General features: G+C 40.3%; 1 protein-coding gene across 2 annotated transcripts; it reads right to left on the bottom strand.

The window, feature by feature from the left end:
- Positions 1-32,292: 32,292 nt before the first annotated feature.
- RBM27 (RNA binding motif protein 27) lies at positions 32,293-69,136 on the bottom strand. Of its 2 annotated transcripts, none has more exons than XM_048861091.2 (21): positions 68,981-69,136; positions 65,179-65,297; positions 62,948-63,072; positions 60,314-60,405; positions 59,626-59,819; positions 58,551-58,811; positions 57,642-57,893; positions 54,826-54,960; positions 51,245-51,394; positions 49,359-49,506; positions 48,871-49,021; positions 47,248-47,523; positions 46,971-47,111; positions 45,678-45,800; positions 43,775-43,849; positions 43,489-43,653; positions 42,277-42,381; positions 41,974-42,165; positions 35,382-35,468; positions 34,792-34,902; positions 32,293-33,571 (listed from the first exon to the last, which is right to left on the bottom strand). In XM_048861091.2, the coding sequence occupies exons 1-21, from the start codon at positions 69,037-69,039 to the stop codon at positions 33,485-33,487; spliced, it is 3,048 nt and encodes a 1,015-aa protein (XP_048717048.1). In that variant the 5' UTR covers positions 69,040-69,136; the 3' UTR covers positions 32,293-33,484. The 2 variants fall into 2 exon arrangements, with proteins under 2 accessions (XP_048717048.1, XP_048717049.1); XM_048861092.2 differs by having other exon boundaries at positions 47,269-47,523.
- Between the last annotated feature and the right edge of the window lie 2,953 nt (positions 69,137-72,089).

Below are 72,089 nucleotides of genomic sequence, written 5' to 3'. Positions count from 1 at the left end.
TCCCAGTGGATATTTCATTAAATAGCTACAAAATTTAGAAACTGAATTGATACTGCAAAAATATCCTTCCTTACATAGCCCATCAGCACACTATAATCTCAAGTGACCTGCTCTGCTTAGGGGGCCTTCAAACAGAAAATGGACTGTTGCAACATGTGGTCAACAACTAGGCCTCCATGGGTCTCTTCTCCCCTTGATGAGTGACTGCCATTGAAGCTAATACCTGTTACCTTGTGTTTTCTTGTGTTCTCGTCCAGTGTGCACGTGCACGTGTCCAACACCAAGGCAGGAGCTTCAGCCTGAACTGTGATTGCCCCTCAGATGCTTTTGTCAGTTTCAGGACAGCCTCTCTCATCTCGCTGATACAGATGTAAGGGTGAAGTCTGAAAAAAAGTTAAATAAAGTTTCTGAGTCCTGCTGAGCTGTGATTGACAATCGACATAAGACATGAAGAGGTGAGGGACAAAGCTGGCAGCATACTACCTCTGTGCTCTTCTGACTCCTGCCAGGGGGCTGGGGCTACTCTAACTTGTACCAACATTGACACCCATCTCAATGTCATTATACTGGCTAAGAACTGATGGAGCATAGCAACTTGCATCCAACATTTTATACGTGAAAGGGGTAACAGAGCCAGTTATGCCAGTGTTACAGCACTTGGGGACCCCCAGCTTCCCAACTAGGGTAATTCTGTGCCAACAGAGCAATTCGAAGAGACCTTATTAGGGCCCATATATTCTACTTGCAATACAGCTAATCTGCTAATTTATCACCTGGGACAGCAGAATTAAAAATAAATTAATAAATTAGAAAATGGCACAGCTGAACGTACCTTCTCCAAACTATTCTGGGGAAGTAGGGGACAGTTAGATAATTCTGTTTGATGAGATTTTGGGGGGAGGGAGGGGAGAGGAAGCCAGAGCCTATAATTGAGACAAAGTAGTAAGACTCTTAAGCAGAAGTTTCCAGTAAGTACCCATCTTGTCAGCATTATTGATCTGTTCTGGCAACATACAGCATATTCATGTGCCATATAATTCAGCAGTCATTGTCAAAATGGATTGTGTGAGCAATAACAGGCTTCCACCAACAATTCAGAGCTACTCTATTCTCTGATACACTGATGCAGTCTGGCCATAATTTACTTCCCTCTTGTGAATGGCAAATTGCCTTTCAGGTTTTGGTGACGTCTGTCTGAAATCCTTGCAGGTTCCTGCTGCTGATTGGCTAGAACTGTGCACACAATTAGTCTGTGTTTGTTACTGTGTTCCACACCCATATTGTCGTCTTATGCAGCTGGTAAGTCTTATCCTTTAGACTGTAAACAATATGGGAAAGGACTTGTCATGTACTCCATGTTTGTACAGTGCCGTGCACTAGCAATATACAAATGTTAAATAGGCCAAGAAATAGGGGAATCTGTGGGAGCATTCTGTGGTGGTAGGAGATGGATTGACAGCTCTGAAATCCTGTTTCTTCATAGCATAGGTAGGGCACTGGCAACAACCGTGCAAGCTGCCCCGCACACAGAGGAGAGATTCATTTTGCAGGTGAGAGAGGGGTTCAATCTGCACACCCGTTTAGTCCTTGGGCTCTCTGTGGAAACTGCCAACAAAATGTCCAACTATGGTGGAGTCAGGGAAAGGTGAAATGAGAACACTTGTCCACTAGGAATGGGGCTGAGAGCACCAGTCTACTTTATCCTATGATGCTGTTTGTTAGAGGTAACTTTGTCCCAAACAGGCTGGGCTGGATTAAAACCAGTGGTCAAGTGGTGAAAGGATCCAGTGTCCATTTTAATCCACTGAGCCAACTAGTCCCCCAAATTAGGGAAAGTCAGAAATATTTTGTTTTATGTGAATATGTCTGTTAATCTTTTCATAATACATCAGCACTCCTGGGAGTTGCAAGTAACAGAAAAAGTCACTAATGAGATATGAGATGCATATTTTTATGCCACCTTGCAGAGAGATTGCAAATAATGATGCTTGTAATTTACGCAGCTCAATCTATCTGAAATGAACGCTCATCGTAAGCCACTTGCTGAATGGTGGTAGCCTGTTAATAGGAACAGAAGAGAACTGTATTGTATGTTTGGGAGATAACTTTTGAGTCATTTCACAGCAGAAATCTATCTATAAGGGTGGTTCACTTGGACAGGTTGCTCTGCACAAAGAGGAATGTTTTATAAGCGAAGGGCTCTATCAGTGCAAAGCAAAATTAAAATTTGATGAGCAATTAGATATTAATTGGTGCTCAGTTATTTCACTCTGATGTCCAGCAGGCCCATAAACAGAGTACTGCTAATTTTAAATACCCATCAATACATGTTTATGGCCATTGATAAAGAAGTTTGGAGCACAGAGCTGAGAATTTTTCAGATGCAGTCAGGCAGTGGAGATGGTCAAAGACACAAACTGGAGCTAGGGACCCAACTCCCACTGAGTGTCACCGGAAATTGGATGCCTAAGCACCCTTTGTGTCTGTGAAAATTTCTCCCACAGCTCATGAATAAAACATGCCATTGAAACATGCCTTGTGGGAAGACTTGAACAATTTGAGTTTTATCCAGAAAAGAGAACAGACTCAGCTTTGCCATTTACAGGACACATTTCTCTAGTAAAATAGGAGCTGTTGCTGAAGGTACCATGGAGACAAGGATCTAGATGAAGCTGATGCAGAACAGGAAGGCAGATATGCTCCTTTGCATGTCAATGCACAGACTATTTTAATTCTTATAGCAATGCTAGCGTCTGAGCTCTAGGAACAAGCCACAATTTTAGGTAGGTTTGCGGATACAGTGAACATGTAGAATTTTGCAACATGTAAGAATTATGGAAAGTTTCTCTCTTTACTCTTAGTTCTTACCAGTTTTGGAATTTGGAAAAAGAGGAGAAAAAAAAATCACACACACACACACAATATATGCTACTTTATGGAGATGGTGGGAACTATTTACAGTAGCAGGGTCGTGGAATAAATTAATTAGTAGTGAGACTGAACTCACATTGCTTCATATTAATCCTAAATTAAAAATACCAGATTAAAATCTTTTGCATTAGCAAACACTCTGGCCAAACCAGAAAGTTCAAAATGCCATACTACACTAACGTTAAAACATTTGGTTAATGAAAAGTAATCAGAACAAACACTGTTTTCTAAGAGGAGCATTTGAAAGACCGATGCAGTCTCATTTTTGAATTTTGCAACAAGATTTTGATTTAAAGAAGCAGGAATGCAAGATACCAGACCATTCATTCTACCTGGGAGGTTTTTCTTGTACACATTTGTAATGTGCATGAATAATAGAACTTGTTTCTTGTATCTTTCCCTGAAATTAAAATGGTAACAAATCACACATTGGTGTTTGTTAAGAATAAAAATTATTTCTTATATTTAAGATACAAGATGACAATGTTTTCCAGGAATAATAAAAGGAATCATCCTTAAGAATAGACAGATCTTTCTTGTTATATTTGCTCTGAATTCTAGAAATATCTCTAAATGTAGTCTAACAAGACTGTTTCGCAAGAAATTAATGAGGAACAAACATTAATTATTTATGTCCTGAAACCGTAGGTCTGCTAATGTTTCTGCTAATCACCAAAGCCAAACAGATGTATCACTATAAAGGCAATCTTGGTGAATATGAAGAGGTGAAAGAACAACTTTGAAAAGTCTACTTCATTACAATTAGGTGAAACGCATCAGTGCCCCAAAAGTCTATTTACCTGCAATTACAGTTTTAAAATGCTACAATATAAAGGTAAGATCCCAGTTTGTTCCAAGACCATGTTCTATTTGAAAAAGCTTAATCTATGTATTGTACTGAAATATTATAAAACAGTAACATACCATAGATTCATAAATTATAAGGCCAGAAGGGATCATTATGATCATCTTGTCTGATCTCCTATACAACATAGGCCATAAGACTTCCCTGAATCAATCTCTGTTTCAACTAAAGCATATCTTTTAGAAAAAACATCCACACTTAATTTAAAAGTTTCCAGTGATGGAGAATTTACCATAATCCTTGGTTATTTGATCCAATCGGTCATTATCCTCATTGTTACTGATTCATCTAGCTTCATCTTTCAGCCATTGATCTTATTAAACTTGCATCTCATAGATTGAGGAGCACTTTATCATCAAATTTCTGTTCCCCAGATAGATGCTTATAAACTGTCCAAGTCAACTCTTAACCTTCTCTTTGTTAAACTAAACAGATCACTAAAAGGCATGTTTACCAGTCCTTTGATCATTCTCATGGCTCTTCTCTGAATGCTTTTCAATTTTCCAACATCTTTTTTGAATTGTAGACACCAGAAGTAGACACAATATTCCAGCACCAGTTGCACCAGTGTCAAGTACAGAGGTAATATGATCTCCCTTCTACTCAAATTTCCATTTACGCATCTAAGGATCGCATTAGTACTTTTGGCCACAGCATTTCATTGGGAGTTGATGTTCAGCTGATGATCCTGGTGGATGGTCTTTTTCAGAGTCATTGCTTCCCAGGATAGAGTCCCTTATCCTGTAAGCCTGACCCAGGTCTCAGCTGCAAGATACATTGACTTTGCACTTGACTGTTAAAACACATTGCTTGCTTGTGCCCAATTTACCAAGCAATCCAGATCACTCTATCCTCTTCATTTATTTACTGACATCCCCGATCTTTGTGTCATCTGCAAACTATCAGTAATGACTATGTTCATCATTCTAATTTCTTAGTCAAAATGTTGGTACCAACTCAAATACCTTATGGACATCTATACATATTACATCAACACTATTACCTTATCAACCAAACTTGTGCTCTCAAACAAATAGCTTAAGTGTGACAAGATCTATTTTCAATAAACCTATGTTGATTGTCATTAGTCCAGTATCAGCCATTCCATTATTGTCAGGCTGACAGGCCTATAACTACCCAAGATGTCCCATTTACCCTTTTAAAATATTCACACAACATTAGCTTTCTCCATCCTCCAGAACAGACAATGTTCCGGAGACTTACTAAAAACAAAAAAACAAAACAAAAAAAACCCAAACCCCTCAACATTACCATTGAAGAGAGTTCCTCAGCCAGCTCTTTTAAAGCTCTTGGATGCAAGTTATCTGGACCTGATGTTTTTAAAATGTCACTTTAGTAGATGCTGTTTAATATCCTCCTGAGTTACTGCTGACATGGAAAGTATTTCATCATCATTGGATATGACTACATCATCCATTTTAACCAGTGTAGCCTTCTTGGCATTTAGTAATATGTTCTTAAACAACTCCTAATCATTCATATTTTTCTGTTTTAGTTCTTTCTTCCCAACTAATTTGAGCTTTGTGAAATTGTCTTTTTAAAGCACCAAATAGGTGTGTCACTGATTTGGATTATATTCTGTTTGCACTTAAGAAATGTGATCAAGTCGTGATCATTTGTACCTAAGCTATTACTAATTTTCAGTTTGTGATTAATTTCTCTTTATCTACCAAGATGAGGTTTAATACAGAATTCTCCTGTGCTGGATGCAACATGTTTTGAGCTAGGAAATCATCTACAATATTTAGAAATTCCAAGGATCTTTAGTACTGGCAGGCTGGGACCTCTAGTACATATCAGGTTAAAGTCTCCCATGATCACAAAGGTATTTTCCTACACATTATAGGTAAGTGCTTAAGGAGCCAATTCACTAATGTGATTTGGTGGCGTGTAGTGGACACCAGCTAATGCCCCCATCTTGTGCTTTACTTGTTAGGACACTGATCCATAGGCATTCAAGATCATTTTCTTCAAAGAGGTCAGTGACTCAAAGAACCAATGTCATTTTTGACAGAGTGCTACTCCCTCACCCCTTTTCCTCACTCAATTTTTCCCTGATCATTGTTTGTAACATTCCAATCATGTAAATAATCCCACCAGGTGTCAGTTATACCATATATGTCAAATCTATGCTCAGAAATCCAATTTCTCTTGTTTATTACCCAGGCTCCGAGCATTGGTTGTTTAATTGCTGAACCACATCCTATGGTGCCTTGATTAATTTTGATCTTAACATTTTTGTGCTAAATGAGTACTTATTTGTTCACGCTTTTCATCCTCTCCTTTTGTTATTGGTCAAATGCCCTCCTGACTCGTCTAGCCCAGAGGTTTTCAACCTGTGGTCCGCGGACCCTTGGGGGTCTGCAGACCATGTCCAAAATTTCCAAAGGGGTCTGCACCTCCATTCAAATTTTTTTAGAGGTCCGCAAATGAAAAAAGGTTGAAAACCACTGGTCTAGGCAAACTGTCCCTGAGAAGATGGTAGTACTGACATGGACGTCATCCAAAACGTACAGCCCCTTCTCCCTACAGAAGATGGACGAATGTTCCACAAAAATCAAAACCACTCTACTTTACACCACTTACCTAGCTAGGGATTCATTTTCAGAATCTTCTGCCTTCTTTCTTCCTTCACTTGCAAGAACAGGAAGGATCTCAGAGATGATTACTTGGACATTCTTCTCCTTCAGCACCCTTCTGAATTCCATATATTGGGTGAGATATCCCATGACAGTATCATTAGTGCCAATGTGCACCAGCACCAGGGGATCTTTGCCAACTTCAGAAGCCTCTCTTAGAGTGGCATCTCATGGCACCAGAAGACAGCACATCATCCTGTTGTCTGTCTGTTCTCCCTCACAGAATGTTCTTCCCCATTCTTTTTACTACAGAATGCCCAACCAGGATTGTCTGTCTTCCTTAGATGCTGAAGATCTTTGAGGGCATGTTTGATTTTCCCTACAAATAGGGCTCAGCAGCCAGCCAATGGCACACCTCTCCATTCCATTTAACCAGCTGGATTTTCAGAGCTATCTTCTGCAGTTTCTATGCTGATGACCTGGTAAAGGCTGGAAAGTAGTACAGGCCTGACCCAAAGCCCACTGGAATCAATGGATGTCTTTCATTGAGTTCATGGGTTTTTGGCTCATCCCTTTGTAGAAATGGGAAATAGGAAAGGAAAACATAAGGGGAAAACGGAGAACTTTAGCTTTTGGTTCTTTAAATACAAACTCAAAGATTGAGTACGAGAATAAATCCTGTAGTTGCACTTCTAGTGTGTTGAACCACAATCCTAGATCTGAAGATCCCTGCTGTGTCTTCAAATGAAAAGAGTGTACATAGAGAAAACAAAGAAAAATTAATGCTTTAACAAGTTTTAGGGCCTGATTTTCAAACTGTGCCTCCATCTTGGTGAAAACAATTTTACTTCTAAAACTGAGCCTGCAAATGCTACTATTTAGACATTTGCCTACCAGAATACACTTGAAAAAACTGGTGGCCTGGTTTGGGTGTGTGTGTATGGGGGGAAATCAAAGCATAATTAATGTATTAGACAAAGAGTTATACGTCAAGGCTAAAGTTTGGAGCACTACAAAAAATAAAATAAATAAATACAAGTGATCTTGTCTTTTACTTCAACAGGCTGAAATATTGCCAGACTTCAGAGATAAGCAATTTATCCAGGCATTCTGCAATCAATCATAATGAAGAGTGCATCATGAGTGAAGTTTTTCCCTTGAGCGCGCATATGCACACTGTGCCTCTTCAAAACCCTCTCTAACTCCTTGTGGAGCTAGACAATACTGTTCCAGCTATTAGCTGAAGGGGGTCACTACAAAGTATGTAATAAGAGAACATGCTTCCATTCACACCCTCCAGGGATTAAATGCTTTTCCAGGCTGAGAGCGAAATTCATTCTAACAATATTGCAGAAAGCAAGTTCAGATCGTCACATATTTATGCCAAAGAGTCGTATTCACATTTATTTCAGACGTCTCACAATCAGTAGACCAGCAAGAGGAGATAATGGTTTTTCACTTCATTAAAATGCTATCCTTGGTGATTTAAGTAGAGATTTCAGACCTTCCTCACCAAGGAGCTGATAGCTTGGTGCTCTGGGCTTCTACATTCAGACAGCTTATAAGAACTTTACAAACATTTATTCAATCCTGGAGCACTGGAATTCCACCTGTGCTGCAGGGTTAATTCCATTGAGTTCCTGCAGAACAGGAGGAATTTCAGAGCTTGTCTATACTGGGAAATTTTTCTAACTAGTCTGTCTAACCTGATTTTAAACCTGGTAAGAGTCATAGGGGTCTCAAAACTAGAGCACTAAGACTAGGTCAGGCTGCCTAAAACTAGACCTACATCATAGCTGCATCTGCAAGAGATTGAGAGACCTGCTCAAGGTCCCTAAGTAGGTTGGTGGCAGAGCTGAAGACAGAAGCCAAAACTGGCTTCTACTCATATGCTATAACCAGCAGACCATGCTCCCTCCTATGTACCCTGTGGATCCCTTTGAACTCGTTCTGATGGCCCTGCATATGAAGTACTCTGGAAGTCGGCATAAAGGTTTATGGGTTGTTTCTAGAAAGTAAGATTTGGAACACCTGCCCCCCGCCTCCACCCAAAAGTTAGCGATGCCCCTCTGGCTGAGGGCCGCTAGGGACAAGGATGTTTTAAAGCTGTTGGGTGCATGCCTGCCCTGTAGCTCTATAAAATTATTCAGCTTTGCGTTGCCTTCACATCCCTTTTACATTAATGCTCACTGAAATCTTCATTAAAATTTGAAATTAAAATGTTACAATCAAAGAAGGAAGGGGAGAAATCCTGTCACCTGACATTAAACTCACCACTTCCACATTTACATTCTGAGGGTTTTTAATTACCCCAAAATAAATGAATAAATAAATCACACCGGCTGCTATGTCAGAGTCTGGGGAACGTAAGTAGTCGCTGGCCAAAGCGCGTGTACCGTTAGTTGCAAATTCCATGTATGGTATCAGTGCTGACAAGCCAAAGCTTCCTGCATCACTCACTATGTTTTATTAAGGAACAGAATCTGCTAGGCCATGTAGCCGGCAGTGGCTGCTGAACACGCACCAGCTGAATTCCCTTTGCCGCTGCAGACACTCCCAAGTCGCAGGCATCACACAGTGTTTTTAGAAGTTCCGTGTGTCTTCTTCTGTCAAAACATCCCTGATTCTTACCGCCGTTGGTCACCCATCAAACGCACCTATCCTTTCCTTTCCTGAGCACAACAATCCCCCTGAAAGCCTAACCGTCTTAAACGACATTATATTGGGTACAGAGCTGCATTAATGCAATGGAATTTTCCACAGCAGCCAAAGGTTTATAGCTCATAAATAGCAGATAGGAGTTTTTCCAAAGCACCTAAGAGATTTAGGAGCATAGGTCCAATTGACATTCACATCTAATGATTTTCAATGTGCCATGTGCACCTAAATCCCTTAGGCACTTTAGAAAAATCCCACCTCACACTCCACAATTATTTGGTCTCTTCCCCCTTGTTCCCTCTAACATTTTGCCCAGTCAGGTTCAGACAACAGGGCTTTTGGCACCGCTCATGAGACTATTTTAGCCAGATGTCACTGTCATACACTCTTTCTGTCCCCGTTATTTTCCTTTGATTATTTTCACCTCAGTTTACCTGCTCTTCCCACCCCCACCTCCGAACACACCTACTCCTTCCCTGCCTTCATCAAACCAGAAACTCAAATTTTGGCTTTAAGTTCACAAATGAGTTTCAAGCTGGCCTTGTCAATACACTAGTATATACTTACAGCCTTTTAGTGCTTGCTTTCCCCATCATCCTTTAGCCGAGCTGCTCTTCAGTACAAAACTCTCCTCATAGACCAGTCCTTCCAGCACTTTCCACATGGTTGATGCAATCCTTCCAGTTGTCAACCTGTGTTGGGGAGGTGCCCACAATTGCACCGGTTAGCCTGGATTTGTTGTACCAGTGCTGTATACAGGGAGACTAGCGCCTCTTCAATCTATGAGCTGTCATTTGTGCAGCCCACAGATTAAAGTGCAGGGCTTCCCCCCACTCCCATTTCTGCCTCCCAAGCTTCTCCCTCCTATTGAATACTGTACCAGGATGATAGCACTTCTCCCCTGGCCCCCACCTTTACACACACCTTCACTTGCATTCCTCTAGCTCAGTGGTTCTCCAACTATGGGCGCCACTTGTTCAGGGAAAGCCCCGGCAGACCGGGCTGGTTTGTTTACCTGCCTTGTCCACAGGTTTGGCCGATTGCAGCTCCCACTTTCCATGGTTCGCCACTCCAGGCCAATGGGGGCTGCGGGCAGGGCAGCCAGCACAGCTTTCTGTCTTGCTAATCTTCCTCACTCCCCACATAAAATAACAGAACTATAACCTTAAACATTAACAATGCAGAAACCTCAAACTGTGTAACCTAAAGCAGTGGTATGATCTTATTACTATGATCCTTGTCCCATTTCCCCCACCTTGCTGCTATTACTGGAGTTCTAGCTAAAGCTACCGGTCCCGATTCTGACCGCATTACTCATATTGAGTAGTAGTTTATTCAGAGTAGTCATGCTGAAATCAAATTGCAGAGTGAAGGTGACAGTCAATCTGTGATACTGTAAGCTGCAAGGAATTTTGTCTGCATGGAGCCATGCACACTTATGGCAGTTTATAAATAATTACATTAAAAATACTATGTTAAAAGAATCTTACTGTTGCAAAAAGTGTAAAATAATCAACTACCATAACTGATCATCATAATGCATGGCAAATTACAGTTGCACAAGCAGAATTAATTCTGGCACTTCCTAATTTTTGCTGGACTTTGCAACCGTAACATTAAATTTGTTTTTTTAAAAAGCAAACAAAAAAAATTCCATTAAGTGAAACCATACTGAAACTCCCGCAACATGGACCATCACCAGGACTGAAACCTCTAGATCCATAGCACAGACTTCTACCATTTGAGCTGATGCGAGTAACTGGCAGCAGTAGTAGGCAGTTATCCCCCTCTAAGGGGCTAGTCCAAACACTTTGCCAGTGAACTTCTGTCGCTTGCTGAAAGCACAGAAATGCTGAAACTTGAGTGCCCTGGGTTCAATTTCAAGTTCTAGAGGGGAGTGCCCTCTAGTGGTACTAAACACTTCTCAGCCGGTCCCTCTCAGTTCCTTTATGTCCTGTGCCTCTCCCTGCTCCTATTATTCTCCACCTTACCTCTGGCTCCTGCCTGGCCCCCTCTCAAATGCAGAGGGATGATAGGAAGGGAGGAGTCAGGTCGATTGCTACCTAGCCACTGGCAAGGGGAGCACGGAGAGAGTCTCCCTGTTCTCAGCTTTCAGACTAGCAGCCGTGTTAGTCTGTATTCGCAAAAAGAAAAGGAGTACTTGTGGCACCTTAGAGACTAAATAAATTGGTTAGTCTCTAAGGTGCCACAAGTCATCCTCCTCTTTTTCCCTGTTCTCAGTTCCAGTACCTGGCACCACAACAGCCCCAGCAGACAGCAAGAGCCATTACAGGGAAAGTCCGGTTCAGCCCTTGCAGCAGCCTTGGGATGGAGCATGCTCAATGCAGTCAGTATGTTTGGGGATGGGGAGCATGCCCAGTTATTCAATCTCTGGGAGAATTTAGTTGCCGGATTCTAACCAACTTCTGAGCATGTATGAACTGCAACTTTCACAGGCTTATAAATTGGCCAAACTTGGGTGGATTTTTACATGAATGGCAGAGGGCACATCCCTAACATGGGGGGTGACCACCCTGACAAATTTCAAGTCCCTGCTCCAAAGCATGGAAGTGCTAGACGAACTTTTCAATGAAACTGTGCTAAGGATTTCTCATGTGCAAAATAGTATTTTTCCTCTAACTTTTCCCAGAACAGGCAGACAACCACCATGGACAATTTCTGCCTGAATAACTTAAGTTTGGCAAAGTTGTAAGCAACTGAAACCAGAGTCTTACGCTGGAAAGTGTGTGTTAACGACAGATAGCACAACCAGCTCAGCTTAAAGTGTCCCGTTAGGTTTCATTTACACTTTTTCCAGCGAGGAGATACAAATACTGCCTCGGTAGGAGGGCTCACTTCCATTCAATTCTTACTTCATGCATGTCCAGCTGAAAAGGGAATCTTTACGAGAACTGAACTGGCAATCACATTGCCCTGGGTAAAGATCAGAGCATGTGCTGTTCTGATTTTGTACTAAGCATCATAAGCAGGTAGAGTTTGAAAGTTAGTTACCTTTCAATTCCACCTTCCCTCCCAACCCCAACGTGAAAAGTTGACTGAAACTACTGGCAAGCCATTTTCTTTCGAGCCAAGTCAGAATGGTTTCGTCCACTAACTGAACTAGAAGGTGTGGACAAGGGAATGCTCTAACAAAGCCAGGATCAGCAAGTAAAAGCCAGAGACAAAAAATAAAACAAAAATCCCCCAAAAGAAAAACAAAAACCTAAAAAAGACACATAGGATGAAATCATACTCCATTTATACCCTGTGTAACCCCAGTGAAGTTAGAGCAGAATTCAGCCAGGTATATTTACAGCTACTGTCCTTGACTCCATGGATTACCCTAGTGTCTGAAAGTAGTGTACTCTGAATCCAGGGATCAAAGATTTGGGAATAAAGTCACATTCCTCATGATATACAACAGGTTGACAGTGTCCCTTTAACAATATTTAAAATGAGATTCCTGCTGTGAATATAGACAGGACTAAAAACAGCAGAGGTTTTCATGTTTATCGAGTCAATGGCTTTCAGACAGAATATCCTGCTTGCAAGAAAACTGTTTTTACTGTCAGGTCTGCAAATGCAATCTGGAATCTAGAGCTGGCTGGAACATTTTTGACCAATGTCTTTTTGATGGACAGTGGTGTTTCAAAACCTAAATGTCTTGTGGAGACGTATCCATCTCAACGGAGCTTTCGTCCAGGGGAGAATAAAAAACCTGACCATTTTGACAATTCAGTTTTTGCGAAAACATTTGAGATTCTGGTTTTGTTCCAATGAGGAATGAAAAACATCAAAGCTTTGACAGTTATTGAGAGATGGAATTGCCATCCTCCGATCAGCTCTCCTGGACTCTAGATAAAAGCTGTCTCTGTGATGACCTCTGAACCACCATGAAGTACTAGGTTTTGAAACTAGAACATGCTAATAATTTGTTTGGGGATGCACAAGTTAGAACAGGCTCCTGTTTGCTCATGTAGTTATATGGGCTCAGTGGCAATAAAACACAGGACATGAACACATGCAAGGAGCAGGCCTCTTGAATTAAGTGGCACAATTTTTGCAATGTCACCTTAAAAAATATACAACCCCCCCCTAAAAAAAAATAAAATAGGCAACTGTGCGGTACTATGATACTTCCAGTCCCCACTGGCAATCAGAAGTATAAAGGACTGTTTTTTATGCTTTGAAACAGACAGACTCCTGGTTGCCTGGAGCTACCATGTCATCTGATAGGAAAATTGTTAAGCTTCATGCACTCATTTTAGGCTCTTTGTATTTGGGTCCTGGCAGATGCACGCTAGTTATGGAACTCTCAGAAAATATCAGCCCTTCTCCAGCCTACTACACACTCAGGCAACTAAGTGAACCTTTAACAGCACTTCAGCTCACTGAACCGAGTAAGAAGCATGCCTGGGGCAGTGTGCAGCATTTTATTTTAAAACAATATTGTTTGTAAAACACTGGGGGAGGGGGGCAGAGGACTCCTGTTTGAAAGCAGATTAACTACAAGCAATTAAGTGGCAGCACTGACATTGGTCTTCCACATCACTACTCGTGCAATTTTCCCCTCTTCTGCTCATAGGGGGACTAAAAGGAACTCAGGTGAGGGGCTACTTTCCCTGGCTAGCAACAAGTTGAATACATGTAGGACGGTGTCCCGGTAGCCATACAGCACATACTACTGAAACTGGACTTCCTTAAGAAGCCTGTTTAACTAGGATGTGTCCCAGGGAACAGCATTTATCTCCAGCGACACATGGCGTCCATTGATACCACTGAATAGCGATATGTTTAGATGATTTGGTAAGGTTAGAGGGTGCCAGTTTTGCTGGCAATGGGCAGGAAGCAGCAACAGTTCTTTACACAGGGCAAACAAAGCTCCCCCTCAATTCTGTGGCCACGAGTGACAGGATTAGGTCTTCTGCTTGCAGGAAAAGAGCACTGCTATTGAAGCTATCCTCCATTTACTAGGAATTTCTCTTGATGGAGAAGGATGGTAGGATCCTAATTATCTGCTATCACCCTTTGTTTTTAGTGCCACAAAGAAGGCATTCTGTAATAAGCACTGGTGACTACAAAACACAAGATGAAGAACTGAAGCTCATTACTGCAGCAAGTCAGTTTGGACTTAAGTTACACACTATTTGAGATGCATAAAGCTTCATGTCACTAAGAGTGAAATCAGCATAGCTGTGCCCAGGGTAAAGCAATCTGTACTCAGTCTGTGTGTGTGTGTTTGGGGAGGGACGGGGCGAGAGGAGAGAAGAGAGAGAGGGTAGAATCTATAATTCACTGCATCACCGCATTCACTGCCACTGATGAGTGCTTGTCTGTCTGTGACTCGCAGCAATGAAATGAATCGTCAGTTCCAAATTAGTGTTGCATGCCTTTTCAAGAATCTGTACCTTGTACCAAGAGGCAAATACCGTATGTTTGTAAATATACTTAAGAGAACACCATTATTCACCAAAATTGCATTAAGATTTGGTAAGGAGAAGTTTCTGTTAGGTCAATCCTCCTGCACTCCTGTTAAAACTTCCATTACACAATACACAAATAAAGCCAAAAAAGCCTTCAAGACCTATAACATTCAGCTTAGTATAGAAATACGATCTATGTAATGATATGAAAACAAGTTCTATCCTCCTTTAATAAAATGGATTTCAATGTTTGAGACATGTTCAGTTAAAAAGTGTTCCTCAATTTTTTCTGACCTACAGATAAGCCAAAGTCACTTTAAAATGTGAAACTGAAGAGTGGATGAAATTGTTGTTTGACATATTTTTGGCCACAAGAGACCACACAGAAGTACATTATATTGAGCTGACTCCAAATAATTTTCACATGAATTACTAAAGTGCCAGAAATGTATAATTTATTAACATTTAAATAAATCACATGGAGTAGAAGCGCTTTAAGGTTATCAGTGTGAGATGCACAGAATACCAAATTATAATTACCAAAAAAGGTTATCAAGTACAATAGACCCAACTGTGTCATAATTTTACACGAAGAAGGCAAGACAAACATTGACTAGAAAAGAGGGGACCTGTCTTTTAAACACACTGAATAATGATAAATACAGTACTGGTTTAAAAAAAAATGCACTAGTTAAAAAACTAATGCCAGAACTGGTCCAGTTCATTTGGATACATTGCTCTTCCTGACACTTTCACTGGCAGTAACTTTCCCTAGGGTCTACAACACATTATTTTTCCTCTCATGCACGAACATATGTGCAGCTTCCACAGACAGCATGTTTTCGATCAATTGGCAACCAACCAGTTTACAGTGCACAGCTAAAATAACCTATTTAGGGGGAACTTCTAACAGATCATGAGTATTCAGTGTATTGCTTCATCTGCAGTGTTTCAATCTCGTATACAATAAATAAAGCTCGCAATGAATAGGCCACCACAAATTGTGTTAGGGTCATTCCATTTCGACAAGGTTCCTATTACTCACTTTCAATATAGTCAGATACTCAGAATGAAGACATCTCTGCAATTATTTCCATCAGCTACTGATTAAGCATATGTACAATGTAAATAAAGCATGTAACACACTGTTTTTTTCTTTATAAGATCAAAATCTAGAAGCTACCTTAAAAAAAAAAAAAGTACTTTCTCCAGAAGCCACAAAGAAACTGAGAAATGGTAAAGAAAAGGGGTACCTGGAAGGCAGGAGTATAGGATGAAGGATAGTGTAGAGAAACCTTAAAGGACTTTAGATAAATCTTGATGGAACGTTTGATTCCATGGTGGTAAAACAGGCCTAAGAAAATAATGTCAATCATTAAAGTGCAGTTTTCAAAATGTTGACATTTAAAAAAGTTTGAGATATGTAAAGTTGTTACAGAGGAAACATTAACAATCTCCTCCTGGAACACTACGTCTCAAAAGTAAGTAGGACTTAATTCAAATATCTTTTAAAGAGGTAAAATGGATTTTTATTAATGTAACAATTTCATCCATTTATGGCAACAGGATTTGTGCTATATGAACGCTGTTACAGATTACCTGAAGACAATGTTCTGTAAAAAACATTCCCCCATGTATAGTATGTATTTCATGTATTTTACACACAAACATAACCCTAGATGTGGTCACGACCACCATAGAATAAGCAACGTTCATTTTTTGCCATTTTTGATCTTCTCACCTGCTGTATGCCCTATGAATCTAGCTTCACTAGGATGGTTTATATCACTCTAATCCTGTCATTTCTTTCCCCAATCATGTTTTAAAACAAAAATCACATAACCACATTTTTCCTTCATATCTACCTAACATACATTTGATACAGGTAACTCCATGGTTTTAATCACCATACACACAATTTAAAACACTCTGAAAAGATACTACTCCCATTCCACCGCTGATTTAGCTTCTTCTGCAGGGTTGCTACCAAGTGGGAAGAGTTCATTTGGTGGTGGTTGGGTGAATATCTGTGAAAACACCCGTCTTGCAAGTCTGGCTCATCCTGATGTCCTGAGTAAGGAAGCTCAATGGATATGGCCTTCGGCAACGGAGGTGTGCCCCCAAAGTTGCACTGCCGGCTATTAGCTTGAGCGTTGCTACTGACTGAAGCTGTTGAAGCAAGCCTCTGGAAGAGAGGCAGACCAACAGTCATGCCTGCAGTCCAAAGGTCTAGATGAAATGTCATAACATTGAATTGGATCCAATATGACAGGGAAACAGTGCAGATCAGGAAGAATTAGTTTGATGTGCTCATGTGTCTTGCTTTAGACTACAGGCTGGCACGGCACCTAAGCAAAGCTTCCGTGACCCGCACCTCTCTTTCTAGAAAGTGTGCATGCCCAGCCTGAAGTTGACTGAAGAAAGCACAGATCATCCCCGCTGGCTCCACACCTAGCAAAGGGTGCTGCCTCACAACCTAGATCAGGCAAGAGCAGGGACTGAAAGTTACAGTGAGATTGGTCTGTTACGGCCAGTCCTAAACTGGTACTGGTAAAAACACTGCTACTTTTCCAGAGCACTGCAAGCTTTACACAGTTCAGTATCTCTTGAGATGTCAGCATTAAACACAAATGTTTCACATTACAGGTGTTCTAGGAATCCTGGCTGTTCAGAACTATAAAAGGAAATCCTGTTTTGCCCTGACCCAATAGGTTTGTCCCAATTCTAGACTATACAGGAACTAATTAGTACTAATTTTTCCATCCTGTAGTGAGTGTAACACTTCAGTTACTGTATTATACAGAAGAGAACAATCACAGTTTACAGGGGAGTGATAGAGCAATAGAAACAAAACAAAATTAAAACATGGCTACTCCAAAATGTCTATATCACACCATATTTTTATGTATTGCATTTTTATTGGCATTTTGAGATGATCTGCAGAACATACAAATGGCAAAGCCATGAGTAATTGTTATCTCAAACTCTTTCCAGTTAGCTGCATATCACACATCCATCCATCTGGTATGTAATGCTAAAGCCTTTTATGGTCATGACATTACTGAATTAAAGTGAAAAATCCAAAAAGTTTAACATAGGATCGAAAGTATAATAAAAATGAATGTACCATTGTTGGAAGAATGCGGGTCAAAATGTCTTGTACATTGACAAGATGATCCTACTTTATGCACACAATCACAAACTAAAAATACTACATCAGCTCTTTCTATCAATACAATTTTACAAGACTTGAAAACTGCAAAAAACACAACTAAATAAGTTTATAAACTTTCATTTTAAGCTAAGTCTAAAAGAAAAGGCATCAAACTCATGAAAATATTGAAAAAAACATACTGAGGCACCATAGAAAAACTGAAAGATCATCATAATCCAGTTTGCTACTGAAAAGGCACATTTAAGATTAAATTGGAAATAAAATAAGCAGCCAAAGTGCTTCATATTTCCTGGATGAACATTGCTAGGGTCACAGAAGATATTGCTTTAAAATATGTTTATCTACAGATTAGCATAATCCTGTTCTATACGGTTTCCAATAAACTTTTCTGTGCTGCTTCTCCCAAGGGATACAATATACTCAAATACAACTTGCAGATGGGGACAGATGAAGCTAGGACAACGATGCTTGACAGACAACTAAAATGGCCTGCTGACAGTGTTACTATACTTACCTATACATAAGCCTGCAAAATAAGCCAAATGGAGGGAAAAGTCAAATGCAGCTATGCTCATTTTCTAAGACATGCTCATGCAGTGTTGTGTGATGGGTCAATACATTAACATAAAACACACATTACAAGGGAGACATTTACACAGTCTGATTTAATACCATTATGACCAATACATAGCTAGAAACCAGTATGGCTCACCTGTGTGTTAATATGGTTAAAATAGATGTTAAGTTTATACAAATGTGTTTAGTGTTAAGGTTTTATGAAATGCTTACAGGATGCTGCATGTAGTAATCTCACTTACAACTCTGTACCCTATGTGATAAGGTAATACTGACCGTTTGCATTGCCTGGTCCATGCTGCAAAGTTAGGTCAATGTAAAGCAGCTTACGTAGACCTAATTATGTTCTGTCTACACTTCAGCCTTGCTCCTGTTGATGTAAGGGCCCTACTACACCGACATAACTGCACCTCCACGAGAGCTGTAGCACGTATGTTGGTGTAATTAGGATGACGCAGTGTCCATGTAGACATGGGTTACTTACATCAGCTGTTGGCTGAAATTCTTACCAATTTTATAGCTCCTCTGTGCTGTGTAGCAGGGGGTTCACAGTTGGAGCCATGAAATTGACAAGAAGGCTGGTAGGCTCCCTACTATGAAATTGAGCCAGGCACCAGGCTGACAGCTGCCCCCTCTCCCCATAGCTGTCGGCTTGGTGCGGGGCTCATAGCTGGAGCCCTCATCCCCCACCCCGGGGGTGACAGCCCCAGCTGCAAGCCCTGTGCTGGGCTCAATTTCACAGGAGGAGCCTACCAGCCTTTCTTGTCAATTTCACAGCTTCAGTTGTGAGCCCCTGGCTCTGAGACTGGCAGCAGCCCTGAAATGGACAAGGAAGGCTGGGTGGCTCTATGCTATGCATCCCAAGTGGGGCTCAAACTGATAGGTGTTCCAAGGGGTACATCAACTCATCTAGATATTTGCCTAGTTTTACAATAGGCTACATAAAGAGCACTAGCGAAGTCAGTACAAACTAAAATTTCATACTGACAATGACTTGTTTATATTGCTCTATATACTATAATCAGCGGTTCATAAACTGTGGGTTGAGACCCTAAAGTGGGTTGTGAGTTTATTTTAATGGGGGTGCCAGGGCCAGTGTTAGACTCTCTGTGGCCCAGGACAGAAACTGAAGCTAGAGCGCCACCCCCTGGGGCTGAAGCTGAAGCCAAAGTCCGAGACCTGCTTCATGGAGCTGAAGCCTGAGTAGTGTAGCTTTGCGGAGCCTACGGCAATTGCCCTGCTTGCAAACCTGTAAAGCTGGCCCTGAGTACACAGAGAATACACTAACTTTAGGAATGATGTTTTGGCTTTTGGGTCAACATATCTTTGTGACATCTCATTTTCTAAGACTGCCATCAAGACGAAGAGTAGGAATAGACTCAATGTGGAGAAAAAAGTAACTGCTGCTGTTGCTTCACTGCTTCCCAGAATGACAAGGCTCACAAGTGAAAAACAGGCTCAAGTATCACACTGAAATGTAAGTACAATATTTACATTCCAATTGATTTATTTTATAATTATATGGTAAAAATGAGAAAGTAAACAATTTTTCAGTAATAGTGTGCTGTGACACTTGTATTTTTATGTCTGATTGTGTAAGCAAGTAGCTTTTAAGGAGGGTGAAACTTGGGATGTGCTAGGCAAATCAGACTCCTCAAAAGGGTACTGTTGTACCCCTTTCAGGAGTCTGATTTGCCTAGAACCACTGCCCTAACTCACCAAACAGGAAAGAAGCATTAACTAATGTGAAATGCTGGCTTGCTACAGAAGATGTTACCTCCTGTCAACAAAAAGGCCCATTGAAACCAAATAAGCCATTCTGAAACATCAAAGAACAAAGGATTTGTTAATTGTTCTTCCCCACCCATGATGAGTAGATGCTTGAACTCTGGAGGAAGGGAATAAAAATTCCTGACAAGAAGGAACTACCTCTATGCTGCTTTGACTTTGGGAGGGAAAGATTTTTAAGCACAAGCAAGGGATCCCCAGCTGCTTAGCCTGAATTAACCCTAGGACATATAAAGTTTGCATATCACTGCTTCTATCATCTTTTGAAACCTAAGTAACTCATTTGTATGTTTATCTGCTTTAACCTTGTAAATAACTTGTTTCCTTTTCTTAGTTAATACATCTTTAGTTAATTTATTATAGGATTGACTACAAGCCTCGTCTATGGTGTAAAACCTAAATTGCAATTGACCTGGAGTAAGTGACTGCTCCTTTGAGACTGGAAATAACCTGAATATTGTTGTGATTTTTGATGTAAGGGGCCATCAACCACAAAGGCAAGCTTGCCTCAATAGCAAGATAGACTGGAGCACCCAAGGAGACTGTCCGTGACTCCATGTATATGCTGTTATAATGCCTGATGAATTTACACTTGATACTTGGTTGGTGAAATCTAAGTACAGAACTCACAACCAGTTTGGAGTTTGTGCCCTGCTTCTTAACAGTCTGCCCTGAGGTTGGTACTCATGCTCTTGAGTCGCTCCAGACAACTTGACAACCACAGCTGATAAACAATCCAATTCCTGAGGAGGCCTCCCAGATAATCCATAGTACCTTATTTTAAATAAGGTAACACACAGCTAAATCACTCAGCATGACAGCATGGCTTTTTCAGTCTAAGTGTTGTGAATAGGTGTTAAGGAATCATGACTACTCTGCCCCTCCTTTCTTGCTAATGGGGAAAAGGGGCTCCAGCTAGTTCCTGGTAAAAGTCAAGCACCACTGTTCCTTTCCTAACCTGTACACATGGTCAACTCTAATGGGCATTTTGAGAGCCACAATCCAAACAGCCATTTCAGACGAGACAGATGAGTCCCTGTGCACAATGAGAATAGTGCTTGCCTCCCTTATTACAAGATTTGCTACAGTGTGTAAAATGCTTTGGAGATGGAGAGTTCTATATAAATGTAAAGTGGTACTAATAAATGCAAAGCTTAATTGCAGGTTAGAAGTTTAACCAGAAGTCAGGAAATGAAAACATGATGAACTCACTGGCATTGATGACCTCATTTTTCATTGCCTGATCGGTATGCTTAAATTCATATTGCCACAGTAAAGATTTTTACCTTTAACTTCCTTTCAGAAAAAAGGACCCGCCTTTGCTTAATAACGTTAGCATTCAAACACATGTAGGCTTTAAAGGTCACACTTCCTTGATATGAAGAGGGAAGGAGAGGAAATTTCCCTATTACTGTTATTTGTGTTCAGGTTTAGGTGCTATCAATCGCCTTTTGCTGGAGACAGGTTTTCTACAAGGACTTGTCTACATAAAGTTTCGTATTTGAAAAAGATTTTGATTAATCGAGTTGTGGTTGGCATCGTGTCAGCTAACTTGATTCTTCACAGTGGTGTTCAAATATGGCAATGTTTACAAGCCCCAAAACGGATCTGGCGTCTTGGGCTCTGGCACATTGGTTTACTTTTGCAAAAGGAAGTGTTAAAATTCTAATTTTTTTTTAAATTACAATGCAGCAAAAATTGCTGAGAAACTTTTAAAGTCACAAGAGACAATTTTCACATGATCCCTGAAAAGGTTTTTTCCAAAGAAGTTTGTGTTGGTTATTTCAACAAAACGTTTAATGCCAGATTTTTAAAAGTGCTTAGTGTTGGCCTATCACTGCTTCAGCTGAAGTAAATGGGAGTTTTACCATTGATTTTCACGGAAGTAAAATTAGGATAATGCTAAGCGCTTTTGAAAACTCATACTCTTAGCATTTCCTTTGTTCAAACTGTCCAAGAAAGCAGCTTGAGCGCAGAAGCCTCTATGTCTGTCAGGTTGGGCAGGGAACTGAGCTTTATTATGCTTTGCTAAAATCTCGTTTCTATTGAGACTGTTCAAAAAAGTTTGTTTTTTATGGGAATTCAAACCCCTTCCTCTGAAGCATGTAGTACTAGCCACTGTTGAACACAGGATACTGACTAGATGAATTATTGATCTGACCTGGCAAATATTTTGTACTGATATTCATTTCTCATCTATTTTACCCCCAAATAAACATCCTCAAAGGACTAGCCACACATCAAGTATGGTGGGGTGTCACCAGAAATATTTTCTAGATGCAGAGACAGGCGACTCCAGTAGGTTTTTATGATGAATATTCACTATCTTTTATTCTCCAACATCCCTTCCACCAGTATTTCACCTTGTATTATTAGCGTGTCCTATGAAAACTGATGGAAAAGTCTGCAAGCACCCTATCTGTTGGGCCCTGATGGCTATTTTCTTGGACTCTTAATACTTAGTGTGACCATATGTCCCGTTTTGGCAAGGACAATCACTTTTTTAAGCCCTGTCCCGGGTGGCCTGACTTTTTTGGCAAATGGGACAATTGCCCACTTTTTTTTTTTTTTTTTACAAAACACACACCAAAAAAAAAATCCAACACCGGTGTGTGGAGGAACATGCGGGGCGGGGCGGCGGAGTGTAAGCAGCAACGCCAGCCCTGAGTTGAGGGAGGCAGGGCTCGGTGGGGGGGGGGGGGGGGGGGGGGGGGGGGGGGGGAGCAGGCAGGGCTCAAGCAAGCAGCTATGTCACCCCAGCCTCGCAAAGGGTGTAGTGAGGGCTCTGGACACCAGCCCCGCACGGGAAGGTGGCTCAGGTGAGTGGCTCGGGCCAGCCCTGCGCAGTGGGGGAGGGCTCGGGCCACACCCATGATGGGGGAAGCAAGGGAGAGGGCTTGGGCTAGCCCCATGCGGTGCCCCAGTTTCCCTTTGGGAAATATGGTCACCCTAAATACCTGAAGCTAGAAATCTTTCCTCTGGAAATCAAAGCTATTCAAACTTGCCTTTTCCCTTACAAAAAAGAAAGCGTTAGAGGTACTGGAGTGTGAATGTTTAGACTGGTATCCAGCTTAAAATGCCAATTTATTTCTGAACAATGAACTGCCATGGATAAAGGTCCGTACAAACCTATGGAGCAGGAATTTCTTTACTGAGGCTACATCTACACTTCGGACCTTACAGCGGCACAGCAGTACCACCGCAGCTGTGCCGCTGTAAGGTCTCCCGTGTAGCCACTCTATGGTGGTGGGAGAGAGCTCTCCTGCAGGCATAATTAAACCACCCCTAATGAGCAGTGGTAGCTATGTCAGCAGGAGAACGTCTCCCACTGACACAGCGCTGTCCACACCAGCACTTTTGTCCGTCGGGGGCTGTGCGCTTTTTCATACCCCTGAGCAACAGAAGTTTTACTGACAAAAGTGCTCATTTAAACAAAGCCTTAATTACAATGAAGAGTTGAGATGTTGGCTGCCACAGAGAGGCAATTTGTATAACTTTGGCTCTGGAAATGACAAGCTTTAGGTGTAGAGTGCTTTATCCTGAATGACAAACTTATCACACTCTAACTTCAAAATGGATGTCGTGGGACTTAACATTCTAGACTAACATTCTTAGATAGGCACTAAGAACCAGATTTTGTAAGTAAATAGGTGCCCAGTGTGATCTTCAAAAGCACTTACATGTCTGATTCTCCACCTATTTACATCTTTAGGCACCTAAACACCTTTAAAATACTGGCAGCAAATACAAAAGTATTCTTCTGACAAGCTTAAGCAACTTGTGATGCCACAGATGTATGAAAGTGGGTTTAAGCGCAGATAGTCATAGTCAGAGTTCGCGGTGCAAGTGTAAGATCTCTGTATTCTTGTGCCCTCTACAGGATAAACCTCCAAGAGCCTAAATTTTTCACCAATTCTTATTTCAACCACAAGGTTTTCAGCGTGCAAAACTTAATCAAATGGAAACATGAGAAATAAAGCACTACTACAAGTTACAGATGCCAATATAATTGTAACCAAAAAAATGCATCAAAACGTAGCAAGTTTCAGAAGATCAGGTATAACCACCCACTTGCCAAGAGGTTTGAGCACTTTGCCTTATGTCTTATAGTGTCCAGTAACGAATTTAAGCTCCCAGGCTCACCTTTTGAAGGTGTTGTGCAGGTTTCTGTTGAGTCTTATGGTCTCAGTAGACACACTGGATTTATGGCTTATTACTCCAATCTGTAAGCCACTAACCCTCCTTTTTTTCCTATGACTGCAGAGGCGTTAACAGACCACTTCACCTTGAATGGTCTCCTAAGCAGTAGTGTGGACAAGCCCTACATTGATGTAACTTATGTCGCTCAGGGGTGTGAAAAAGCCACCCCCCTGAGCGACGCAAGTTACACCGACTTCAAGCAGTGTCTACACTGTGCTATGTCGGTGGGAGACACTCTCCCGCCAGCATAGCTTCCGCCTCTCGTTGAGCTGGAGTAATTATGCTGACAGGAGAGCACTCTCCTGTCGGCATCAGTGCAGCTGTGCTGATGTTGCGTGGTAGCATAGACTAGCCCTTAGAATATGGGTTAACTATTTATGCTAAACAAATTCTTCCACCTTGTATTTAGCTGTGATACTCTACAGTTCCCAGATTTGAAGAAAAGCTCTGTATAGCTCGAAAGCTTGTCTCTCTCAACAACAGAAGTTGGTCCAATAAAAGATATTGCTTCACCCACCTTAAACTTTATAGTTTAATAGTAACTATTTCAATTGTGGTAGCACCTAAAACTTGCTAAGCACTTTCCAAATAAGCATACTACAATTATTTGAATAGTTAGCACAATTCATTTTCTATACAGATATTTTCTTTAAATACAGATGATTTTTAAAGCTGGGAACGGGCAAAAAAGGTGGTGGTGTAGGAGAAGACAGACAAGAGAACCAAGATGTATTGTGAGAAAGCACTGACCTAGCAATCAGAGACGACCCAGACCTGCTGACAGTGGGGGAGGAGGGGCAGAGTGAGGGCAGTTGGCTTCAGCAGTGTAGACAAGCAGCAAATTTGGGGGGCATGACACCCCACACGTGCCCCCCCCCCGATGCGTCGCCTCTGCTAGCAACACTTCTACAAAAGGCTCCTTCAGCAGATGTTGGTCTCAGTGAAATACCTTTTATCACTTGTTTTCTAGTTCAACCCTATGCTTTATTATGCTCATTTGAAAAAACTAAACTTGTCAGCCACCAACTTACTTTTTATCTTCAGTATTTAATCGTTTTAATCTTTCATAAAATAGCTACAGATAAATGGTTACTATCAAAATACCAGGCTGTGCTACACGCAAGACCACAATAGATGTCTAACAATTACTTACCACGTCGTACCTGTATCAAGTAGCCTAACTCCAAGACCTGGACTGGTTGGTTAACCTTCAGTGGACTGCAGAAATGTGTGTCAATGGCAGATCCTGTAGAAAGAAAAAGAAAAAAAAAAATCTACAATTAACCCATTTGCATTTTGTCCCAAGTGAATTTTTCCAGAGCTATAGCTTTACTGTGCAAATAGTAGTACAGCAATGTATATGTAGGCTTTAGTGAGTTAAATACAACTGACATGCACTGTTCAATTGGCTTCCACTCCCCACTCCGGCCCCCCATTATGAAAATCTTTCAACTGACAAGACCTTCAGTTAGATGCCACTTTTATGTCAATTTGAAGGACAGGCTGAAATCCTCCTCCCTTATTTGATATACCGGGATGTGTTTTTAACTACAAAAGGAATTGTCATACCAGATCAGACCCATCATGCATTAAGTGTAACATCCTAGCTCAGACAGGGGCCAACACTAGATGCTTCAGAGGAAGGTGCAAAAAAACCACCTTCCTAATAGCTAGTAGTTCAAGATTGGTTTAAATTCTGAAGCATGAAGCTTAACATCTCTTACAAAATTTGATAGCGTTATCCATGAAAACTTTGGATATTCTTGTCCATTAATATCTAATCCCTTTTTGAATCTTGCTACTTTTTTTGTCAATGGCATCCTGTGGCAATGAGTTCCACAGTCTAATTATACGTTGTGTGAAGAGTATTTCCTTCTATAGGTTTTGAATTTACCACATTTTAATTGCCCTGACAGTCTCTTTGCTTCTATGAAATAAAGCAGAAGCTCCTGATCTAGCATTTAATACCATTCTTTTTTATATATACCTCTACCCCGATATAACGCGACCTGATATAACATGAATTCGGATACAACGCAGTAAAGTGGCGCTCTGGGGGGTGGGGCTGCGTGCTCCAGCAGATCAGCGTGTCAGCCTCCGACACGTGTCTCTGAGCCGTGTGTTAAGGGTGCCGGGCTGGGACTGAGGGGTTGGATAAGGGGCAGAGGGTCTTGGGGAGCGGTCACGGGACGGGGGGGGTTGGATGGTTCGGAGGTTCTGGGGACAGGGTGGTCAGGGGAAATTGGATAGGGCGTGGGAGTCCCAGGGGGCCTGTCAAGGGGCTGGGGTCCTGGGGATGATTAGGGATGGGGGTGGGGGGGTCAGGTCTTGGGAGGGTGGTTGGGGCTGGGGGTCTCTGGAGGGGGTAGTCAGGGGGCAGGAAGTGACTATTAATAATGGAAATGCTTAAGGCCAAAAGCAAGTTCGATATAACTCGGTTTCATCTATAACGCGGTAAGATTTTTTGACTCCCGAGGACCGCGTTATATTGAGGTAGAGGTGTACTTCTCTCATGCCTCCTTTTATCTAGTCTTTTCCAAGGTAAATCCCAATCCTTTCAATCCCCTCATACAAGGGTTTTCTGAAGCAGCTAATCATTTTCATCTCCCTTCTCTGACCACCCCCTAAATTCTGAAATAGCCTTTTTAAGATTGATTCCAAGACCAGAAGGGACCATTATCATCATGTTGGCTCACCTCTTATATAATACAGATCACAGAATTTTCACAGAATAATTCCTAGAGCAGATCTTTTAGAAAAGCATTCAATCATGATTTTAAAATGGTCAGTGATGGACAATCCACCATGACCCTTGGTAAACTGTTCCAATGATTAATCGCTCTCACTGTTAATGTAAGTCTTATTTCCAATCTGAATTTGTCTAGTTTCAACTTCTAGCCATTTGACTGTGTTGTACCTTTCTCTGCCAGATTGAAGAGCCCATTATCAAATATTTGTTACCCATGTAGATAGTTACAGACTGCAATTAAATCACCCCTTATCCTTCTCTTTGTTAAGCTAAACAGATTGACCTCCTTAAGTCTATCACCATAAGACTTTTTTAATCCTCTAATTATTGTTGTGGCTCTTCTCTGAACCCTCTCCAATTTTTCAACATACTTCTTGAATTGCGGACACCAGAACTGGACACAGTAGTCCAGCAGTGGTCATACCAGTGCCAAATACAGGAGGTAAAATAACCACCCTACTCCTACTTGAGATTCCCAATTATGCATCCAAGGTCACATTTGGCTCTTTTGGCCACAGCTTTGCACTGGGAGCTCACGTTCAACTGGATTATCTCAGATGACCCTTCAAATCTTCTTAAGAGTCACTGCTTCCAAGGACAGAGTCCCCCATTCTATAAATATGGCCTACATTCTTTGTTCCTAGATGAATGACCTTACATTTGGCTGTGTTAAAATGCATATTGTGTGCTTGCGCACAGATACCCAAGTCAGCCAGATTACTCTGTATCAATGCCCTGTCCACTTCATTATTTGCCACTCTTCAATTTTGTGAGCTTCAGTGATGATTTTATGTTTTCTTCCAGGTCACTGATAATGTTAAACAACATGGGGCCAAGAACAAATCCCTGTGGGACGTGACACGAAACAACCTGCTTTATGATGATTCCTCATTTACAATTATATTTTGAGATCTAGCAGTTAGCCTGCTTTTAATCCATTTAATATGTAGCATGTTAATTTTATATCCTAGGTTTTTTTAAATCAAAACATCATGTAGTACCAAGTCAAATGCCTTAAAGAAGTTGCAATATATTACAGCAGCCATTACTGTTAGCAACCAAACTTGTCATAAAAAAAAAGGTGGGGCAACCAGTCCTATGATCTAGACAAGACCTCACCCGTGAGTTATATGACGGCACAATATTCTTCCTGTTCTCCAGCCCATTCTTTATCTATCCTAACATCTTGTTGGCTAGACAAATACAAGCCTACCCAACTGAGTGAATCAATACATTTCTAAAAAAAATTTTTTAAAAGGGTGGAGAAGACGACTTTAAGAACATAATTTTAGTTTAAGGAGCTTCACGTTATCACATCACATACCTGGGTCAACAATGTTTATATGGGTAAGAAGTATCAAGAATCTGACAAGTATTTCTTAGTACACATTTCATTAATTACACAAGGTACAATCCGATCTTGTATATTTCAAAAATAAAAAAAAAGGAAAATCGGTTATTAGCAAGTTCTAGTTCCACCTCTGAAGAAATTTTATGCATAGAAATGCCAATCAACTCCACAGGAGTCCAGGCATGTTGGTCTCCTAATTAGCAATGGTTGAAGTATAATGTAAAAATCTTTGAGTTAAATGCATTTACCTTCACATTTGTTCTGTTAATAGACTCCTTAATACGTTGTTTTTACCATAAAGGTTTTAAAGAATACTTTCCACCATAAGTGTAACTGCCACATACCAGTAAAAGGGCATTTCTAAAATTCAGGGGCAAGACAGCTATATTCCCATACAAAAGATCTGCAAAAACATGAGAAAAAATAAGAGCCCTAAAATACACACAGGATGATTTCTATTACCTTTTCTTGCTTAAAAAAACATGTTCAATTAGTAGGTTTTGGGCAACTATTTATTCCCTATTCCAAATCGCACACCCTAAACATCCCCATTTCAAGGCCTCTTTCCTTCAAAAGCCCTTATCTCATAAGACAGATATTGAGAACTGCTCCAAGACTTTATATTTTAGGCAAAGGAAACAAGCTCCAAAAATGAAAGACTTTTTAAAATTTCCCTTATGGTACTGCCTAAGGCCTCAATTGGGGTTGGGACCCATTGTGCAGAATACTGTAAAAATACAGAAAAGCAAATTCCTGCCTTGAAGCACTTACAATCTAATGATAGATGAAGGGTAGGGTAATAGGGATACAACACACCAGTGAATGAGCGTGGTGAAGAAATGACACTACTGTTACATGTAGCATGGCTTTTTTTTTTTTTTTAAATTGAGACTAGAAGTAAAAAAGGGGAAGAGAAAAAGTCACAGCTTGTCACCTGCCTGGCCATGTTCGGTAAGCAAGGTTTTGTAGGCATCATGACAGAGCAAATTCTAAGGAGTAATCTGAAGAATAAGAAGGATGAGATTGGATAATTTCCCCACCCCCACATGCATAAGGTACAACATGGGAGAAAATGCAGAGGCATTTAAGGAAGCCGATTGGTGGGCATTAAAGGCTAGGAACAGAGGCGGAGGTAGAAGTTCTGATTAACAGATTGGATCAATAGGGTGAGGCTACACTGTTTTTATTTATATCATATTTGTACTCTGATACCACCCCATCTTAGAGATCATCAGGTGATATGCATATGCTCTAATGAGCTGTAGGGTGTGTAACTCACTCCTAGTTTAAAATAATTCTCCACTCGTTCCTACTTTTAAATTGAACTTTAGGAAGGAAAGAGAAACTCTAAAGATTAATATAAATATAGGACCAACAATGGTTCTCACTTTGTATTAGATCACTCTTAACTTGGTTTTACAATTGGCACACTGCAGTTTTATAGGCTTGCTATATTTTCAATGGTTTCAAAAGATCGATGGATTTGAATTCATTTTGTTCAGTGCACTGGCACAGGTGCATTAAAATAATTAGTTTACCCTTTAAATAAAAAGATGTGAAATGCTTTGCAGTTTTCTGCAAAACACAAATATACTCACAGTTTGCTGACCACATTACTTCATACTGGCTCTTACAGAACTGTAATGCTCTCCACAGAGAAACTATCTTCTCTCCAGCTGCTTCAGCAATATTTCTTAACTATAATAAGGCAAGCAAAAGCCTGCACATACATACAGAGACACACACACACACACACATATTTTTCAGAAGAAAAGTGATATAGCTCTTTTTGTGATGGTTGTAATTTTTTGGAATGGTTCTTCAGTTTTCCAATTTTTTAAGTTAGAGTTATTTGTAGCTTTTTCTTTTTTCTTTTTTTAAATCTTGAACCATTCCATATTATATCTTTATTGCAAAAAGTCAACATGCATCTTAGAAATTCAGATTGTAATCAATAAAACAAACATTACATATATGAATTTAAATGTATAAACAGTTAGAAATTCAACAATATCTCCTATTATACTATTACACAAGTTCACAATTTTGTAAAAACTATAGTACAAGTTTACTATACATCAAGAGGAACTTATATTCCTTTTCACATGATTTTGTTAAAAACTGCTGAAACATATGCATAAATGGGCATAAATGGGCAAGTGTTTTCAAATGAATCTTTACAGCTCATGGGCTTTGTTATGCTCAAGAACTTAATTTGATAATAAAGAAATGAAGAATAATTCTTCATTCCAAAGTTTAATGTTTAGCATATACAGCTGTATGGTCTGTAAACTAGGCTTTAGTTTGGTAACATTTTATTTTAAATTTCCTATACATAAGTTGCTTGGTATGCATATACAGATATAGTACTGATTATGAATTAAGTCAACTGTACTTTTTGAAGGTGTACATTATCATTTCATAATAAAAATAAAATGTTACCATAAAAATGTGCATTCTCAGTTACCTACTTAAAAATAAACAATTTAGTATTACCTACTAAGCCGTAAAATACAACACAGGGAGATCCTCTAGCTTTGGCAAAATGAAGGTCACTTTCAAACAGCTTTCCCACTCCTTAAATACCAGAATTTAATCAATTACAGTTATGCTGCCTATCATTTATACTCCCAATAATATAATAGCATGTTTTTAATACACAAGCTAAGTTCAGAGGCACAACTCACTTTTGTGCTTCAATGCTTAAAAATCATGTTTGGGATGTCACTTGAGGATGTATGTAAGGCTACCAATGTGCATACCAAAGAAAAATGTTATATAAATCTCTCCAAGGCCCATTAAATAAATCTTCCACCCTTGCCTCTCGCCTATCTCACCTAACTAAAAAAGCCAATACATATGAGCAAGGGCAAAAGTGTCTCTCAACAAAGTGTGCCAATAAGGTGTGTCCTTTTGGAGCTAAAACCATATGAAAAGGAAACCCCATTCTGTTTAACTGTGTCAAAGGCTACTGAAATTTCTCTTACAGCTTCATTCATTCACTGTAATCTTCAGTTTCCAAATACAAAAATACAACAATTCTTATTGAAATCTATACGCTGGTAGTTTTAGTACACAAAAAGAAAAATATTTACAAAATTATACAGTTTAAGAAAAAACTCTGTACAAAAAAAATATATAAATCCTTTGTTCCCTCTATCATTTTTTTAAACTGTCAGGACTCAAACATTTCCTGTAATGGATCTTTCAAAATATACACTGAGCCACAGACATTAAGAAAATATTAGAGATGGTGGGAGAAGAGCAAGGATTATTCTTCTAGGTTCAAAGTATTAATGTTTTTTTCATCATTCCTTCATACATTTAATTTAAACTCAGCATTAGTAGGAACGCAGTATTTAACTACAAAATGGAAGTCTTAATATGAAGGGGGAAAATATTGAGGGACATATTCCCTCCAACTGATACTGAAACTTAAAACGATAAAGTTTTGGTTTCTTTTACATATTACCACAGCAAAAGGATACTCAAATGGAGAGGAAGAGTACACGGGGCAACCTGAAGGAACGTGACTTCAAGTAACTAGCTATGTTCAGCCTAAATTAAAATTTCTGGTACTTGCTGTATTTATTTTGAATCAGGAACCAATTGCCAAATACTCTGGTGTGCTAAATATCTGAAAGCAATATGATTTCTAAAGCCAAGAATGTATGCATTTGGTACATGTATATAACAAAGCTGTTTAGTATCCCAGCAGTTGGTAAGAGTATGTTTGCTCTGCTCCTTCAAACTGACATCCAGACTGCAAAGATACTATTTTACATGGGTACTTACATAACAGATAACTCCTACTGTACAAAGTGTACAGTACAGATGCATACAGAGTGAAGGAAAAAGCCTACTGGATAATGTAGTTATGCTCACGAACAGCAAGACCCACATAACAGAGTTATGAAGATCTATAGCTCTCGAGGGTCTAAACTTATTAGCCCCATTTCTACCACAATCACCATCATTTCTTTTTTGGTGGTTTTTTTTTTGTTTTAAAGTGGTCTAAAGACAAAGGCAATTGAAAATTTCATAGTGTCTGTCTTACCTGCTTTTAAACTAAACTGCACTTTAAGATATAAATACAAATAGTTTTCCTAAAGTGAGTTTTAAACACTAGTCTTAAGAATCATATCACTTAAAGTGCTGGTTTAGTATAGTAGGATATTGACCTTCCATGGGCCAAAAAACGACAAAACTTGCTCTGAACACTGTATGGGTTTGGCCTGAATATTAATAAAAGTGACAGACCTGGTCACATTGCAGAGGTGGGAGAAGAGGGTTCTCATGGTTGATTGTTTTAGAACTCTATACAGTTTAACAGGATTGACATTTATCAATACTGACAATGCAATAAATCAACAGCCTAGATTAAGCTTGAACCTTGTATCCAAACCATACGAAGAAATTGACACTGACAGTGAAAGAATGGAAACAATATGCTAATGACCCAGATATCAGTGTCACTGCTAATGTTTCACAGTGAAACAGGATTTAAAGCAATTTACAGTGAACTAGTATCAGGCAGTATCATACTAATACACTGTTAAAGTATGCAAGAGGAAACAGAAAACAAAACACTTAAATGAAGAAAAGTTGGGGTCTTCTACACTGAAGTTGTGTGTGACTCAAGACAGGTCTTGAAGCAAAAAAATGAATTCAGACACAAATATTTCCTATAATAGTTGACTTCGCATGTAATAAAATGCTACCCTTTTTGAGTTAGCAAACATGAAGCAACTGACATTTAATGAAAACGTGTCTGCAGCTCTCTCCTGCAATCTTATATTACTAAATAAAACCTGTAACATCTTTTCTTTTATATCTAATAAATCAAAGCATTAAAAAACAAGATAATACAGGTGACGTGAAAAAAGGGCTTGACAATATTGATAAGTTTCTTCTTTATAGGAGGACTACCACCACTGATGATCTTTTTAACTCTGTAAAAAGTCACTGGGCAAAGCTTTGGCTGATCTAGTAGCACAGCTAAGTATCTGACACGTTCATATCACAAACTTGTTCTCACTTGAAATCTACTGTGTGTTTTGAAAAGAAAGTAAAATAAAAATTTTTTGGCTCATCAACTTTCTTAAATAAATTTTTAAAAGTTGTAGTTCAAACTATATTCCTAAAACTATACAATTCCAAATAAAGTTTTATCTTCTCCAAGAACGGGATTCGTCTTCATCTTCATCATCATCGTCATCATCTTCGTGCAAAAATAAATCTGAGGTTTCAGTCTCCTGGATGAAGACAAAATTGTAGTCTGGTTTTAGAGATGACACTTCTATATGCAAGAGGCAACATACTATATAAAGCAGCAGCATTTTATTTTAGGGTTGGGTTTACACAATGGATTCTAGATACTACTTGAAAGGGTTCACCATACAATGTGCATACACAATGCGTTGGCTCTAAAAGAAGGAGCTGTGTCCCCTCCTCAATGGCACCAGCATGTTGGAAAAATAGTAGCATCTTTTTCATTTAAGTGAACTAAAAAATTCTTTACTAAGGGGAGAATAATTTGCAACATTCCTATTAAGTTCTGGTTAATATGTCACTATCCCTCCATGTCAAGGGACAGGAACAATTACCCAACTTAAACACTGCTTGGTTCAGGATGGCATGTCATCTGAGGAAGCAATATATAGTTTAAACTTATATACTTCGCACATTTTTGTTGTTCTAAAGGTGTTTTGCACCATCTGGCCAGGATTAATACAAAATTTATCAACTACTAATTTCACCGTCTTACTACATTGATTCTAGTAAATATGGGATTGTTAATGTTGAATTATAGTCTCTTGCAAATATCTAGTAGTTTACAAGTCAAAGGGATAATCTTATCCTGAGATGTGAATAATTATTTCTACCAAAATTTATAAAAGAATACTATCTTGCCCCCATCATAAAGAAGGAAAAATGGTAGGAAGGAAACAACCACCAATCCACAAATCAAATACTATGCTGCTTCTGAGCAGTCTTTATTAACTGTAGTTGGTTCTCAGAAATGAGAATTTTCCTTCGCAGACCAGGCTAAGGCAAGTTTGTTTATCCATCAATCATTTATAAGAGCCCAAATCCGGGGGGGGAGGGGGGGAGGGTGGTGGTTAAAAAAAATCAGGTACTAGAAATGAAGCAATTTACCCTATATCAGAACTGCTGATGTGTACCTTTAACAATCAGCACACAGAGAACTCAAATGTTTGGTCCTGATAGTTTATACAGGTATGCATATTTTACTCAAAAATACACATTTCTCTCTTAAGGATACATGTGCAGGTACAATATCCAAGTAAGGTTTCAACATTTCTATCTTGTAAGAATTACCGTGAACTCTGCCACAATATCTTCGGACAACTTCCACAGCAAACAGAGAAAACATTCTACACAACCAAAAATCTCTACACTACTAGGAATTCTGTGAAAACAGATAAGCCACTATTCCAATGTACTACAGTACCTCTTCCTTGGACTCCTCTTCCTCAATTTCTGTGGACACAGAAGGTACCTTAGGTTTGTGCCATGATATCTGTAGTCTTCGGTCTTTGAATCTTGATCCCTGGTTAGCAGCCTAGGTTTTATTTTAGATGTGTTTTTAAAGGGAATTAAAAACATATGGTTCATAAGAGTAAAGAAACAAGGTAACCAATAGTGAGCTAGGTACTTTAATCAGAAGAGGTTATCCCCTTAAGAAGGGTCAGCGTACACTTCCCAAATCTATGCTACACAACTACCTCCCCCAACTCCCACAAGGGTATTTCTGAGCAGCAACTTCAACACAGCTCCTAACTGGCTGATTTCACTGTATGCACATTGGCATTCTGGGAATCGCAACAGGGCTCAAAGATTGCTTGGTTGGAAGACTCCAGCATTGAAGCTCTGTCTATACTGAGTTCACCTACCATTTAACTAATGGCAACATATATCCTCACTGTCCATTCCAGACCAGTATGGAACAAAGCACCCCAAAGGAAGTTCAACTAGTACATTGTATGAAAGAGTAAGATTCTTACCCTAAAACCACAGGAAGAGTTCTCTTACTAAACTTACATTTTCAGCTTCTGAGCGGGACTTAAAAGTTAGAACGACACTTAAAGGAGAATCCTCTTCTTGGAGGTCTTCAATATCTCCAAATTTCTGTGAAACAGATGTACAACAAGAAAAAGCATCATTAAACAGGTGTGCTAGTTGGACAAACCATCATATCGTAACCTGGGCCTATTCAAAGCTGAAATTTAAACATGGCTTTTTTGGTGGAAGGAAGAGATAGCCTGAGGCTAGAAAGGTGTCACAGCTTGTACCATTCCAGCAGTGGTGTATAGCCTCAAGCCTGTCTCCCAAGAAACAGATTTAAATTACTTGCAATTAAAATTCACTGCTCAACTAGGAACACACACACTCTCCCCACAAAAAAGGGCCTTAACTTACCAGCGTGTTAAGAATTTTCATCTCCCCCCGCCCGTTAATCCTCTCCTCCACACACATACACACCCTTCCTCATCACATAACTTCTCTAGTCCCATGAAGTAGTTCCTTTTGGAGCTCATTAATTTGCAAAAGGGAAGCTGTTCAGCAAGAGAACCACAGCACTCTGCCAGAAAACAGAAGCTTGATCAATCCACTATCACTAGATCAATCAGATGTTTGCATTTTACAACTAACCAACTCCCTTTAATCTGAGTATTAGGGTGGCAATAACACTGGACCACAATACTGGAGAACCAGATTGGCTTTAGTGTTCCATCTCGCTGAAATGAAAGCAATTTACAAACTTTCATACTGTATTTGTCTTCAATACAAAAAGGATTTGTCAGGGAAAGCATTTCTTGAATCTTAGTCTGAGTACGAGAATGAAAATTATTTTTGTCTTCTACCTTCATTTTATGTAAAAAACTAGTAAGCTTCTTGGAAGCAATTTATTAACTTAGGTAATAGAAATGATGGTATGCCAGATCTCTTACTGCAGATTTAACAGCTGATGCTGCTGAACTAGCAGGGAATATTTTCACAAGAATGTAAGTCACTCAGAAAACTGGGAGAATTCCCAGAGGATGGGCACTATAGTGCAGTACTTCATGTTCAGCTAAAAAAACACTAGAGCAGGTCGAAAAAATTTCCAACAAAACGTTTTTCATCGGAATTGACCAATCCATTGAAATCTACAGTGTTTGGCAGATATAATCCTTATATCTTATTTCAGGAGTCCAAGAGAACCCTCTCTGGTCACATGGCAGGCAGGCGAGTTGGCAGGACTGCCTCAGAGTCCTGAACCCTAGGGTTTGCAGCTCTGGTTTAACCCACCATATGGGGCACAGCCAGGATTCCATTCCCTTCTACAGAGAACTTTGAAATTTTTGGTTTTAGTTCCAGTGTGGAATGAAAACCAATTTCTGAACTATGAAAATTCTCTGTGAAATGAACTCTCTTTCTCTACTCAACTCTAATAAACGGTTCCTAATATTACCCAGGTTTGCCATATGACCGCTTTCTCTTTGCAAAAGTTTAGGTATTCTTTGCATTAACTTGGTAAGATTCAATGTCACGTTTCACAAACACGGCATTTGTTTCGATTGCTCCGATTATAATTTATGGATTACCCAAAAAGTTAATAGGCGTCTCAACTAAGAATTGCCAGAAGACGTTTAGGAAAATTTATCAAAAACTTGATATTAATTTTAGTTGTGTCCCATACTGACACTGGATGCTGGGTTGTGAACTGTTACAAAAGGGACCTGAAAGCTGCAATATGAACTTCCTAAAAAGTTAAATTTGTGAAATTCCTGCTTTGCTTGGAAAAAAAGACAGACAGTTACCTCTTTCATAACTGGTGTTCTTCGAGATGTGTTGCTTACGTCCATTCCATATTAGGTGTGCGTGCTCACCACATGCACCGGTACTAGAAGCTTTCCCCTCAGCAGTATCCGTAGGGGACCGGCTCTGGCACCCTCTATAGCGGAGCCTGTATGGCGTGGTATAAGGGGTGCCGCCGGTTCCCCCCACCCTGAGTTCCTTCTTACCCAAAACTCCGACAGTGGGGAAGGAGGGTGGGTCATGGAACGGATATGAACACCACATCTAGAAGAACACCAGTTACAGAAAAGGTAACTGTCTTTTCTCCCTTGAGTGATTGCTCAGGTCCATTCCACATTAGGTGACTCCCAAGCAGTACCATCGGAGGTGGGTAGGAGTTCACGGACATGTAGATAGCAACACAGCTCTGCCGAACCCAGCATGGCCTCTGGCCTGCTGAATGATGGCACAATGCGCTGTGAGCATGTGAACAGAGGACCACACTGCGATGTTACAGATGTCCTGGAGAGGGATGTGCAGCAGGAAGGCCGCCAAGGACACTTGAGCTGTAGTCGAGTGGGGTCTGACAATTGGTGGTGGTGAGACCCCGCCCGGTCATAACAGGTCCTTATGCAAGAGTTAGTTGGAAATCCTCTGTGAGGACACCAGAAGGCCCTTCATCCTATCCACTGTAGTGATAAAGAGCTGAGTTGATTTATGGAAAGGCTTGGTGCGTTCTAGGTAAAAAGCTGTTGTAGGAGCAGCATGTATGCTCTGTATGATTATGCTATGTATAACCTGTATGCTCAAAAGGTCTGTTACACTTTTCCCCCTCCACTTCCCCCCCCCCATTTTGTCTCCTCTCCCTCTTTGAATACCTGTGAAGTGGCTTTCCCCCTCTACCTCCCTCCTGGAATACTTCTGGGATGAATGGGTTGGTTGAACAGCTGGAAGATCAGAAGAACTCCCAGGTAGACAAGGTGTCTGGGATTCTAATTAGGCAGCGCTCACACACCCTATGCATGGACACTTCCCGAGGTGAAGTGTGACCAACCAGACCTGGCCTAAGTCATCTGTAGTTGCAGGCCATGAGGAGCAGGTCCTTAAAAGGGGAAGGGGCCATGTGCTCAGGAGTGCACTCACAAGCGTGTATCTCCCGTGAAGGCCCTTTGCCCAGACCGCCTGGCCAGTGGTTCACCACGTTGCATTCTATCGTGCCTCGGGAAGACTTACCTTCATCGCACCATCCATTGCTGCGCTGTGGGACACTTACCTTGAAGAATCCTGACATCTCCAGTGCTGTGCCTGTCCTGCGAGTGTGAGTGTGACACCCCCCCGCCTTCTTATCAGCTTAGCTATCAGTATAATAAACTCGCGGCTTTCTGCCAAACTTTCTGGGTCATTAGTCCTCCCTATGCTTACTAGCTGGCTCAATTTTGGGTAACAAAAGCCAAGGCCCTTCAGATGTCCAGCATGTGAAGACACTACTCTTTGCTGGTGTTGTGCGGTTTGGGACAGAACACTGGGAGGAAGATGTCCTGGTTCATATGGAAGGTAGATACCACCTTCGACATGAAGGCTGAGTGGGGCCACAGCTGAACCTTGTCTTTGTAGAAGACAGTGTACAGCATTCTGAGGTCAGGGCTTTAATCTCAGAGACTAGTCTCGCAGATGTCACCGCCACCAGGAAAGCGACCTTACATGACAGGTGGGAAAGGGATCAGGAGCCCAGCGGCTCAAAGAGCGGGCCTGTGAGCCTAGAGAGGACCAAGTTAAGATCCCACTGCAGAACAGGGGTCCCTACCGTGGGAAGTCTCGAGACCTCTCAAGAATCTGACTGTCATGTCATAAGAAAACACCATCTGGCCCTGGATCGGCAGGTGAAAAGCAGAGATGGCCACGAGATGCACTCTAATGAAAAAGTGTGCCAGGCCCTGGTTCCTCAAATGAAGCAGGTAGTCTAAGACAGAGACTGTATGGAAGAACATGAGGGAGAGATGCCTTGCTCGGATGCCCAGTGGGAAAACCTCGTCCACTTGGCCAGGTAAATCAGTCTGGTTGAGGGCTTTCTACTCCCCAGGAGAACCTGTTGGACCTCCTCCAAACAGAGTTCAGCCACGCAGCATCCATGCCGAGGGGTTGCTGGGAGGATCTTCCCAAATATGGTGATCCCTATCTTGGAGACCAATGACAGCAGGCTGGTGACTTCAGTCCCTTGATCAGTCCCAGGATCTGTACCAAGCTCTTATTGATGTGAGGGATTGGTCTTGGTGCTCCTGCGGGGGGGCGAGGGGGAAGCCTCAGTGAGTCTGTGCCAGGCTACCAACGAAATATGCCTCGAATCCCGCTGTCAGTGCCCAAGGTCCAGGGACCAAAGAGGGCTCCACTGAGCCTGCCTCTTTAGCTCTGAGGTACGACAGCTTCGGGTGGGCAAGCGGTGGCGGGATGTCCCATGTGATGGGGAACGGTGCTGCTTAGGTCCCAAGGTGGGTTTACCCTGAGACTGGGGTACCGCTGGAGCTGGTGTGGACAGCATTAGAAGCGCCAGGATCTCCTGATCTGCCTGTAGGGCTTTGGGCATCGATGGCACCTGAAGCTGACGGAGACCTGTACTGCTATCCAGACTCACAGGCGAGGTATGGGATGGGCTGCACCACTCGACTTGAACTGGGGCCTGAGTTCCTGAAGGGGGCGCTGAGTTGCCCAGCGCAGGTCTTGGCTTGCCCCGAGCCCTTTCCTTTCTCTTGCAGGAAGTAGGAGATCTTCCCCTCACTGTCTTCTTCTGCTTCTTGGCCGGAGCTCTGGAGGGGGTTTGGTGCCGGCTCATGGACGGTGCTGGCAGGCACTGTGCACCAACACCGCAGTGCTCGGTGCTGCCTCGGACCATTATTCCGTGCCGCACTGAGTGCCGACTCCCCCAGGAGTGTTTGCAGGCAGTTGTCCTGCTCCTTTTTTGACCTGGGTTTGAAGAACTTACGAAGACGACACTTGTCGCTTATGTGCCCTTTGGCCAAGCACCTTAGGCAGCTACTATGTGGATCGCTGATTGGCAAAGGCCATTTTCAACTATTGCAGGGCTTAAAGTCTAGGGACCGGGGCATGCCCCATCCCAAGGCCCGAGTCCTGTTTGGGACTAATGAAAACTACTACTAAGGGTAACTAATTCAACTATATTACAGGTTTTATAAAGTTCGCAAGAATGGAGAACAAAACACTGCCAGCCGAAGCAGCAGACATTCCAGCACCATCCCTGGTGGCAAGAAGGAACTGAGGGTTGGGGAAACCAGTGGCGCCCCTTATACCGTGCCATATGGGCGCCACTCCAGAGGGTGCCAGAGCCGGACCCCTATGGATACTGCTGCGGGAAAAACTTCCGGCACTGGTGCATGTGGCGAGCACACACCCCTAATATGGAATGGACATGAGCAAGAACTTGAAGCAGCAGTGCTTTACTTTTTAAGCTACACAGAGAGAAAGGGTTGGCTAGAAAATGCCTTTGGTGGGTAGATAAATACACATACATGTCTCCCACAGACTGTAAAAGGCTGTTAAGTATTTTTCATACTTCTAAAGTCCACATTTCAAAAGACTTTAAAGCAATGTAGACAGTAACATACATAACATGACAGAACAAGGGAAAAAGATTCATTTTGCCACATGGTTTTCTGTTTTGTTTTTGGTCTACATACACACTTATGCTCCTGAAACATGAAAGCAATACCCCTGGTAATATACTATTTTGAAGTAAACTGTGTGCTGAAGGTATGAAAGCACACACGTGTGAAGTGTAATATGCATTTGTTTTAATGCATGCATTTCACATTACCAAAGACGTTAACTTTAGTTCAGGAATCTTAATTGTCAGAATTGTACTGATTGCTACATCCACATTACACAATGGCCAGATAGGGGAGCAGTGGCCTGCTCCCATATGCACATACCCACACTCCACAGACTAGCTAGCTAGGGATCTACTTACCACAATATGTGAATTTCAAGTGTTTGAGTTGAGAGAATATGGGGGGTTGGACAAATCTATGCACCTGGACATCCATAGAGACTGCAGTGCAGATATACCAGATATGGCAAGTATTATATTCGGGCTTGCAAGGATTACATTTTTAAAATCAGTAAATGTCAATTTCACCATACACACAACCCGACGAAAAAAATATTTTCCTCAAAAAAATTTTACAGATCGACAATTAAGAAAAATGCTGCTTGAGAACTTTTTAGAGTAAAAATCTAGTGATGTATACTTCTGAATTAGGCTTGTTCCAAATGGACTAGCAAATGAATAAAAGTAGGTATGATTTGTTGATTTAAGGACATTCACTTCGTATATTTTGACATGGGATGTTGACAATTTCAAAAATTTAAAAGCTTTATAAACCATTAAAACAGAATGTCAACCTTTAGTGTCATTAACTGTCTGCCCCTCCATAATTTCCTGCAACTGTGAAAATTAAAAATTGATAAAAAGCAAACAAAAAACCCCAACTTAAAAGTAGATATCCACTGAAATTATAAAAAATAAAAATTTAATTTTGCCAAGCCTAGTTACATTTAGTAATCCAAATCCCAATTTTGGAAAGCAAAATTATATACTTAACTTGTTCTATGATTTTGGGATAGTGATACGACTTATCTGTATTATGGAAATATGAATAAAGACACTCACATCTTCAAGATGCAAGGACGGGGGGGGGAGGGGGGGGAGGCTTGTGCATGAAGTTACTTTGAGTTCCTCCATTGGAAGACACTAAAGAAACACCAAGTCTTTAATCTGCAGTACGGAATCATGACTACATTTTTTTTTCCAGTTTAAGTTAACTATCCAGAGCTGACTTACAGAGAAGTGTTGTAATAATTCATCTTTCTCCTCTTCTACGAAGCCACCGACGGTTAGAGCTTTGGGGCGGTGATCTACCACCATATGATTCAATGTGCCCCTTCCTCTCCCACCACGACCTCGTCCTCTTCCTCTGCCCGGAGCAGATATCACCTTTCCTCGACCTACAGGCAAGATACCTAAACGGGCAGCCTGTTAAAAAGAAAGGCACATAGTGGGCAAAGCTATCTTCAGCTTTCAGGGGAGTTGAAAGCTTCATGTAACAGACATGAAGCACTGGGGCAGCACTCCTTACAAACTCACTTCAACCTGTAGTTGACTGAGCTTTTTCCTCAACTCTGTTGTATCTTCTCCAGAAGACAATCTTTTATGAAAGTCCAGTTCTGCATCTAAAAGCTCTTTTTGTGCCTTTAAAAAAAATAAATAAAAAAATGGGGGTATTAGTACTTATCCTCTTAACACCTGATTCCATTTTGTTTAGCCACAAACTTTAGAAGAATCCCTCAGTATCCATATTCCTCCCTAAGCCCAGTGTTCATGCCCAGTAGAAGAAAATGTTCAACCCTGAAGAGAAGACATTGGCATTGTATGTATTTCAACACAGGAATTCAAAACTGGTAAAGTTCCTTTGGACAAGCAAACTATGATTTCAGTGATCTCTTCTCAGTTGATCATTGAACTATATGGATCAAGAGTAACTTTCAAAAAGCTATTTTCTATTGGAGTTGATGCATTTGCCCATGCTTATACTTATCAGTAGGTATTTTGTTATAAAGATCACAGTGAAGCAATTTTTGATGTTTTCACAGGTATGAAAAGGATTTTATTTTATACTAAACACTGCAGGAGGACAATTTTACTCCTTGTGGGAGTGCCAGTTAGTAGTCATTTATATTCCCCACTAATCTATCTTGGCATTTAAATGCTAGTAGAACTTGCTTTGTCCTTGCACTTAAGGCTTTTGCTTATACCTTTCCAATATGGAAAGTTCAAACAATTCTTAGCAATTAAAAACAGTATCCCTAATGCTTTTAAAATATCTGTATTACTGTAAACACTGTGTTACAAGTTACTGAATTAGAAAAGTAATCAATACCTAACTGTCTCATTCATGCAGTACAAACCAGCATGTACTGGGTAACGTGACATAGTTCACATTCAGGACCCAAAGAACAGGATTGGCAAGAAAAACTAATGATTAAATTAGTCAGTTTGATTTCTTCTCAGAACTAGTGTGATGCATTTTACTTCAGAAAGCTGACATTCAAGCAATGTCTGTAATCAACTTAAGATCTGAGATATGCTCAGATTACTATAACAACTAGGTATACCAGTTCCCTGTGTACCAGTGTCCTAGAGCGTATTAGCTTTCCACTTTATTCTATCCCCATGCTTCATTGTCCACTCTGAAAGATGAGGTGAGAAAGTAAACCTGAAGACAGCTATTACCCACTTGCTAAAAATCACAGTAATGATTTATTTCAAAAGTATGTATGCATGCACGTATGCACACACCTCTGTCTTGGACTTCAGTTTTGACGGTGTGGAGGCTACAGATGAAGTTTTCAATTCATCCTTTAATTGAGAGATTTTTCCTGTTAGTTCTTTCAAGGTCTTCATTATTTCTGCCCTCTCCTCTGGTTTCGTGGCCTTATTTTTCTCCAGCTTAGATATCAACATCTATGTATGTTAAAAAAAGGACAACTGAGCAAGAAGATACAATTTAGACAGCAACCAAATGGAATAAATTTAGTGCCCACTGGAATCAGAATGCAACAGCTAGAATACATTCCAGACTTACCTTTTGGCATTCTATTTGTTTTTCTAACATCTCCTGCTTCTTTTTTCTCATATCTTGTTGAAGCTTCATTGCCTCCTAAGTGAGAAGGACATATTTTCAGTTATTGGGCATATACAAGTTTCTATGATTAGGAAGAACCAGATTAAACCAGAACTAGAACCACTTTTTCTTGGCTGAGATCTAGAGTAACATCCATTTAGTACTAGATTTGTCCTGCAGTGACACACAATGCTACACTGGATGGGGGATGGATTCAGTAAGTCTTTCATTGATAAGTTTCTGATTATCCCATATATAGCCAAGAAAGGTCAATAGCAGCAGCTTTTCTAACACTCCTCCTGCCAACTGCTCAGCTGTTATACTTTTTCTTTAAGCTCTAATGAAGATTAAAAGTGTGTGTGCTGCACAAACATAAAGAGCCTCTGATCCTCATTTACTGTATCACAGTAACACCTAAATGCTCCAAGCTAATGCTGCAACATGCACACAAAAACAAGGGATAGCACAGACCACTTAAATGAAAACAGGTGTCTCTCCCAATTCCCCTTCATCTTTTTACAAACAACTTTCTCGGTCAAGTAGGGTAATTTAAGTGCCTGAGAACTTTAGAGATAGAGGAAACATTCTCTGATACAGAACACATCAGCCTTACAACAAGAGCATTTCCAGTAAAGACAAAAGAGATAATACACTTAACACCATATGCTCTCTTTACTGCAAGGGGGAACAACTACTGAAAGCCATTAGGCCCACCTAGAAGAGGAAAGTGGCCAAAAGGGCTGCTACTGACCCTGCTTAGCCACACTGCCTCTCTGCAAGATATCCAGACAGCCCACAGGCTGTACTTAAAAAAAAAAAAAAAAAAAAAAAGAAAAAGTGGGATCACTGTAAGAGTCAGCTTGCCCCAGAACTGCTCACTGCTCTATAGGAAAAGTTGGAGTTAAAGCTAAGTGATGGGGTGTTAGGCTTGGAGGCCCCCTGCTGGAGGCCTCACAGTCCTACCACAACCTATCCAAAAAAAAAGAATAGTAGAGGAGAGTCCTCCAAGCTACCTAGAGAGGCTGCAAGGATCAGCCAACCAGGGCCCAGCAGACTCCTATAAAAGGAGCTACAGAGCCAGAGTGAGTTCAGTCTGCTGGCAGGGTCTGGGGGAGCCAGGAAAGTGCTCCTGGCTGGCTGCTCGGACATGAGTAAGATAAGGGCCAGAGGAAAACACAGTAGTTAAAGTGACATGGCACGTGGCTGCTACTTAGAGGGTCCTTGGGTTGGGACCTGGAGTAGTGGGCGAGCCTGGGTCACCCCCAAACAGCCACTGGGCAAGTGGTTAAGCCCTAAGCTGAAAGAAGCCCAGGGAAGGGCTGCATCTGGAACAATGTTACCATCACCAGAAGGGGGGCTAAACTGAGACTGATTCTGCTGGAGAGCTGGAGTCAGTGAACCGAGTTCAAGAAAAGTGGCTGAGTTGGAGAGCTGGGGTCACTGCGGACTCAAGGGAAGGCAAAAGTCGCCAGGGAGGAAGCCCTAGTGGCACTGCTCCACTCCAGAGCAGGAATCTTTGCAAGGTAGTCCAACCCCAGTTGAGGGTACCATAATGGGCCCTGTTGGATGGGCTAAGGACTGAGCCAGAGAAGGTTGAGGGCTTTGAGATAGGCTCTGTAAAACTGTACACCCCAGAAGGTGTGTGCGCGCGGGTTTTCGCGTACAGACTGTGCGTGACTTGGCCAGAGAGCTGAGTCACTGGAGACCCGCCTGACAAGCACAGTGCCTGACAGTGGGCACTGTGAGTAGAGAACATGAGAAAAAACTGCAGGCACACTGCAGGGGGCACGCTGACATAAGAGGTCATTTCTTTACAAGGATCTTGACTTTTAGAATATCCATCAAACAACGTATATACAAGTACCTGTTTCTTTTTAAGGGCCTCTTGAACATCATGGGATTTAGATCCTGTGCCAGATTTCACAGAGGTCTTTAAGTTTGGGGAATTATACACCATTTTTGTATGGCTTGTAGAAGTAGAAAATGTCTGAAATAATAGAACACTAAAATGAACGAGGTTATTATGCCGGAACATAGTTATAAGCACGTGAACAAGCTTTAAGAGTAATGCACCCAGTTTACAACCAAGATAACATGCTTTCTTTTTAGACATTTGGTATTTAGGTGACGCATGACAATTTAATATACAGAGACAAGGTGGGTGAGGTAATATCTTTTATTGGACAAGCTCAAAAACTTGTCTCTTACCAACACAAGTTGGTCCAATAAAAGATACTACTTCACCCACCTTGCCTCTAATATCCTGGGAGCAACAAACTACAACTACACTGCAAACTTAATATACACACATGCATACAGGAATCAACAGCATAATTCTTCCCAGAAGAGTAACACCTGAATGCTTGTCAAAGGCATTTGACAAAAGAAAACCTCTCCCTTCCCTCATCCAAAGTTCTTATTTGGAGAATAATACAGGGAAAGATAAGAGCCAGAGAAGCCATAACAAGGTGATGCTGCCAGTTACACAAACCACAGCAGGATCAAATTTTTCTCTGCTAACCACTATGGAGACTAAGTGTATTACTTCTGCATTATATACAGGTTAGCATTCCCATGCCAACAATATTATGCCTTCTGCTCAGAATTTTAGAAACATGATTCCCATTAAAAGAACAATAGTTGTTCAGCCTAAACCTTGCACGATTCTTCCTCTCCCACTACAAGCATATCCTTTTGTTACCAGGGCTGTTTTGCACCACAGCATCAGTGCAACTCAATCCGCATTACCCTGAACTGTATGAAGATTGCTATAGAACCATATAAAAAAGTACCTACCCATGCAGATCAGTGCACATGAAATTTACAGGAATAAGTGAAATCTTGTCACTAGAGATCTGACTGACTATACTGAGGGATCAGATTTGTTAGCTAAGCAATATCTTTTGACTATTTATTTTTCTAATCATACCTATATTTTAAACCAAGATTCAAGAATTATTTCCCACAGACATTATTCCAATTTTGCAGATAGGATATTGGAGCTACAGAGATTAAATGACTAGCTGGAGGTCACACAGAACGTTAATAGAACAACTACAAACAGAACCCACAAGTCCTATTTAGTCATCCTCTCATCTAACCAATAGTGAAAGTATTAAATTTTGAGATTCACAGGCATAATCTTTGTCAAACATACCTGAGAATCCTCTGCAGTAGCGCTGGACTGATTTAACAAATGTGCTGCATCTGTCTGGTTTCCACCTGCTGCTCCAAGGCGACGTTTAACTGAAACCTTATTAAGGACATAGGCACCCGATGCCAGTGGTTTAGTTATCACCTGCGTACGAGTACATATAAAAAGGAAAGATTATATAGTTGCATTTTTAAAGCACTATCCACTTTGAAGCATCACTGATCTTCAATGCTCTGACCAGTCTGACAAAGCAGCCACATTTTGCATGAAGGCAGTATACCTTTGACACATTGCTATGTACCGTTGCAGCTGGAGGTTGGGCAGTCAGCGTTTGTTGTTGAAGATGAAGCTGGTGATGCAGAGATTGTGGTGGTTGCTGCTGGTGATGGTGCAGGTGTTGCTGCAGCAGTGGTGGTTGCTGCTCATTTTCCCTATGCCACAGCACCCTTATAAATCGATTGTTTAAAACTGCCTCTGTGCTGGAAATGGCCTTTCTGGCCTCATCGTTAGTTAAATATTGAATTAGGGCAGCTTCAGGATCATTCTTGAAAGCAACCTAAAACAGAAGTTCAGCATATATAAACAATTGTCACTGATCCATATTTCACAGGAAACAGCACCTGAAAAGTCACAAACATTTGTCAAATACAGTTTTACACCAGAAAGGAGGGAGTTGTATTTTTCAAGTATCGATTACACAAAGATGACGCTGATCAAGTCAAAGTCAAATGTCCTCTCACGTACTTTACACAGCAAAGACGATAGTGTATTTTACTACATACATAAAACCTACCATTGTGCTATCTGCTATCATCACTATTAAATATTCACTATGAAGTGAAACAGGAACAATCATTGCTGCTCCTATCACAGCTGCACTCTGCAACCCCAGTTCTTCCTTTTAAGCTCCTGTGGAAGGGCAGGGTTTGAATCTATACAAGACTAAATATCCACTGTATTAGGCATTTGGGTTACAGAAGCAAGGAGAATTCTGCCCAAAAGGCCAAACAAAGTCACTACAATGCAAGCCACAAAGGTTTACTCCATTTTTAGGAGAAATGCCTCCTAATTCCATGTGATACATTTGAGGGAAAAAAATGTTTTATTCAATGACAGTATCGAAGACCAATTTTATTTTTCAGTATGAAAAAGATAATTACATTTTTTAAATACACTATTTTTTGGAGGAAGGTAGATTACTACCAATAGAGCAAGTCATTCTTAATAGAGATAGCTAGATATTTTTGGACTAAAAGTTTCTTTTCTCATATCAAACTCAAAACGTAGGTAGATTTTCATAGGTCCTACTTTTTATTCAGTTTTCCTATCAAAGGCCTAAAGGAAGCCAGGCTACTCTCCCAGCCAAACAGTGGGAAACAGTTGAATAAGATTTTAGCCATACAACTATAAATATTTTGTTTATATAGTGTTCTTCATTCCAGATAATCCCAAGCACCATCACCTGAATTGCAGTCACTTCTGTGGTGGAAAATGGCAGTAAATTGATATGCAGAGACTTTTGGTGAAAGATGCATGGATAAAGCCCTGACCTTATAAGAAATACTATGGGATCTTCAATTCCCATACAAAAAACAGGAAGGATTTTTGTTTACCAGGTCTCTTCCAAAAATCAAGTGTAGGGTGCTCAGTGAATGTTGGGCTTTCAGACCCGATGCTTAACCCCCTTGCTTCACCCCCAGCTTTGGGAGTTTAAAATTTGTCTGTGCAACTAGAAGGTACTGTAATATTTTTAACAGAGTCGAGACAGTAATGCAGAGTGGACCAGGCACAAGAGGCTTCTGATTTAGTCCTTTACCTATCCTGATTTCCCAAATGATACAGTATGGTTTTTTTGACATACTTATTGGAGAGACACATCAGAAAAAAATAATCTTGATTTTACCTGAATGTTAACAATAGTTCCAAATTTGCTGAAGTGTTCATTGAGTTGTGTAATATTATTCAACTCAGGTGGGATTTTTCGAACTTCCAGCTTGGTGTTAGTATACTGATTCTTTTTCAGAAATCCTGGTTTATTCTGGTTATTGGCTTGCCTAGAAAAAGCAAGAGTGAGATAACATTTATGGGAAACATATTGCATACTAACTACTTAATAGCCTACTGTTCATTACTTAGGTTTATCTTTCTATAAGAAGGGTAGATGACAAACTCAAGATTTAATGAGACTGTAGTATATGTAGCATTTAACATCTATATTCTCAAATGGCAGGAGCCTGTTCACTCAGCCCCCGAGTCTTTTGAGAGCCTCTGGCTCAGACAATTATATTCAGAACACTGAAAGAAATCCATTTTACATTACTGATTAGTCAGCTGCATTTAGATAATCTCATCGTCCCTTATGGCTTTATACTCTGACTTGTTAGTTCTTACTTTCCCATCCAGGGTTTCTTTACAGATGGCCCTTCCATGCTACTTGGAGGTCTTTTCCTGTTGTCTGGCTCAAGCACCACTCTGGTTACATTGCTGCTGTTATTTGCAATGGAAATGGGAGTTTCAGTCTGGATGATAATGTTGGCCGCTGGAGGAAAAAGCAGCATATTATTTAAAGTGCTCTAACAGAGACATCCCCAAAATTAACATTTAAAGTTTAAAAAGCAGGTTTTTGTTTAAAGAAAAGCACAAGTATACATACTACAGATGGGTATGTTCAGCTGTTAATACTAAAAATCAAAGGTTTTGACAAGCTGCTCAATCTTGTTTATGGAATTACTTCAGGGAATGGAAGTAAGTAGCTTAACAATAAGATAAGTAGTGGAGGGTAAGAATCTCTCTTAAAAATGACTTTGGACAAGCACCATATTAAAATTAGAGAAAAACCCTCAAATTAAACTTCACACTTTAACTTCCGAAGTAAGCATCAGCCTATTTAACTCACTTAAAGTATGGTGCTTCAGTCTATATTTGTGGATATCTGTTCAGACCACAATTCACATTGTTTAGCATGACTTGATTTCTTGGGCTGAAGATCAAGACAGAGGTAAGAGGCTGCAGAAGTGCTGGGGAACTGCAGATCAGAACTGGATGCAATTAAGAGAACTAGGGAGGTTAGGAATATTTGCCTACTGCTTGCTTGCATGCTGCTTAGATGCGGCTATTGCCATTAGTCTTTCTCTTCCCACATGCCAAATATTCATTCCCTCAAAAAGAAGCTTGTGGAACTGTACATCATTTTATATGGTTTGTATAAGTACCGGAGACTTCGGTAACACCTAGTTACGCTGGTGAGAATGAAGGGCACAGGATGCACAGATTTTTTCATTTTAAATATATAAAAACAACTTCCAAAGTAAGTGCACCTCTCTTAGCCTTGGAAAATTTGAATAGAAGGGATTGAAACAAATTTGCCTGTAATGTTCTGGATTTTCCCCATTACTGAAATGCATTCTCAGAGAGCAGTCTCTTAGAGCTTGCGATGTGTTTATGGCATCACAATCCTATGCTATGGAAATGGCATATCAGATTCCACAACAATACTTTACTACTAGATTCCCTGCCCCACCCTCCTCCACCTCCGGGAGCTTCTTTAATGCTGTTCTGGGCCTCAGTTTTTTTTTTTGTTTTTTTTTAAAAAGCCTTACATGTGTTATGTGCAAGCTGAAGTTTTTTACCCATGAGAATTAACCCTTCATTTAGACTACTCCATCTCAACTGAATAAATGCAATAGTTCCACATGCAAAGACATAAGATTTCCATGTATGATAGTCTGTTTAAATTAAGATACCTTGTTTAAAATAAGCCAGATCCTCCTGTGGCTAAGACCTGCCACAGCAGCTCCTTTGCCACCACCCTCACTTCAGCTGACACAGGGAGTATATGGAGAGAAGATAGTGTGGACGGACATTCTTGTGCCCCGTTGCCAGAATGAACCTTTGTTACATTAAAGCAGCGTTCAGGCTGCTTATGTTATAATGGGTACAAGTTTAGGATTAGGTAGCTTAAAGCTTTTTGCACTAAGAGCTTGTGTGCATTTGAAAATTAGAGGGAAAGTGATTTGTATTATGCACTAGTCTGCACGCTAGCAAATCAGTTTTAAGTAATAAGTCGGGTTTTTTTAAAAACTTTTAGATGATCAAGTTAGCATTCAAAATTATCTACTTTAATAAGAACTTTGACATTTAAAGTGTGTGAAAGTTATGCCCGAACATTAGTTCAAAGGCTCTATTAGTTTCAGCCTGGAACAAAGAAAAACCAAGTGATGACAGACTCAACTCTGCTCGTAAGAACAGTTAGAGCAGTGTCAAGATACTTTTCTTACCTCTTGGATTTGTATCCATCTCCCCAGATGTTAGGCCAATCAGATTTGGACGCTGTGTCTGTGTTCTAGTAAAGAACTGTCGGTATTGAGATCTACCAGCACTGGTAATACTAGGTGCTTCTGGGTTATAACCATCTGGCTCATACGTATCTATCAAGAGACAGAAAAAAAAATAGGAGGGATTTCTAAATAATTCCAAAATTCCAGGTTCGTTGCCTTGAGGAAGATGGATTTGAATGTAACACGTCTGATGTACTACACTGAGCACATAGCCCTTGTCTCAAGGAAAAGAGATTGCAAAATAGCATTCAGCTATATCACCCTGAAGGTCATCTCCCTACCCACCATGACCTGCAAAACCATGCTGAGGTCCAAGAATTAGAGCCTGGTTTGGATGGGGAGAAGAAATGGGAATAAAATAGGGCATAGAAAATACACAGAGCCTGCAATCTAAAACAACTGAGTAATATTACTGAACTCTGTAGTAAACCCGTGTTCTAGTTTGTCACTGTTGCTAGTTTGAGGTGTGTTAATACTTCAACCTTTTTCATGCTGCTCCTCAATTCAGAAATGAAAGAAGATTTAAGCCATGTGGGTTATTTTTAATAAATAAGCCAGGCAGTAGGGTTTCCTTGTGGCACTCTGCACTAAATCTAATTATATTCCAGTGCCTGAGGGGAAGGAAAGGAGATACCCATGTATTTTGCAGGGCATGGTGGGTAGGGAGATGGACCTTCAGGATGATATAGCTGAACTCTGTTGTGCAATCTCTTTTCCTTGAGAAAAGGGCTATGTGCTCAGTGTAGTACATAAGACATGTTCTACATTCAAATAATTCTAAAACAGCTGAAATATCAGGCAATAATTTGATCAAAAATATTTACCCCCTAAATGAGCCAACAAACAGAATTTAGCTATCTGACTCCAAGACCTGAAAGAAGAGCTTTGTGTAAGCTTGATAGCTTGTCTCTCTCACAAACAGAAGTTGGTCCAATACAAGATATTACCTCACCCATCTTGTCTCTCCAATTAGACATTAAGGATCATAGAAATCAAAAAGGATAAAGTAGGGCTGTTGATTAATCGCAGTTAACTCAAAAAAATCAATCGCGATTAATCCCAGTTTGAATTGCACTGTTATTTAATAAATTTCAATTGGTATTTTATTATGTTGGATATTTTTCTACATGTTCATATATATTTTATTCTATTTTGTAATTGAAATCAAAGTGTATTTTTATTACAAATATTTGCACTGTAAAAATGATAAACAAAAGAAACAGTATTTTTCAACTCACCTCATACAAGTACTGTAGTGCCATCTCTGTTGTGAAAGTGAAACTTACAAATGAAGATTTTTTTGTTACATAACTGTACTCAAAAACAAAACCATGTAAAACTTCAGAGCCATGCGAAACATTCATATGCCCCTTCATGCTTCAGCCACCATTCCAGAGGACATGCTTCATTGCTGATGACGTTTGTTAAAAAAATGATGCGTTAATTAAATTTGTGATTGAACTACTTGGGACAGAATTGTATGTCCCCTGCTCTGTTTTACCCGCCTTCTGCCATATATTTCATGAAGTTACATATCAATCTTTAGTGCATCTGGCACATAAATATCTTGCAACACTGGCTACAACTTTGCCATGAGAACACCTGTTCTCACTTTCAGGGGACATTGTAAACCAGAAGCAGGCAGCATTATTTCCTGCAAATATAAACAAACTTGTTTGTCTGAGCAATAGTCTGAACAAGAAGTAGGACTGAGTGGACTTGCAGACTCTAAAATTTTAGTTTAATTTTCGAATGCAGGTTTGTTTTTTTTACATAATTCTACATTTGTAAGTTCAACTTTCATGATAAAGAGATTGCACTACAGTACTTATATTAGGTGAACTGAAAAATACGTCTTGTTTTTTTACAGTGCAAATACTTGTAATCAAAAATAAATATAAAGTGAGCACTGTACACTTTGTATTGTGTTGTTATTGAAATCAATATATTTGAAAATGTAGAAAACATCCAAAAATATTTAAATAAATGGTATTCTATTATTGTTTAACAGGGCGATTTATCTTAGGGCTGATCGCAATTAAGACCCGAGAACACAAGAGAAGCTAGGTTTGAGAAACAGAGCAAGTGTGGGTCCTTTCAAATGCCACATCATGGATGTCTCATTCTGTCAAAAGTGTAAGGAAAAAATCCCACACAAAACCAGGAGTTGGAGGGTTTCCAGAAATTTTACCAAGTAAATACTGCATGGCCTGGAAACGGAATGACTGACTAGAGAGATTCATCTGACACCAAGTATCAAAAATCCACCAAACCAGCCTTCCACATTGTCAAGAGGCCATTGAAGTTTCCCCAATACATACTGTAAGTTTTAAAATGTATTCTTTCAGAAAAAACAAGAGAGTGACAAATGCTTGATCTTGGATATTTTTTAAAAGCGGTTTAGATCTGGATTCTGCTGAGGACTTCTGTTAAGCATATGTAAATTGCCCTCTAGTTGCTCCTTTGTTGTATCCCATCTGATTTCAAGGGCACAGTCAGCGAGTGTTCCGATGGCAACAGTCAGAATTTAAGAGAATTTATGTAGTGTCAAAGCATCAGTAACATCTGAAGAATTAAGACTGATTAATCAATCATGAAGAAAAACCCTGCAATTGAATCACGTGGGGACAACATGGACTGGAAGTATTTGGAGATAAATGAACAAGGATTTCAGCAAGGTAACTGAGTAAGCTAAAGCAACACTGCCCTTCAGAACAAGGAAAACAGAAATGCCAATCGACTCTTCATTACAGGTAACAAGTAGTGTAGCACTAAAGATATTGTTGGATTTAAGTTAACCATTTAAGGTTATCCAGTGACCAGACAGATGAAAGCAGTAACTGAATATATCATGTTTTATATAAAACTCTTCATTTTCCATATTAAAGAGGGACATATTCATCTTTGGGATAATTACAATGAAGTCACAATATAAACGAAGTCTTATCTTTCTAGCTTGCTTTTCTGGTTCCAACATACTTGGAGGTGCAGTCTATTTTGGTAGCTGCATATATTTATTTTAATAGAAAATTAAAAGATGTTACCATAATCAAGAATAGAAGCCTTAAAACTGGCCAAAAATAAAAATAAGGCTGAGAGAATGACAGAAGGAAAAACACCCCCCGTTATTTAGAGGTTTAAGTGTGACACTAGGTTACAAGTTGCAGTGTAAATACTAGGGTTTATGCCAATAGTTTCACATTACTAGCTGAGGGATCATCATTCAAATGGAATTTCATCCAGGCATCGTCTCCTTAAAGCAGTGTGACCGTGGCATAGGATCTCTGCATCCTCAGGGAATGTGGAGGATCCTGGGGTGAACTAGATTTATTAGTCTGGTCTAAAACTCTTTCCCTTGGTTAGTGCTCAGTGTGCTGGAGGGGAGAGCCACCAGACTGAATGTTTTTGGATTTGTATGCACTGCAAGAAAGTAAAAGTAATCACCATTTATATTATACAACATTAACAGAAGACGTTTTAACTCTACTTTATCCCAGGCAGATTAAGAGACATTTGCTTACGTTCCGATACTGTATACAGTAGGTTCTGGGGTAAAGGAGGAGGTAGTCTTGCTCCCACTTGTGCAAGATTGGGCACTGAACTTGTCCGAGGCTGGTCACGGTTATTCATCAAACCTGACTGTGTTAAAGGTGGTCCTATAATGACAACATTAAATAGATCAGTGACTTCACAGCCCTACTGACACTGAACAAGTTTGGACTGAACTGTTTGTACATTTATATTCAACCTTTACTATAACCAAGTTTCTTGAGATTGCTATATTTTCTAGTCTGAGAGCAATAAAAACTTTCTGTATATGAAACGCCATTTGGGTCATTTACTCAATGATATTTTATCAGAAAGAATAAAGCTTTAAACTAAAAGGCACTCTCTCTTCCCCTGGAGACAATAACTGTTATTGTTAGGGCTTACATTTGCTAGAACAGATCCTCCGTCACTTCCATCAGGGGAATAAAATCTCACTGAGAGCAAGATCACAATAGCGCTGTTTAGCCAGCATCAGCCTCCTGGGTGGTGATGGGGAGGGGAGGGGCCACAAAGCAGTGACCCTCCCCTGGAGCCACAAACACCACAGGAGCAGACAGCTGGTGTGAGTTCACCATCTTGCTCATGGCAGTGGGGCTCAGACTTCCAGCTTCACCTCTGGGGTGGTGGGTGGCAGGTTCCGGCCACGCGGCAGTGGGCTCTGGCCATGGGCTCTGGCCCCCAGCACCTCATGCACCACCCCCAGTCCTCGCTGGAGCCTCCAGCCACCCACCCATATACTACATCACCTCCAGCCCCTGCTGACTCCCTACCCACCTCCCCACCCAAGGCTTAATTTGTTTTCCGGCTTGCCAGCACTGAGTAAGTCTGCTGTGAAAAGTGGTATTTGTATGTTTGTTAATATTACTTTTCATGGCCTCCCAGCTAGCTTAACAACACAAAACAAAACAAAAAGACAAGTGCATGCAAAGCACCTTATTTGTGTTTCTATTCTGTTTAGGTCCAGTAAAGGATAGAGACAACCATATGGTATTTTTATTATTGAGCTTGCAAAAAAAACCCTTGCATAAATAAATTACTATGATTTGGACATGTATATGTGCATATATATTACTTAACTTCAGGGAAAACTATTTTAGGAAAAACTGTCAGTGGCCACCAGCAAGAGTTGGCGGCCACACTCTGAGGCCACCAAAAATTTTGTTGTGAGAACCTCGGGTTTAGACTACAGGTCTAAAAGAAGAACTGCAAGGATAAGAATTAACCCTTTTGTGGACAGAAGCATGTGTGTGTTCAAGCTCAGAGTTATTTTATTATGTTCTTTTCTACTTAAGTCCAGTACAAAAACTGAGAACAGCTTTGATTTTTTTATTCATATTTTAAGGGACCACAGAAAGTGGCTGAATCATGCAATGCATCCAATTAAGAAGGTTTCAACCATGATCAGACCACACTATAGTCTGGTTTCTAAAAAAAAAAAAAAAAAAAAAAAAAAAAAAAGGTGGTAAGCAGCTCCAAGTAGTTTTTCTGCTGATCAGATGTACTCGTCGTAGGTGGTTGGGGGGGGGGGGGGGGGGGGGGGAGTATGTTTTTCCATATCCAGACAATTTTAATTTCATTTCCTTTTATATTTGTATTAAAAATATAAGTTAAATGTATCCCCACACAGTTCTTGAATCCTGAAGTCTTTTCAGAAGTCTTTGAGTTTTGCACACAAGTTGACCAATAGCACTATTGGGGGGGGGGGGGAAGGGGGAAGGCAAGCAAACTCAATCCTCAAAAAAAGATTGAGGTTTAATCATTCATACAATTTTCTGAATATCACTTATCTGAAAAATTTACAGGAGGCCCAAATGCTGAATGCTTGGAGAGTTCTGATGGAGTATGACTATTCCTATTCCAACAGCAGCTGGCTGATTAGTCCACAGAATGTCACATGTACTGTGTTGATGTAATGAGTAAAATAGTGCTGGAACACAGCGTCTATGTTTCCAGTATTCTGCAAAATTCTTCTCACAGGCACAATCTATGCCCCAACGTTTCTCAAAAGCAGCAAAATACATTGACACAAAGTGGAGAAGTGGGTAGGGAAACTCAGCCACCACTGACAAGCCTAAAAACCATAATCAACCAGAAGTGTTCGATGTGCTAGAATGCATCCTCTTTATTTTGGACGTTCTACAGCTAAGAGACGAAATTTTGAAAATTATTATTAAGATATGTTTTATTACCAAGTCTAGTAGGACAACTACAGAACTTGAAAACTCTGCCTGTAAGCTAGTTCAGTTTTGATGACCGCATACATTTGCCTTAAAATAGTTATTTGAATATTATATGATTGGTAAGGAGTTTCAAACTAAATGTGAGAATCTTTTGACTAGACTAACCTAAAAAGGTCATCTAACTGTCAGCAATAATCAGCCCCATGTATATGAACAGCTGCATCTATTCCTTTGTATTAAACATGCTTTGAGTTGTGAGTATCTACTAATCAAAGGGATATATTATACTGAGTCTATAGTGTGACTTATTGGAGACTGAAGTGCTAAGAACATGAATCTAAATGCTCAATCCTACACTGATGAATGGGGAATGGTTAGATTCCCCACCGTGTCTCTGGTTTCTATATTAGTCATTTATAGTGCTGTGAACACTACATTTTTAAAACTGCCTTCCAAGTTTCATTTTAGTAATGTTTTGTACGGTACACAGATAGCTAAGAAGCTAGAACAATCTATTACTTTGGGTAAATATAAGTATTTCTTTTAACAGGAGCCAAGTAATTCATATTAGGACTACAAAATAACCTACTGCAATATTTTAAACTTACTTGATACAGGAAGCACAACAGGAGGTGGTGGCCGAGGATGTATTTGTGGGCCTGGCATTCTCATATTGTGAGCTGGGCCTGGCATTGGAGGCATTAGCATTCCAGGAGGAGGGGGAGGAGGAGGAGGAGGGGGGAGTCCTGGGGGTGGTGGTGGAAAAGGAATCATGCTTGGCAATGAAACTTCATCTACTACTAAAGGGTCATTTCCATGATCAAATTGGCAAAGGTCGCCAAGTACACAAAATCCTCGCTCTGCAAAGACAGACAGACAGACAGACAATTTCATTACTATTTGTCAAGAACTTCAAAAGTGATGACTATAAGATTTAATCAACTATTACTATTTCTGTGATTTCTCACTAAAGAACAAATAGATGCATTTAAGAAGTCCAGCATTTTCTGATCTAACATTTTACACAATTAAATAAAACTTCAAACTAGAATTCAAGTTGGAATATTAGTTTAGCGTCAAAGAATCTGAACTGTTTCCACAACAGTGTACAAACTTCAACAGCAACATGGGGGATGGGTAGGTAGGGAAGACAGAGAGAAAAATCACCCGGTTTATGTCAAACCCTATAATCTTACTTCACCCAGTAGCAGTCCTCAGTATTTGCGAAGGCACAGCTGTAGAATTATCAACTAAATACATTCCTGCCAGTGCCAAGAATTGTCAGATTTCAAGTAAATCACTTCCAGCAAGATTAAATCTTATTCAAGCAAATTGCAGGCTCATTAAAAATAATGCATCCTTACATTAAAAATAATCTACCTACCACTTAATCTTCATTTACTGCTTGCATTTAGTGAAGAATTTAGTAGATATATTTAAAAATAAAAGAATTTATGAGAGGTAAGAAATAAGAGGCACTAGGGAAGAAGTTGGAGAGAAACCGATAGCTTTCTTACCATCATAATCTCGACATCGTCTTTTAGGTGGAGGGTTTCTGCCAAATGAATTGGGAACACTATGATTGTTATAATAATTTGACCAGCTCTCTGTTGTGTTCTCAGGATGGTGAGCAGGTGCAATCACAGTAACAGCACTGGGAATAGACTGCGCAGAGGAATACTGTTCAGTAGAATTACTGGATGACAAAGACACTGTGTTATATGAGCTCTCCATGTCATTCCTTTCACTCTTGAATTTTGCTCTCTCCTTGTGTTCAGCTTTAAAAAAAAAAAAATTAGCAAAATAAACCAGGTAAGTTTTCATGCTTTTGTTAGGTATATCAAAGTCCTGGAGAAATGGAATGCATAGATGGTTAGTGGACATTACACAGTAATACAAACTCATTTATTCACCATGCAGAACATAGAGTGTTTACACAGTTTGTGTAAAATTACTTTTCTTAAAATGCTAGCACTGTAGACCCAAGGCATCGAAGAAGTTTCCACCTCAGAAACTCTCATTGCTCTCACAAAGCTCACATTCATCCAACCATTCTCCTTTCTTGAAAATGAAAGCAACTTTTCCCTCCAATGTGGAATGAATGACAAACACTCCTTAACATACCCTGAAATCCACAACATTTTATTCTGCCAATCGCTTCAGTTCCTGGATTCCCTATACAAGGCCAATGGAACATGGTGCCATGGTTCTACTTAAGTATTAAAAAACCACATCTCCTAAAATTGAAACAATTTTATAGGAATAAATCAACTTCTGCACAAAAAGATATCAGCATTTTGGAACAACAGTATGTTTTATCAACAGACAGCACAATACCAGAAGCATACATCCCCTGGAATACACTTATGAATAAATTAAAATGGAGTTTAAAAAAAACCTAATTCCCTTGACTATGCTACACTACAGAACAGCGCCTTAATTATGTCAGCAGCATGTACTTCTCCAAGCCAGTTCCATAGCCAGAGTTCTTAAACAACTCACAGGCATCCAACTTTGGTTTGTTTAATACATTTTGCATTAATCACTACAATGAGTCAGATGTTCTTCCAGTGCAACATTTTGGCTACTCACCAATATTTCTGTTCAGATCCCGGTCTTTGCTTCTACCCCCGCTGCGGCTACGACTTCGGCTTAACCCTCTGCTTTTACTACGACTTTTACTCCTGCCTCTTCGCCAGTCGTATTTGTCTCTATATAAATCATTCCGATCATAGTATCTGTCATAGTCTCTCCATTTGCCATCATCTCTCTTTTTCTCTCTGGTTCTGAAAGACATGTACGTATGGGCCACATACATTGAGAGAAACAAAGCCACGGAACAAGTCTGGAGTCACAAATGGTAAATGTTCTTCACTCCTCACTCTACTCAGACAGTGGCACCAACATGTGCTTCTATTGCCATGCTGTCTCACAAGAAAGAACAGGTTCCTGGAATGGCCAACATCATCAGCTGCTGTTAATACTGTGCATATAAAACCCCCAATGTTCTTCCACTCTCTCTCCTTTCTGAAATGTGGGTGAATAGATGGAACTCTTAAATATCCCTAAGCATCAGCCCGTGGGACACTTTGCGGTGTTCTCAGAGGAGACTATGTTCTATCAAAGAGCTACTGGAGGTTGATGGCAGAAGGGGAGGGAGGAGCACGTAGGCATTGTGGTAAAATTACTGGCTCAAGAGGTGAAAATCCAGAGTTAAAGACTCTGGCCAGCAAGGAAAGGGAAAGAGATTAACATCTTGTGATTAAACAGCAATACTAACCTTTGTTCATTAGAATCTAAACGGTTTCTCTGTGGGCTAGGATACTTCTTTTTCCTGCCATCTCGTTCTTCCTCAAACGACTCTTGAAATATCTATTTAACAAACACATCATTAAACATAAACAGCTTTAAAAAATACAAAGAAATAAACCTAGATTTAGTTCAAACCACAGCTAGGAGCTGTTTTAGCATAGGGGTCCCTGTTGTCTTAATGTTGTATGTAACAAAGCAGCAGGGTTGTAAATGTTCATGTCTTTCTTTTTAAAAGCTTTCAGTTTCCCTTTGTCAGTAAAGCTTTCCAAAATTAGAAGACTATTTTTGGGTTAAATTTATATTATATAGGAGGTGTTGAAGTTAAAGAAAAACAGTGTGTCATCCTCCAATTGGTTGCAGGGTTCCTTACTGTAAGCAAATAGGATCTTCTACATAAGATTTCCTAGACAACAGGAACTTAAAACTATGCAGTTTTGCAGGCCTTCTTTCATATGTAGTTGCATCATTAATACGAATTTTGGGTGTGGTAAATTATTCATATATTTGGATAGTACTGTACAGGTCATACTTCTCACAAACATTAACAAAAGTCAAAAACAATTTCACTGGTGCTTTTACTCAGCTCCATCATAACTTTGTCTGTTTGAAAAAGATCCCTTGTAGTATTTCTAAGTTTATTGGCAGCCACTTTGTCCCAAACAGTGAATCACTTATAAATTATTAATAATTTTGATGGCAACAGCGGAGATAGCAATGACCTTTTATAAAACCTTCAAGATAACTATATTTTAGTTTAAGATTCTTCCTTTGTCTGCATTATTTTAGCTTGTGTCATTCCATTTACAGGAATCCCAAAACATCTCTAGATGTACAGCAAACAATGTTTCACAATGAGTTTAAAAGACATTCTGGTCTAGGACTGGCTGTATCATGTCCTGATCCCTTGCAATCCCACATAAGAAACCCAAATACTCAATTCTAGAAACAAGAGAACAATGGCAGTTTTAAGATCGTTCTAACATGAACTATTATAGCTAAATACAAGTGTTATGGCATTAAAGGAAGTGATAAACTTTTACTCAGGATCAAATGGTATTTCAGAATTAGAATTTTGGTATTAAGAGATGGTCCTTAGATACAATGAAGGGCAATCTAGAAATAGCTAGATTGAACTGTGTAGATTTACATCTACACTATGTTACACTTTTAGCAGAGAAATGTCTCCCTTTCCAAAACCCAACATTACATGACTATTCTTTGGAGGCCCAACTGACAGTTCGCAACGCGTGATCATTTACTGCCTCCATGACCTTTGGCTAATTGCTTACATTGCAGACGGGACTACGAAAGTATAGCAAGATATTTCCAGTATCTGTATGTAGACTCTCAGACAACAGCAGATATATGAAAAATCCATTTAGAGGCATTTGTCTTAAGCCTTGTTTCCCAATTGTTCACTTATCAAGGAGAGATTTTAGAAGGAAAACTTCTAGTTGTTCTAAGAGTACATGATATACATGCACATAAAGCAGGAGAAGGGGGTCAGAATATCATATATCCCATTTGACCTTATCTAAATATAGCCAGCTCTTTTCTGTAATAACTACATCACTTAAATCAGGCCTGTGAATTTCACTGAACCATGATGACAGTACATCCAGAGAACAGAGAATTATTTCTATTGCATTCTCTACCAAAAACTCCAATCAGGATCAGAGCACCACTATGCTAGGTGTTTTACAAACTTGTAGGAAGAGGTTCCCTGTCCTGGGGAATACACAACCTAAAAAGATAAATATAATTAAAAAAAGGTAGTGGAAAGGGGTACAATATACAAATGAAGTGCACAAGGCTGATGATGGGCACACACCTTGGCCGCCTCCATTTTATTTTTATTATTCTGAGCAACAATGAATAGGAGTATAAAAAGCAGCTGCTGTGGAAAGAAAGCTATATTATAACCAGGATAATTCCTTTAAAAAAATAAAAAGCTTGCTAACATGTTTCATTGGTAACAACTTTTCTAAAAACACAGGTTTCAGAGTAACAGCCGTGTTAGTCTGTATTCGCTAAAAGAAAAGGAGTACTCGTGGCACCTTAGAGACTATCCGATGAAGTGAGCTGTAGCTCACGAAAGCTCATGCTCAAATAAATTGGTTAGTCTCTAAGGTGCCACAAGTACTCCTTTTCTTTTTTCTAAAAACACAACAACTCCATTTGTTATGCATTTAATACTGCATACACAATAGCTACACCTAGAGTAGTGGTCTTTTGGAAATCTACATGCATCTTTTGAGGTAGCTATCAAGGCCTTTACATCATTCCCCATTCCTTAAATCTGTCCATTGTAGTGTCATTCCTCACTGCCAAGGAGGGCTGAATGAGAGTTCGGAATGCTACTCCCACATTGATCAAAGGGAGGTGTCTGCAAAAAGAGACAAAATGCTCCCTTACTCAATGGACAGAACACACCACCTTTACAGCATTCCTGCAAGCTCAGAGATGGTAGCACAGACCATTAGCCACAAAAGAGCCTGTTCAGAGCATGTTTTGTTTTTATAAAAACTTCCTACAAAAGTGGATGGTGGAGGGACTGGTGTGAGAAGCTCACAGCAGCAGGTGGATGGGAAATTAACATTACCTCCTCTTTGATTTCTTCTTTTTCCTGACCTGCAGGCTTCGGTTCTAGTTTTGCTGGTTCAAGGGAAGGAAGGTAGTTCTTTGTGTACAGACTTTCAAATAGTTTATCTACAAAACCTGAAGTTTCTGAGGAGAAAGATACACACAAAACTTGATTATACATCTTGACTTAAGTCTATTGTCAGGACTATGTTGGTAAGACAATTCCCCAAAATCCAACCACAAAATATCATTACTTTAAAAAAATCCTTATCTTAAATTTGTGTGAATTTTAGTGGTGCTAGGTACTGGAATAACAGCCCTAAAAAATGATGTTCTCTATACAGCTATAGACATAGGAAAACAATAGGAAGCAGCATGGACAACGCCACATAGTCCTGCTAATACATCTCAATATGTGGTGAAGGGACCGCTTTTAGGACTGAACACACAATTATCTCAATTGTTCATTCAATTTTTCATCTCTGTAATAAGACTGCCGACTGCAGCAATTTTTGTGACTTAGACACTCATCCACAGGAAACAAGACAAAATTTCACACTGGATCCCAAAAGGCCATTGAGAAGTACTAAGTTACAGTCTCTATTAAATTGGTCTGCACTTGAACCAGTGGCCTAGAAATGAGAGGCTCCGTATCTCCATTTCCATGCCCTAGACAATGCAGTCCATTAAAAATAGGCTTTAAAAAAAAAAAAAGCAAAAATACAATCCACCAATCTACATTTATTAGCAAGTGGTGTGTGATATATTAACTTTTCACATTGTGTGCACAAGTGATAACCCTCACAGGATCATCCAACTTCAACTGCTGAATTCACTGAGATATCTAGCAGGCCTAGCTTGAGAGTCAGTTTTCTTTAACCTAGTTAATTAAAACACTTATAGTAAACAGAGTCCATGCTTACACGGAGAGTTTTAGGCAATTTGTGGTCTAGATACAGTACAGCTTTCAGAGTGGAAGCAACAGTGTAGACACACTGACATTTTTATCATCACATCATTGAAAGATGCTCAAAGCACGTCTAGATGATGACAAAAATAATGGTGTGCTGTCTACGCTGCAGCTTTCACCATTGTTAACACAGGAGGAGCTGTGCTTGTGCTCAACTTGCTTAAAATTCAAAGCATAGACAAGAGATAAGGGTTTTAATGGCATTTCAATTCCGGCTTCATGAATAGGAAGGGCTCCTCACAAAAAATCAGAAATGGAGGAGGGAGATCAAACAGCTCTTCCATTTTCAATAAAAAGGAGGTTCTTACAAAATGACTTTTCTATAAGAAGAGCCCCTTTTTAGTCAAAATTCAAAGGCTGCTTGAATTTCACCTCCTACCACACTCAACCCTAATTATTTTAGGGACATTTGCAAGTGGGCATTTGTACTTTAAAGGACAATATCAGTCTTGGTATAACTCTGCTGAAATCAATGGAGTTACACCTGGGATAAATTTGTCCCAGAATATCAAGTCTCTGATCTGACATTACAAAGATGGCATGGGTTCACTACCAGCAATTAGGAGGAGGATTTAGTTAGGCACAGGAGTGACGTGGCACCTTTTGAGTCCTGAAGTTTCCATCTATTATAATAAAATGGCTCCATCCTGTTGAGGAACTGGTGAGAAACAGACACCTGGGAAATACCTCAAATCCTCCAAACATGGTGTTGTGAAAGTTAGTCATCTTCATTACTCATGTTTAAGAGCAAACACATCCCACCATACCCACTAATTTGGCCACTAAGGGTCAGATTTCCAAGTTCTCAGCACCCATATTTGGGGCCAGATTTTCAATCGGAACTGAGCTTCCATTTTGACATCTAAATAAGAGCCAGATTTTCAGAAGTACTCTACACTTGATAGCTCCTGTTGTGAAATTTATGGCCCAATTTTGTTTTGCAAACCTGGCCACTACTGTTTAAGGAAATTAAGTGTTAATTTTTGCTTAACAGGCTTTAACTCAATTGAAATTGTTTAAAAAACAGATCTTGGAACCTTTGATCCTTCATTTCCCTGCTAAATCTCATTATGAATGCAACATATTTATACATAGGAAGAGAAGAGTAGGCCCCAACATGACAAAACTTTATACAATCCTTTCTAAACTTTAACTATTATGCTGCAGAACAACCACCTTCCAACTGTAAACCACTAATCACAATTTAATAATTGCATTTAAATTTTATAAATTATGTTGAATATTAAACTACGTAATTACAAAGAAAGCAGAAAAAGTACCTTTCTGCAGAAAGACGTCTAGCTGATCGGCACAGAAAGCCTTCAGCTCTTTCTCTGGTTTGTCTTTCTTGACTAATGCCACGACGTAGTTAGCTAAGGCTGAAGGATCTGCATCACATCTGAAGAGAAGAGGAAAAAAGTTTGCAACATACAAATTGATTTTGTTAAACAATGTTGAAAATCACTAGAAATTACATTCTGGACAATCATGGTAGTTATAGAGGCATCATCAAGACAGTCTTCTGGCAATGCAGGTTGTTGGACCTTTAGGATAATGTCGTGCAATCCAGTAACACCACAGTTGCACCTAGCTCCAGTGCCACAGAGCAGCTTCTGCCATTGTTGCACACCAGTGAGATGTTTCGATTTTATTTTGTGCTCCACTAACAATGTCAGAAAAAGCTTCCATGTCTTGTGCTTATTCTTTGGCTTTGCTTGTGAAAACCACCACAATACAATTCTTAGGTCAATCAAGCAGATGCTATCCTTTCCGGCCAACTCCCCCTTACCACAGCAAACCCAAAACAACTATGCCCCACCATTAATGAGAGAAACTTACAGAAAAATGACCTGGAAGACTGTTCCACAGTGGAAATGTTGTATGCTGTCTTAACAACCAGAATAGACTAACCAAGCACATCTCACCAGGAAGAGATCTGAAAAATGTGTATTACGTACACAGCTTCATCACAAAGGAGCACAAGTGAAAAGAATGAAGCCAACATGCAAACCTTCTTTCTTTTCTTCCACAGTACTCTCAAGGTAGAGATTTCACTATCTAAAAGTGCCTTTATTATCACAAACTAATTATATTACACTCTCAGCCCAACAGCCTTTATTTGGCTATGTGAAGACCACTAGAAACACATCCTCCCTTTGTACTACAATGTTCTGGTACCACTGGTTAAACTGAAGGTTGCTTTATCTTACACTGTTCAGCCATCAGAAAACGTTCAAAAATGAGAACCTACTTGCCAATAGCGAAGCATTATACAACACAACAAACGTAACAGCTAGGTGAATAGATGCAGAGGACCCCAAAATGCCAGGGGTATGTATTTGTATATATTCTAAGTTCACTATTTTAGAAATCTTTTTTTTTTTTTTAAATGACCTTTGACTGTCAACATTTGCTTGCTTTTGGAATTGTCAATATAAAGCACACTAGAAATAGCAAACAGTTTAGAGGTCTCAAATGTTCTTTTGCTTGTAACAAATTATTTGTTGAAAAATGCAAAACTTCACAATTAAATATTCAATCACCTCTACACCCTATTAATTCGCTCACTTATTTCCAGTGTTTGACGGTTGCAGGAAAAAACATTTTATGTTTCAAAAGGATGTATAGAAATACAGTAATGAAAAGGGTTAATCCAAAAAAAAGTGGAAGGTTATAAGGCTTGTAAAAATGGGGTTGATATGTTCCATGCCAGTCCCCATGTACAATTTAATGAAAAAAAAAAAAAAAAAAAGCTTCAGGAGTTGCAAAAAAAAAAAAGGGAGAGCTTCCATCTCTTCCAAACATGTTTTTTTGTTTTAAATTTTATCCCTCCCTCTTTAGCATCCCAATTTCTCTCAGGATGACCCACTGTGATATTCTAGTACTTGCTTATTACATAACAGAAATTTGCATAAAGTGTTTATTATACCCCGGAAAGGATCTGTGCCTCACAGTCACTCCTCATTGATCTCAAATGTACAACCAGCACCACAAAGAAATTCTAACACTGTTTGCCAAGAACCCTGGTCTCCAACTGAAATTCATTCAGAGTATAGCTTTGCTACCAGAAGTCTGAAAGTGCTCAGGTTAGAAGGACGATCAGAATCAATAATAAGACAGATGATCTAATAAAGATGGTAGACAGTAATATGCTAGATAAACATCTGAAGGCTTTTTTTTGTTTATAAAGACATGATACTGTAATTCTCAATTTAAGTTATTTTATCAAAATTAATGCAAGTGAAAAGTGAAAATATTCAGAGGAAAAGAACCACACTGTAATCACAAACATTATACTTTAAATTTTCAAACATCCATTGGTAATAGGAAATGGGGAAAAGTTTCAGCCAGTCTCTATTTCCTTGCTGTTATAGGTTGAGGACAGACCCCTAATATCATTATGGCAAAGTGGAGCGTAATATCAATGTTTACGTCTTTTAATAACTACATACGAATTAGTAAAGTCTGTAACAACTCCTCGTGTAAATATGTAACGAAACGAGTCTGCAACAGTTTTTATAACGTATCCGTATACAGACAATTATTTTACAAAACTGTGCTATTTAACAGATTGTAGCTAGAGTCGTCATAGGGCCTACCCAAATTTTCAAATGGACAAACACAAATACAGAATATATTCAGTGATAAAAAGTAGATTACAAATAGCTTATAAATTCCACAACTGTGAATTCACATAGGCCTCTATTTTCCTCTGTATAAAAACTGAAAATTCAGATAGTTCCATCCCCCAACAAGCCTGTCCCACAGCTTTCATTACAGGAAAGCCCTGTTATTGGGAAACATTTTATGAAGGGAGTGTGCATTTATACATATTTTACAAATATTTACCCAGTACATCAGGGACTCTTTTAGAACTACATCTCTTTGTAATTACAGAAAAATAGCACACTATCAAAATCCTTCAGAAGTTTGCCTGGGAAGTTTCCTGAAGATCCTCAAGAGTGGATTTTGAGTGTAAACTTTTGCCACCTTTTCAATGTGACTGAAGATTTATTTTATGAACTATTTTACATTGTGTGTTTGCGAGGCAGGGGAGGAGGAATTGAACTCATGTTGCACAGTTGAAGATTAAATGCATACTGAAACCAAAAACTCCCAAGCCGTCAAAATATGGTGCAAGTATCACATATTCTGTCCGCAAAGCCCTGTGCAAGCGTTAAATAATTAATCTTTCACACTCCTGTGAAGTAGGAAAACAATTATTACCCCCATTTTACAAGAGGGCCAGGGAGATTTATTTAACTTCCCCAAGGCCAAAGAGGGCATCAGTAGCAAAGCTATGATTAGAACACAGAAGGTCCCTGGTTCCAGTCCTGCGCTCAGACCACTGACAAAGGACAGTCTCTAGGAGAAGCTCTGCTTACGGAAAAGTATGAGCCAGCATAGGAGTGTTACGATACAGAAGCTACCGCATGAACTTGCATCCGATGAAGTGAGCTGTAGCTCATGAAAGCTCATGCTCAAATAAACTGGTTAGTCTCTAAGGTGCCACAAGTCCTCCTTTTCTTTTTGCGAATACAGACTAACACGGCTGCTACTCTGAAACCCGCATGAACTTCTTAGCTACTAGGCCCTGCCACTAACCCAGTACGTGGACATTCACGCCTCTGCCCCCTTGGCCTCCCCCACAGCCCGCATGCCAGGGGCACAGCCCAGGGCACCTTTCGGACAGCGGGAATAAGGACCTGAGCTCGCAGAGGCCTGGGGTGCCAGGGAACTCGCCGGCCGAGCCCAGAAGTTTATTTGCGACCCCGATTGGGGGCCAGTGGTGGATTATCAGTTTTAGAGACAGCGGGCCACACATTTCACACACACACCCCCCCTCCGAGTTTCCCGCCCCCCATGAACACCCTCCCCCCCACGGCACCCCCCCCTCCCCTATTGTCTCCAGGGCCAGCAACAAGGCAGCCCCCACCCTCCCATCTCCACACAACCCGCCTGCACCCTGCGGCCTCCGGCCCACGCACGCGCCCACAGCCTTGCCAGCGCCCGCCGCCAGCGCCCACCGCTCCCTGCCCTCCCGGGCCGCCGCCGCCGCCGCCGCCCCCTCTCCTCACTCACATCGGCTCCAGTAACTTGGCCAGCCAGGTCTTGAGGGCGTCCACGTTCTCAATGATCATGGTGCCCCCCGCTGCTCCGCCCGGCGCCTCCGCTACACCATGGCCCCAGGCCCCCAGCGCCGGTTCGGACCCCGCCTCCCCCAGGGCAGTTACTCGCCAGCAGCCCCCGCCCGGGCCTAGTACAGGAACTAACCACTCGCACACAACGTAACCTGCTGGTTGCCGGCGGGGGCGGGACCTCGCTCACGGCCACCAATCACATGGCCGGGCATGCGCGAAGCCAGCCAATCGTAGCCGCGCAAAGCTGCTCGGCCCGGGGGTCACTAGGCAGGCAGCAGGTTAGGTCGAGCTAGCACGTGAACTCTTGGTGCAACACGGTAGGGGGGGCGCTCTTAAAGGGGCAGGCACTTCTATTTCCCACTCTCCCCCGTCCCAAATGGGTGAACCACAGCCATAGTGCCCCCACCCAGCCCTGCCCCCTGGGGTGAGCCCCCCCTTCCTAGCCGAGCACCCCGGCTCATTGAGGGACAAACCTCCCCATTCCTCAACCCCTTGCCTATGGGGTGGGCGTCTCACCTTCCAGCCAACGCCACACTGGGGAGCACCTTATGGGAAAAGCATTCCACATTCCTCCCAGCCCCCCCGCCCCCCATTGGAGTGAGAGCTCCCTATTGTCACTGCCAGAGCCCTTGAGACTGAGCACCTTACAATGCATCTTCACACTGGTGCACTGCAATCCTGTGCACACTGCTCTACTGCGAATCCTCTGCACAAAATGGCTTTCACGATCTTATTTTTAACAGGCCGCTTCTGTCACCAGTCATACACATGGTGTTCAGGGTAGGGCCTGCAGGGGGCTGGGATTGATTCCTCAGCTAGTGGCCTCCAGGGGGAAGTTAAATTTATAAAACCAGCAAGTACACTTGCAACTAGGTCACGAAGCCACTTATAGTTTAAAATACTTCACTTCAGTTTTCTCTGGAAGGAATCCCCACAAGTCCATCCTTTTATGAATGACTGTGTTATCTTCAATTAATTAAGGCATAAAACTAGGAATCATACTCTGATGCTATATTTAAGAGGACTTTGTATGACCTGGCTGATCTTTATGAATCACATTTGTCTTACTGAATTGCATAGTCCAAATAAATATGTTTGTCTTAGAAGTGTGAATACGTAGAGGCCCTCTCAAATATTTGTGATTATATTGCCCTGTAGTGGGTGCCCCAAAACACGATTACAAACCATAATAAAATATATATACTGCAGATTTTCTTGCAGCTCTAGTGCTGATTTCTTTCAGCAGTATTAGATGTCTAAATCTAAATTGGCAATCCAGTTGATTGCTTCAGATGACGTGGAGTGGATGGAAGAAATATTACAGGGATATGACTGTTTGGGACATTGATTGATGAGGGGTGCTATAATCCGAAGTCAGTTTCCACAGTCACAAATACAATTGTGTCTCAGTCCCCAATAATGGAGGAGGTAGATGCAACGGCCATGTGATTTGCAGAGGTGGTTCAGAGTAGACCATATTTTTATGGGAGTGAAAAGCTACTGAGTTCTTTGGTTGATCCTCGATGAGATGTTTCTTTGGGATATTCACATCCTTCCACATTGTTCACCATTGATCTTTGGGGGAGAACCCTGCGTCTTTGCATACTTGCACTGCAAGCCAAAAAGGTTTTCTGGATTTAAATCATAATCTGTTTATTATTTAGGTCTTCGTGTATTGGAAGATATTTGTTCCCTTTAATACAATGGAACTCTCACAGGATTCTCATTTTGTGACGAACTTAAGGTGGACAGATTTGCACCAGTACAGGAAGCCACAATTTTGGAATTGATTTTACTGTACCCATAATGATCCGCATGATAGTGTTAAATTGAGAATTGAAAAGTGATGTGTGGGACGGTTCACCCGTCCCGATGGGTGAACAGTATTCTGTGGTAGAGTGGACAAGGGTGTGTAAAGAGGTCCATAGAGTTTTCACATTAGCTCCCCAGGTGATTCTTGCCAGTTTCTGGATGAGATTTAACCACATCTTTATTTTGTCATGTATATTTTTCAGGGGCTGTTGTTGATATGTGAGGTTTAGGTCTAATGTCACACTAACATATTTCAGGATGGGATTGTTTCTTACCTGCTGGCCACAAAAGTCCATGAGCAGCTTCACCCTACCCTTTCGATTGATTAGATGAAATGCTGGGGCAGATGAGGATCACCTTCTCATGGTTTGTCCTATTATGGGTTAGAGCACAACCAATGTTATCAAATAGGCATCTGAACATCACTCAGTGAAGTCCTGGATCGAACAAGCAATAGAAATAGTTACTCTAGTGGTAATGACCTTAATTGTAGGAAGAAAGGTCCTGAGTTTTAATCCTTGCTGACAGCTATGAAGTCTACTATACAAATAGTGACTGTGAAATCCAGGGTGGCAATGGAATAGTTACATCTTCTATCATTTTCATTAGTCTACAGTGTTTTCATTCACTTGTTTGTCTGTGGGCATACTAGCTGACAATGTCTGAAATATAAATGCGAGGAGATGAATAGGGACACTACTACACCTTAACATCACTGAAATACCCTGGACTAAGGGAGATTCTGAGAAAGAGAAACAGGGAAAATGGTAAATAGTAAGACTACATGAATATGCATGTTGCATCTTTGTCGAAAAGATCATTAGGCTTGTTTTCACTGGGTATTCATGCTCAGCAAGATAGAAATATTTTTCAAATGTCACAGCTAAGCTCTACTAGGTTTTCAGTGTATACTCTTGAAACAGTAAATAAGTGAATACAGAACTGCTCTTGCCATATTTTTCTATAAATTTAGCTTTTTAAATGAACAATTTAATGTCAGGGAAGATTTAAAATTCTCTCTCTGTTTGGTGAAGGAGAGACTAAAATGTCAGTTGTTTGATGCAGCTTCAAAACTATGTTTTAAAAGGTATTAAAACATTTTAAGATGCAACTAAGCTGTTGGAGACACATATCCAGGGTGTGATGCATTTCAGTTCATCAAATGACCAATTCTTAATGTCACCCCATGTTCTATTTGTCCTCTGAGTACTTAAACCCTATCAAAAATGACATTTAGA

Source organism: Caretta caretta, chromosome 8 (assembly GCF_965140235.1).
Source record: "Caretta caretta isolate rCarCar2 chromosome 8, rCarCar1.hap1, whole genome shotgun sequence".
NCBI classification, from domain to species: domain Eukaryota; kingdom Metazoa; phylum Chordata; order Testudines; family Cheloniidae; genus Caretta; species Caretta caretta.
This window is presented reverse-complemented; position numbering and strand designations above follow the sequence as displayed.

Excerpts from the sequence above, each read along its gene's own strand:
- RBM27 (XM_048861091.2), bottom strand. The coding sequence starts at position 69,039 with ATGATCATTGAGAACGTGGACGCCCTCAAGACCTGGCTGGCCAAGTTA. Across the intron at positions 42,382-43,488 it reads AACTGAAGTCCAAGACAGAG|GCACAAAAAGAGCTTTTAGA; the intron begins GTGTGTGCATAC and ends TTTTTTTTAAAG. Across the intron at positions 33,572-34,791 it reads AAGAGGAGTCCAAGGAAGAG|GAGACTGAAACCTCAGATTT; the intron begins GTACTGTAGTAC and ends GTCTTCATCCAG.